The following is a 72,089-nucleotide window of genomic DNA, read 5'->3' as shown; positions in this document are numbered from 1 at the left end:
ATCAAAAGGCAAAGACAAAGCAACAATCTCACGATCAGCAAGATTGGAGCACCTCATCACATAAAAGTTTTCCTCAATAAATTACAGCTGATTTCTCATCATAAACCATGGAGGCCACAAAGCATTGGAATGACATATTCAAAGTTTAGGAAAACAAACAAACAGCCACCAACCAAGAATTCTACACCCAACAAAACTATCTGTCAAAAGTGAAGGAGAAATGAAGACATTTGCAGACACACAAAGTGAGAAATTGTTAATAACACTGCTATACAAGAAATACTAAAAAAAGATTTTTCAGACTAAAAGCCTGTGACCACAGACAATAATTCCAATCTACTAGAAAAAAGAGAACACCAATAAAGGTATTTATGTATTTTTAAAAGACAGTATAAATGCATATTTTATTTATCTCTTTTCCTCTCTTAACTGATTTAAAAAGTAATTATATATATTTGTATTGTTGGACTTATAAAATTTTACACGTAAAATATATTTGATAATAACCACACAAAGGCTGTGAGTGAGAACAGAGTGGCACTGGAGTAAGAAAATGAATAACACCAAATAATAACTTGAATCCAAGGAATAATAAAGAGAACCAGAAATTGTAAGTAATAAGGCTAATATAACAAAATACAAATATATACTTGCTCTCCTTTCTTTTCTCAGCTTCTTCAGCAGACATAAAATTATGTAAAGTAACAGTGGTAATAATGTATTGTTGGGTTTGTAACTATGTAGATGTAACATATATAACAATCATAGCACAAAAAGGAGGAAGTGAGAATAGAGTTATATAGAAGTAAAATTCTGACTGGAATTGTTAGTATAGATTTGAAGCAAATTTTGATAAGTTAAGATGTATGCAATAAGCCCCAGGGCAATCACTAAAATAACTTATCAAGAATATAATAAAATGATTTTTAAATGAAATAAAATGTTACACTAGAAAATATTCACTTAATGCAAAAGAAAGCAGTAAATGAATAGAGTAATGAAAATATATGAGACACGTAGAAAATAAAATTTAAAATGGTAGAGTAAAATTCAACTACACCAACAATAATATTAAAAGTGAAGGAATTAAACAATGCAATCAAAAGATAGAGATTGTCAGATATCAGACTGGATAAAAATAAAGATCAAATTATATATTATCTAATGAAGACACACATTGGAATCAAAGATACAAATAGGTTAAAAGAAAAAAGATAACAAATTATATACATGCAAACAACAACAAGAAGAGCGCAGAAGTGGCTAAACTAACATTAGTCAAAATTGACTTAAAACAAACATGTTACTAGACATAAAGAGGGATATTTTAAAATGATAAAAGTTTGACTCCAGGAAGAAGATATAACAATTATAAACATATACGCACCTAATAACTGAGTCACAAAATATATGCAGCAATCACAGACAGAATTGAAGAGAGAAATAGACAAAACAACAAAAATAGTTGGAGACTTCAATATCCTACTTTTAACAATGAATCAACTAGTAAATGATCAACAAGGACGTAGAAGAATTGAACAAGACTATCTTCCCATTAGAACACTCTACCTGATACGAGCAGAATATATATTCTTCTCAAGGGCTCATAGAACATTATCAAGGTTAGCTCAAATGCATGGCCATAAAATGAGAATCAATACATTTAAAAGGATTGAAATTATACCAAGTTTGTCTACTGACCACAATAGACTATAATAAGAAATTAAGAACAGATAGAAATTTGGGGATTCACTAATATGTGGAAATTAAAGTACACAGAAAAGCAAGATTAGTTTAATATCTAAAAGTCAATTAATGTAATATTTCAAATAAGTAGACTAAAGGACATTAACCACATGATCTCAATAGACACAGAAAATCATCTGACAAAATTCAACACTCTTTCCTGGCAAAGCAAACTCAACACGCTACGAATAGAAGGGACCTTCTTCAACAAAATAAAAGACGTCTTATTAAAAACGTGCATTAACAACATACTTAATAATGAAAGAGTGATCGTTTTTCTTTAAGATCAGGAACAAGACAAAGATTTCACTCATTTCTACTCAAATTGTGCTGGTGGTTTTAACCAGGAAAATTAAGCAACAAAATGAAATAAGGGCCACCCAGATTGGAAAGGAAGAAGTAAAATTATCTCTATTTGCAAATGACATGATCTTGTATATAGAAAATCCCAGGACATACACTGAATTGATTAGAACTAATAAATGAGTTCAGCAATGCTGCAGAATTTAAAACAATCAATACACACAAATCAACTGTATTTTATACAATAGCAATGAAAATATAAAAACTTTAATTAAGGAAACAATTTTATTTACAGTGACATCAAAAAGAATAAAATGCTTCAGAATAAATTTATGAAATGAAGTGAAGAAATTATACTCCTAAAATTTCCAAACAGTTAAAATAAATTAAAGATCTAAATAAATGAAAAGAACTCCAGATTCACAAATTGAAAGGTTCATTCTTGTTAAGATGGTACTATTTCCCTAATTGATCTACAGATTCAATGAAATCCTTATCAAAATTCCAGCAGACTTCTTGGCAGAAATTGACAAGCTGATCATAAAATTCTTATGGAAATACAGGGACTCACAATAGCCAACACATCTTGAAAAACTGTAATAAAGCTGGAGGACTCATACTTCCTGATTTCAAAACTTGCTACTATAATGCTGCAGTAACCAAGGCAGCGTGGCCCTGGCATAAGAATGGACATAGAGATTAATGGAATAAAACTGTAAATCCAAAAACAAGCCCTCACGTTTTTTGTCAATTTCTTTTTAAAAACAATGTCAAGACAAATCAATGGAGAAAGAATAGTGTCTTCAATAGCCACATGCAAAAGAATGAGGTTGTACCTCTACCTGATTCCGTATACAAAAGTAAACTCAAGATAGATCAAAGTCCTAAATGTAAGAGCTAAAATGATAAAACTCTTAGAAGAAAAGATAAATAAATCTTTATGACTGTGGCTTACACGATATTTCTTAACTATGCCAGCAAAAGTACAAGCACGAGGAATAAATAAATAAAAATAGATAAAATAAACTTTGTCAATATTTACTATCTGTCAAAGAACACCATTAAGTGAAAAGACTACTCACAGAATAGGAGAAAAAAAATCAAACCAGTTATCTTATAACGAAAAAAAATGTGAGTTTTACTTGAGTCCTGCACTCCTGAAAAACAGTGATGGTTAGGAAACTCCCCCACCCTTTTGTACGCCATGCAATGGCTCACTGCATAGAGCCATCCTTCTCCATATGACTTAGATGAGACTCAAAGGTAAATCCCTTGTTTGTCAACGACAAGGCCAGACACAGACTCTCAAAATCCCCATTCTTTGTGTCATTGGACTGTTTACCCACTGAGCAATCTGAACATAACGCCTGCTAACTTGACTTGACCAAATTTTAGTTAGGCTTCACTTCTCCCCAGAATCTCCTCGACCGTGGCCCCCCCTTGAGCTTAAACAAGCACTGAGCACAGAACAATACCTCTTGAGAACTGGCTGATCACAGAGAACAACATTTTAAGCTCAACTGTCCAATCAAACCACTTGCTTGTCCCAGTCTCCTCACCTGGTTCTTTCTACCATTGCTTACTCCTCCCTATAAAAGAACATCTTTCTGCCAGAGATACTTTAAGATTTTATAGACAAAGGATTTTTTTCTATTGTAATAGCTCCATTCTCTCCATTGGAAGATTAATAAAGTAATTCCCTACTAATGTCCAGACTTTCATTTTTTTCATTGATGAATATTCATATCTAGAATATACATGGAACTTACACAAACTCAAAATAATTTTTTAAAAAATGGCCAAAGGGGGGAAATGGCCAAAGAGTCTGAATGGACATTTCTCCAAAGAAAACATACAAATGGCCAATAAGCACATAAAAATATGTTTCACATCATTAATCATTAGAAAAATACAAATCAAAACCATGATAAGATACTATTTTACACCTCCTAGGATAGCTAGAATCAAAACTTAGATAATTACAAGTGTTGCTGGGAGAGATCCAAGATAACAAAATAGATAAAACCTGTACCTGCTTCTTTCTGTGAACACATTAAAATTACAACTAAATTATAGAACAATGTACCTAGAGAACCATCTAAAGTCTGGCTGAACAGAAATTTTATAACTAAGGATACAAAGAAGTCATGTCAAGACTGATAAGAAGGGCAGAGACGTGCAATAGGCTGTTCCCACACCCACGTGTGGTGGATGAAAATCAGGACTGATATCCTGGCCATAGAGTTTCCCCCTGGAGGAGCAGAACACCCCAGGCCCTCACACCAGGCTCCCCAGCCCCGAGTACTGGTGCTGGGAAGAGGAGCCCCCATGACATCTGGCTGTGAAAGCCAGTGGGGATTCAGACTGCCTGGGTGAGACGAAAGGTGGCAGGAAACCCAGACGTACTCTTAAATGGGCCGTATGCAGACTCGCTTGCTTACAGGCACTCACCTTGGGCTCCAGCGAAGGGACGGTGACTCGGGGTGGGGGCCTGGCAGGCATACAGAGGTGCAGACTGAGGTGTGTGGCTTGGAATCAAAGACTGAAGGAGAGTCACCATGTTTTCTGTGTGGGAACCTCCTCTTGTGCAGCCAGGAAGGCAGATGCTGTCTTTCCTGTGTTGAGCCCGCCCCCTATGCTTAAGGCCAAATCTGAATCTGATTGGCCTGGAGCTCTGTTCACTCCACCCTACTGACTCCCTGGGACTCCGCCCTACCCCGCCCTGCTGACTCCCTGGGACTCCGCCCTACCCAACTCCACCTCTGGAGGCTCTTTTCTCCTTCAGCAGCCAGCCCCGTCCACATTGCACTCTTTCTTGGAAAACTATCAAAGCTGCTGGGCTCCAGGCAGCGGCAACTGGCCCTGGTGTGCTCTGAGACCTTTTGCTGAGTCGCTCCAGGCTCAGCACTGGCACCAAACCAGAGTCTGCATTAACCTGGTGACCACAACTCTTCCCACTCTAGTGACTCCCTGAAATCCTGCCTCACCCAACTTGCATACTGCACGAGGCTTTATCAGTGGCTGAACCTTAAGGGAGCTGTCAGGTGGCAGCAGACCTCGGGGTGTCCTGGCTTTTGTGGAGCTACCCCAGGCCCAGTACTAGTGGCAGATGTCCTCAGTTCAGAGCGTGACTTCTCCCACATGCCTACAGGTCTAGCACAGACAGCAAATACTGTGGATAGCTTTGTAACTCTTACTAGGTTGCCCCTTGCTGGTCACATGCAGTGGGTGACCTGGGCCAGCATCAGAGCTCCTCCAAAGAGGCCCCAGAACCAACACATTTGGAGGTTGGCTTCGGACCACAGAAGATCACCATCCAATTAGCTCCACAAGTGGCACACGCAAAAGGGCAGTCTCAACAAGCACCAGGGGCAAGTCCTGCTCTGTGGGGTAAGCCTCCCACACAGCAGCCCATAAGCTGTGGATGTGGCCAAACCTCACAGCCAATCAGCCTGAGGGTCAAGCCCACCTTACTCTACCCAGCAAGGCTGTCATTTGAAATGATGATGAGTGGATAGGTCAACAGCTGCAGTGGGTACTCTCCTCCTCCCAACAGAGAGAATTAGGGGCATTTAGCTCCTCCTTTCACTGTTTCACTCCCCTGGGCTCTTCTCAACCTTCTCAAGTTTGTATGTGATTGAGCAGTGCCAGCCATTGCCCCCAGGAAAGGATGTCCCTAGGCTAATTCATGCCTAGAGCTGACCACTCAGATGCTTGGGTTTTCCTAGCTTGGGGGGCTCTTGAAAATGGCTCACTCTCTGCTAGAGATGTTAATTACACCCCACACTTCTTCTAGTGGGGGTGGGTTTATCGCTCAGAAACATAGGCTGGCAGAGGGGAGCAGGTGACACGTAATCTCTCATAGATCTTACAGCTGACTGTGTTTAATTTCTCCTGCTACTTCTTAGCAACTTTTATGAGGAGAAGCATCCTGCATCTTATAATGGAGAGTTTTTCAGTGTGTGATAAATAACATAGTAACAGCTACCCTTGACTTCTTCATGGATTAAATATGGGAGGGGGCTGGGAGGTGGAAATCATTGGGCCCATCCAAGGACCAGAGAATGAAGATGGTCTTTAGTCCTCCGGGAAAAACCTAGAAACATCGTGGAGTGTTCAGATGCATGAAGATAGGGGCCTTTGGCATCATGTGGACGTTGATTTCATGCTCCATTGTCACTCTCGGGACCGATTTGTGAGTGCAGGTTCTCTCTGGACAGGAACTTTTTCTGTTTTGCTCACCAGTGTGGCTCCAGGACCTTGAGCAAAATCTGACATATAGCAGACACTCCATCAAACTGCTCATTAAGTGTATCCAAAGAAGGGACTCAATGAGATAACCACTAGAACCCAAGAGGAACGCCAACGCACCGCCAGGAATACACAGAGTCAAGAACAGGCAACATAACATGCCCAGTTATCCAATTTACTCCAGTGACAGACCGCAGCCCACAAACTTGGATTGGATGAGTCATGAAAGCAGAATCCTTTAGGTCTTCCCAGGGAAGGGTTGCTTTTGCTGGTTCAAAGTCAGAATCAAGCATCTGAGTTGATGCTCATGCTTCTATCTGTTTAGACAGGGCCCCAGCCCTGTATGTCTACCTATAATTGGGAACGTTTCATGTGCTACCCAAAACAGAGGAATGGAAGATGCCCATCAAAATCCAGCAGTTTGGAACAGAACTGCTAACGCGGATCGATGTGCTTTGTCAGATGGCTCGTTTATTCTCCTGCCCTCACCGAGGGCTCTTTACCATCAAAGGTTATTGAAGGTCATATTGTAGAAATACAATATATTGCTTGCCAAGCTGTCAGTTGCCACTGTGATGCAATAATTGCCCCAGCAAGGGAATTACCTGGAGAGATAAACACTAGAAGGAACTTTGTAGCAATAGAAAACAAAAAAATATCACTGAACTGACTCAGAAGACCTGTCCTACATATTACCACTTCTCTCCTTGATTTCTCCCTGAGAAAGCTGCTCTGCTTTGTTGTCTAGTTGTAAAAAAAGTACATAGTTCCACAGGAACTGGGCACATGGATTTGATTGGAGGGGGAGAAAATCTCCTTAAGCCAAAGGCAAATCAAAATCATTACATCTATAAAGGTGACATCAAGAAAAAGTAAAGCTTGGAAATAAAGCACCAAAGGGTGTCAGGGGCAAGGCATAGCTTTCAATGCCATTGTGGCAAAGCTTAGCAGGCTCACCCAAAGCTATTTAACTATGCTGTGCTGTCCAATCCTGTAGGCACCAGACACCTGTGGCTATCAAACATTAAATTTCAATTAATTAAACTCACTAATTAATTTGGTGATTAAATTTAATTTCCAAATCATGCTAGCCACATTTCAAGAGCCTCATAGATTCGTGTGATGAAGGGCTACCATATCATACAATAGAGAGAGCACATTGCAAGCATCGCAGCAGATTCTAGCGGACGGTGCCAACTCCAGGGAAATACTTGTGTTTGATTTTGCTCAGCTTCTGAGGAGCCATACGCTAACTTGTAGGTTTCTACTGTGTATTCCTAACTTCATGATTCCATCGTCCTAGGAGACATTACCTGGCTGTGGTTTTAACTTTTCTTGCTGGCCTATAATATCCCTGCTCGTTAAGTGCTATGGGAAGCACTTGATTTGCTCAACAATTAATGTATTAAATGTAGTCTTCAGCATGTATTTATTTCATGTTGATATGAGGCTCACGTTTTTCATTTTTTGAAAATTATACGTTGACAGTGAATTAGTTAGAGATCAACAACTTCATAGTTCAGGGCAAAGCATACAAGTAAGTGCAGGAGATTACACAGTATTTTTAAAGGAGGGACCCTCCAAATTTCCTGTCAAACCCTGGAGGTCAGTGTACGTATTAAGCCCAAAAGGCAAGAAGGTCTTTCACTCACACTTGCTCAGTGGCGTGAGGAGCACAGAAATGCAAGCTATGCCTTACCCATCAAGCTCCCATTCACAAAGCAGCCCCAGCCCTCGCTGGCAATTCCAGAATTCATGGCATATCAACATTCCTCAAGCAATTTGTGCCCTAATGTACAATGACAGGACATTAGCTATGCACATTCGAAGCATACGGCCATGTCTCTTTACATACCGAGATGCCAATTAACGTTGAACCTTCATTCCAAGTTACCTTTATTTACACTGACATCCTTTCTGTGTAGACAGAAGAGTAATGAGCTTATGGAGGAAGCTGATCAGAGGCCAGTATGCCCCACCTAGTTTTAAGAATGTGAGAGCCTCACCTTCTCCCCCATCCCCACCCCCCTCCCATGTAGCAACCATCAGTTTTTTCTCTGTATCTCTGAGACTATTTCTGTTTCGTTTGCTCATTTATTCTGTTCTTTAGATTCCACATATAAGTGAGATCATATGGCATTTGTCTTTCTCCATCTGACTTATTTCACTTAACATAATGTTCTCTTGGGGAGAAGATGAGGGGATTAGAAAGTACAATTGGTAGCCACAATATTGCCACAGGGATATGAAAGACAGTTTGGGGAATATAATCAATAATGTTGTAAAGATTTTGTAGGGTGTCAGATGGGTGCTTGTCTTATTAGGGAGACCACCTCAGGGATGATGTAGATGCCTAATCACTGCACTGCACACCTGAGGCTGAAGCTGAACAATATTGAATGTTGACTATAATTAAATATATATATGGTAGGACTTGGAGTACAGCCTAGGGAACAGAGTCAATGGAACTGTAACAGCTGTATTCGATGTCAGAAGGGTAGTAGATTGGGGGAGGGGTGTTATCACTTTGTGAGGGGTGTAAACGTCTAACTATTACATTGTTTTCTACACCTGAAACCAAAAGAAAGAAAGAAAGAAAGAAAGAAAGAAAGAAAGAAAGAAAGAAAGAAAGAAAGAAAGAAAGAAAAGGAAGAATAAAGATTGCCATAATTTGATTTGCGACCCCTGTGGGAGTCCTCAGTAAGACTTACTTGGTGGTGGTGTTGTCACTCTTATTATCTCCAGAATCTCAAATGAGAGCTTTCCCACCAGATCACAGGAACATAGTAAAGCTCTTTAGGTCCCCATGGACTTTAGATTCCCAAAGACTGTTGTGCCCATCTCATCGTTTTCAAGCTTTGGTTTATTTACCCGCACAGACTACCCCGCCACCTCAGCAGCAGGAACCATTTCATTTGTACCCTGTGCCATGCTTTTCCATACCGCTCCATTTTTATTGTCTTTATTCTGAGACAGGTCTTCACATCTCCACTTAACAGAGAAGGGAAATTAGACCTTTGTCAGTGTCACAGCTAGGAAGTGTCTGATCTGAGATTCAGGCACAGGTCACCCAGCCCGTCCATAAAAAACAAATCCAGACTTAGGTTTGGAGAGACTTTATTTTGAAAGGATTACTGCAGTGAAGGAAAGAGCCTATTGTAATGGGGTGGGTCGGAGGGGGTGGGTCGCTCCAACCTTGAGAGATGCAAGTATTTTAAAAGTCAGGCAGGAGAAGGTTTTCCTTTTATATGAAGGTGTAAACAGGACTAGAAAAAAATGGGGTGTGGGAGAGTGGGATAAAAGGGTGGCTTCAGGGGACAGTAGACCAGACATTGTTTTTACTCTAAGCCCAATCTGCCTCCGGGAAGGGCTATGGGCTGGCTCAGGCTGAGTCATGGAGGCAGAAGGCCAGGGTTCTGGGGACAGAGAGAAGCTTAATTACCATTGCGTTCAAGCATTTGTTCTTATTGGTCAGGGGGCATAGGCAGTTCAGCAAATCGTTTGTGAGGCAAAGAGCCGGGGTTCGGAGTGTCTGTGCCAGGTCTTGTTGGAGGTAAGCAAGGGAGGCCTGCATGGGTGTCATCTAAGTCACATGACAGGGGGTGCTTTGCAGGGAACCATTTCCAGGAGCACAAAAGCCTGGGGGTGGGGGGTCTCTTGAACCCCGTCTACCAGGAAGATGGGACTCTGTTCAGATTCGGCGTCGCCTCTGTGCATCTACATACCTGTATCCATTCCATCCTGATCCTGGGAGACAGGGCTTCACACCTCCATTTCAGAGAGAAGAAGGAAGATGAGGCTGAGACACCAGTACAGCGTCACAGAGTCGGGACATATCTCATCTGAGATTTGGACCCAGGGCTCCTGGCCCCTCCAGTCAGCACCCTTTGATTCTAAACTCGGCATCCACAGGTTCAGAAATCGGAGCAGGAACAGCGGGGTGGACACAGCAGGGAGATGGCCCTCCCCTGCTTGCCAGGTCCCCAGCACCTCGGCTGGGACACTTCATTTCCAGGGGAATTTTACTTTTCCATCTCTGTCCCTATTGGTTGCCTTCAAGCCGCCTCTGCCCCCAGCGCTACGATGGTGTCTGGGAGCTGGCTGCCGGGTGCCTGCTCCCCCGCACCCTCCTGCTCTATTCAACTGGGACAAAACATTATCCGGAAGCTCCACCCAGGAGGTGCGGGCCACGCTCTCCAGAAATACACCAGTCACGGTCCATTCACTGCCAGGAAATCAAGAATGAAGCCACTTGAATTATAATCATCGCCTTTGGACGAGTCTGTGCTGTGATTTGCAAAATCTGTGACTCCCTTGACACTCTGGCAGAGCACGGGCCCAGAACCCGAATTCTCCTGGACCTACAGCCAGAAAAGAGAGCGAACTGGGTAAGGGCCCCAGGGGGACCTCACTCTTGCTAACACCTGGCTTCCCTTGCTAATTCGAGCAGTTCTCCATGAACCAATGGGAGGTTCAGCCTGGAGGAAGGAGATCAATCAAACCCAGGGGTCAGGCACGTAGCAGCGGTCGTGGAGGCGCCTGGTTCCACTCGGACCGTTCACTGCTGCATGTAAAATGTGGTCACCCAGGCAATGGTCTTTCACCCTATAACGCAGAAGGAATTGTTGGGGAGGAAAAATCTTTCTTCCTTCTATCCTCCGGGTTTTCGGCGGGAGCTCACGGACCACAGACGGATTAATGAGAGCAAACAAAAGTTTGTGAACCTGTGCGTCGTGCATACAGATGGAAGCAGCTAAGAAGGACGGTCCCAAAAGGGTGGTTGGAACTTGGCCTTAAATACCAACAAAGGAAGCGAGGTTTGGGGCTTCTGGGCAGGGGAGGCAGGTTGTAGGAAGGTGACGGGGAAAAGTGTGGTGAACCAGGGCTGTGTATGTAGTAAGGTGTGTTTAAAGTCAGCATCTTTTCTGCTGACAGGGGCTGTGAAGAACCCTCCTCCTCCTGCTGAGACGGTGGGACACATCCCTAGAAATGGGAATTTCCTTTAAAATAGGAAAACGCCTATGTCGTCCTGTTAGACATTTTTCTGTGTCTGCTGGTTCTCAATAGCCTTTAGCTCAAAATAATCCAAATGCCAAAGAGGCATATTTTGGGTCACATATACAGGCTTTTCCCTCCAAAGTCAAACATTACAGAAATTTAAGGTAACCCTGTTATGGGTTGAATTGCATTCCCTCGAGAAAAGAAAAACCCCAGAACCTCAGAATGTGCTCTTCTTTGGAAGTAGGGTCTTTACTGAGGTCATCCAGTTGAAATGAGGTCATTCAGGTGGGCCCTGATATAGTGTTACCTGCATCCTTATGAAAAGGGGAAACGTGGACACGGTGAAGCTGCTCAGGTGAAGAAGAGGCTGAGAGTGGAGTTGTGAGTACTGGCCGAGGAGCATGGAAGATTGCAGGACCTGGGGAGAGGCGGGCAGACCCCTCCTCACAGCCGCAGAAGGGGCAGCCCTGCCGATACCGGATCTCAGACTTAAGCCTGCAAACTGGGAGGGGATAGATTCCTGCTGCCTACGCTGCAGTGTGTGGTCGGGTCACAGCGTCCTGGGGAACTGACGAGAGCCCCACCAGAAAGTGGGGGTACGAGGAAAGAATGTCGATAACTGTACACAACCTACTTTGGTTATTTGAACAAGTGGCGTATTTGTCTACAAAAGCCTGGCCCTCAACAATAGGCATTGTCACTAGTGGGAGAAAATGTGCCAATAGCCTGGGTAACAGGCATCCTGGAGTGTCTGGGCTCTGGTCATACAGACCAACCCCCTCCGGCCGACACAGTCTGATCAGAACATGGACGGCCAAACCCGCCTTCAACGTAAGCCACAATCACAGTGACCTACACAGTCTCTTGAACCCTCATTCTCCTTCCTCCTGTGGGACTGTTTCCTTTCCTCCGTGGATCATGACGGATAACTTGGCTTACTTATTTGTCAAATACCCTCTTCTTTAACCTGTCTTAGCCTTGCTTTGAATAATCACTCTGAGCTTCCCCGATAGAGCAGCTTCCGTTCTTTAATGACGCCCGTGATGGCCCCTGTGGCACAGAGAGGACAGTTACTGTAGAGCCGGCCTCTGCTGCTTTTCTAAGTCTCAACACTTGTCTCTCTCTGTTTCCTGGGCCAGGTGGGGAGGGTAAGGGGTGGGTTTGGGGGAAGGTCCCTGGAGACGCCCCTCCTTTGGCTTTGAGCTTCTGTCTTATTAAAACTGAAGGTAGTTTTGAGAACCCCTTGAACTTCCAGTGAGTGTCAGAAATGAGCGTGGACTGTGGAATCTAACCTCTATCTTAATGTGTGCGAAAGCTCTCCCACTGTTCCTTCCCTGCTTTTGCGTTCTCTCTCTCTCTCTCTCTCTCTCTCTCTCTCTCTCTCTCTCTCTGTCCTGTTTATACATTAGTGTAATTCTTTTCAAACTTAAAGACATAACTACATTGGTCTCGTAAGAACTGGTCTCACCTGGAAGTAGGTAAATGAGTGACAGGGTCAGGTCTAATTCATAAATGCTTTATGGCCTTGGTTTTCCCTTTGCTTAAATAAAAAAGGCTGGACCCCAGCTGTGATCCTCAGCTGAGACCCTGTGTGGGAATCGGGGTGAGGGAAGCAGACAAGCAGGGAGGTGTCTAGTTGATCTTGTTTCAGCTCACTATGTCCTTTGAAGCACCGGCTGAGTTGAAAGTGGGGAGGGATAGCAGCAAAGTTAATATTTTATCAACTTCCTTACACATTATCATTAATTCCAGATTAATTTAGATTAAAAATATCTGCCTCCTATTTCCAGCAAGCCAATTCTCTTTTGTACTTAAGAAAGATTTTTCTGAAGTCCTACAAAAATACAGCAGTGCTGGAAAGTCGTCGTCGTTTTCCTGTTTCCTTGTGGCCAGATCAGACCATCCACTGCTTCTGTCGGGAGAAGCAGCCATAACAAATGCTACCCAAAGAATACTCTGCACATAGCTGGCTCCGGACACTCAGGAAAAGCATTGCTGTGTTTGTGCATAAACCCAGTCGATGGGCTGAAACAGACCAGCCCCTCCTCTCAAGAGGAGAAGCCGAACGTCCGTATGTTGGCGCCATCAGAAATGCAGCTACCACCATATGCCACCAAAGATGGCACTGGGTCTGCCCTTGGCCAAGTGCCTGATGCTGGCTGGTGACGCGTTTCCCAACCATAAGCGCTTTCACACCAACTGCTGGGAAGCTGATGACCGGCTCCGATGTCGTCAGAAGATTCACATTTCAATCAGGTCTTTGGAGCCAGAACTCAGTCCCTGGAAGTGTATGTGGCTGAACCCACAAAGTGATCCTATCAGCAATTCAGCTCCTGGGGACCATCTGAACACACTTTCCCTCAACAACTGTGGCAGCCCTTCCGTGCCTTGGCAAGCAAATGAATCACTGCTAAAGTTGGTAATGAGTCCCTTTCTGACAGGTGAATTAATACTCATTATTCAACAGGGGAGGAAATGCTGAGTTGTTTATCACTGGATCATTAGTTTTAGGCAAATAAATGATAAACATAATTATTCTCATAAACTGCTGTGACAGAGCCTAAAAGTTACAGGGGTGAAAATGATGCCTTCAGGAAACGCCAAACAAAAATGAGACCCTGGGGTCTTAACAGGTAAATGAGAAATAATGGGTCTTGTCCCTACTGGCACCTGCCAACTGCATCTTGCTTTGGACGTGGACAAGAAATTTTGCCAAGTAAAACTCTGTTCTTGCATTTTACGTTGCCTTTGTCTTCACCCATAAGATACTAGAAACTTATGATGACTTATTACTACTATGGTGTGTGTGTGATGCGTGTGTGGTGTGTGTGTGGGGATGTGTGTAGGAGTTAGCGCTGCTGTCTGAGTTCTCTGGTTTAGCAGAAGCTCACTCCTGCGAGTGTTCCCCGCTGGAGTCTAGATTCCTGCCTGGGTGGCTCCTGCTAAAGGCTGACTAGACTTCCCCTCCATGCCCTTCTGCTCTCCTCCTGTGAAACCTGCAGTGTGAATCACTCCGGACTTGAGAGTCTGCTTTGGAGTGCCTCTAACATCTTCTGTGTTGTGGACTCAATGTTTGCGTCTTCCCAAAATCTGTATTAGAAGCCCTCACCCCCAGTGTGGCTGCAGCTGGAGAGGGGCCCTCTGAGGAAGTAATTAGGGTGAAACGAGGTCACATGTGGGGCCCTGATCTACTGGGATTAGTGTCGTTGTAAGAAGAGACACCAGAGCTCCCTCCCTGTGAGCAGTGGGGAGGAAAGGCCGGTGAAGACCGCCACCCACAAGCCAGGAAGTGGCCCTCACTCAGACCAGAGTCTGCCGGCACTTTCATCTTGAACCTCCAGCCTCCAGAATGGTGAGAAGTAAATGTCTGCTGTTCAGTGACCAGTCTGTGGTGTTTGTTAAGGCAGCCCAAGCAGACAAACACACGAACACATACATACACACACGCACACACATGCAGACATCTGTACACACACACTCACACCCCTCTTCTCACTGTTACCCGACGGCCCAGCCGTTGCGTTTTTAGGACGAGTTGGATGAGGGATGACGGAAGTGGTGATGGTGACGTCACAGAAGGAACTGTATTAAGGTCACACGCTTATGTTTTTCCCCGAAGAACTTACACATTCGTTACCTCCTTGGAGAGTGTGGATTCACAGTCATAATTTAGAAGAGAAAGTCAGGTTCTGAAAGAGGAACGTCAGTGAACAAAACTGACCTTCTCCCACTTAAGAAAAGGAAACTGAAAGTCCAAACCCACAAACCTAGAGCGCTCGCCGCCTGGGGGACACGGCACATGGTAGCACAAAACAGGTATGCTGTTGGTGCCTGACAGACCCAGTGCACCTCCACGGCCTTACTTATTTATTCCTCTGTACAATACTTGCTTTTAAGAAATAAAACATTACTAACATGGTCTGCTGCAGGGGGACACAGAGACCGAGTTTGGGACATGGATGGACACGTGCAGGAGAAATGGGAGAAGGCAGGTGGAGCAGAGGAAGAAGTTAAACTGAAATCCAGGCCCGGAAGCCCAGGCCACCCAGCCTCTGGCCAGGCCGTTGTACCCGACCTCCTTCCGTCCCTGGGTGCCGGCCACCAGGGGCCATGACCTCAAGCAGGGCAGCTCTGCAGCCGAGGTGTCTGCCGACGCGCTCCCCGCTGCTGGGCAGCCAGGCCTCCCGGGAAGGGGCCCTGGGCCGCACGTGTCTGTGTCTGCTCCACAGTGACAGCCCTTTGCTGACCCCATTCCTGTCTCCAGATGTCACCACTGTACTGAAGCGGTTTGAGGCTTTTCCATCCATGTTTCTATCCTACAAATTACCATATTCATACAACCCCCTTGGGCTGTTTAGTGTGTCTTAGTCATACAAAAAGCTGTTATGACGTAAGGGGACCATATGCATACACGGAGATGCTACATATGTATACTATTATTTGCATCTATTTTATTCTGCAACTGCATTTTAAAATTAACAGTCTGTGTAAAAGCTTTATCTATGCTGATGCATGCTGATCTAATTTAATTCATTTTCATTGATATAAAAATTCCCTTTGTGTTTCTATGCTGTGGTTTATTGCTTTCACACCCTTTTCCCTTTCCAGTTTTTACTCTAACAAGCAAAGCTTCAGTGGACATCTGCCCCCCTGGACTCCGTCTGAGGGTTTCTCTAAGGCACAGGTAACATTGCTCCCCTCGTGTTTCTGCACCCCGTGCCTGAACCAAGGGCCGTATCCACATACAATTAATGTTCGAGCATGAAACACCAACGTGTAACTCCCAGAATGACACTTTCTTAGTCCCTTCCACCCCACACTCTAACTGCCAGTTAGTTCTGGGAAATCAATCCTGAACATCTCAAAGAAGGTAGATTGCAGCTATTAGCAGAGCCCAAAACCAATATTTCTGTTTAACTGGCTGTGTTCGGAAACCTGTCTTGCTAGATCAAAAGTTTTTGCTGGGAGGATGCTTCTTTCAAATAGAGACGCATAGTGTAATATGTATGCAGATGCGTTAAACAAAGGAAAAAGAGTAGATCTTCCCATCCTCTGTTTTTTTAATGTAATCAACCTAACAATTGTTATACTAAAAAATGAGGAAGTAAGCAAAATCAAAAACAAAGCATAGCCCCGAGAAGCTGAAGCAGATGTCTAGGCTTTCAAGTCTGTTTTCCTCATAGGATGCCCCTTCCTGCCCTCCCCCAGACACATTTACTTCCTCTGGCTCTCTGGGGTACCATAGAAACAATTGTGTGGGTACTTAACTTACACAGGTGCCATGATGTGTACTCAAGGCAGGAGGGTGTCAGAAAACAAATCTAAGGGATGGTGGATTATTTGGGGTTAGTGATTCCAACTAGTAACTGTTGAATGACCCAGTGTGGCCTTGAGATTAGGGGTCACACACCTCTCTTTCCCCAGGTGTGTGACTCCGACCTCTGCATGTGAAAATTGGGGATAATAGTAGCACTGTCTCATTGGCTTTGGTTGGGACTGAATGAGTAGAAGTGAACCTTAGGACCATGCATGGCACAAACAAAGTGCTCAATAAATGGGGATTAACGAGCCAGAGCAGCCCCTAAAAACACTGCCACTTTTAAAATGCAATAACTAATGCTAGTGATTGTAGCCTCGATTCACTGAGTAAAAGAAGTAATCTTCAGCATTTTCTCAGCGGAGGGATGGTGAATAACATATAACTCCATAATAATAGATAAAAATATAAATAGGAATATGTATCATTATTAAAATGTGAATAGCAGTCTAAAAATTATCACGACCTTGGTTCATTAAGCCAAAAATTGTGTTCATGATATTCAGAATTTCCTCAGGAAGTAAAATGTTAAATATGACATTTTGGAATAATTTTTTCCCAAAAATGCCAAACAGAGGATGTACTCCAAATGCTAGAAAAATTACATCATCATTTCCCAAAACTGCATTCTTCAGTGTCTGAAAATTTCCATGGAGAAGGGGTGTTTGTGATAAAGTGTGTTTGGCCAATGTTGGCTTAAAGAAAATTAAACAGAGATTTCCTCCTTGTGTAATGGATTTGAAAACTCAAACCAATTTTTCTTGCTGAAAACAAATAGAAAGTCTGGAGAAATAGTAACAGAAAAATCTGAGCTAACAATGCAGTGAGAAATTGTGGAACTGAAATCTAGGAGAGGAAGGAAACCCATTGGGGTAAGCCTGACATTTAGAATGTCCTTGCCCCAGGGGGTGTCTACCAATTTGGAAGAGACATCTCAGAAGCTAAGGAGCTGAACAATATTGTTGTTAAGAGTCGCAGAGGACTAGAGGGACGAAAATGACCAGTGAGGGCCCAAAGTGGGGGGCCCTGGGAAGCCCATCTACTGGGTGTTGAGACCCCCAGAGCTACTTGCAAACAACAAGGGGGGTCCTAAGTAAATTATCTCTCTCAGGGACTAAGCCTTTCTTTACATTATCTTAAGTCTCTGAAATTGGATTAGATAAACCCTGTTGCCAGTGTCCTGAACTGTTTACCAGAAATAGCACAGGTCTTTGTAGAGGAAGTTGACATTGTCTGAGGCCACAAGTTATGTCTACAATGTTTCGGATGCAATTTCCAACTCCTAATAAAAAATAACCAGATACAGAACAAGTCTGGACAACATTAATGAAAAGCAAAAGAAATAGCAGAGATAAGAAATAAACACAGATGGGAAACAGAAAACAGACGTATCAGAGACTGACTTTATAATAACCATTCATTGTGTTCAAGAAATAAAACAACAGGATTGAAATTTTGGCAAAGAAATGAAGACCATAAGAAAAAATCAAATAGAAACTTTAAAAAATACAATGATTGATACTAAAAGATCCATGAACCGACTTAATAATGGATCAAACACACCTGAAAGAGAACTAGAGCTTTGGAACAGTCATCAGACGGACACGTCCAGAATGAAATATGAAGAGTGACAAGAGGACTGAAAATACAAAAGAGAGGCTAAGAGACATGAGAAAAGCTCTGAGAAAATATGTGAAATTGGGCTTCCGGAGCAAGAAGATGGACAGCAAGGAGTAGAAAAGATTGTCTTAGAATTTTCTAGGACTAATGAAAGATATCAAGCCATAGAAATAAGACTCACAATACATCCAAAGGAGTCAAAATTAGACTGACAGCTCATTTCACAACAGAAACAGTAATAGTGGGAAGATGATGTACTGACATGTTCATTCCAAGTGCTGAAAGAAGGTAACTGCAAATCTCGATTCCTATGAACAATGAGAATGTTTTCAAGAATGAAAGTGAACTAAAGTATTTTCAAGTAAGTAAATATCAGATCATTCCTATTTAGCAGACTTTGATGGAAGGAAAGCACCAAGACGGAGATATGTGAATACATAAAATTAAAATGCATGTAAACAGTTGTATGCAAGTTGGGAGAGGAATGAATGGAGTCGAAGTTCTGAGATCCTTGCTCTGTCCAAGAAGCGATTATATAACCAAACGATAGTAAACTGTGATAAATCAAGGACACAGACCATCCAAAGTGACCATTAAAAGAATAGTAACAGTTTGTAACAACCAAATGAAAAGGAGAGGTGGAAGGGAATGATACAAAACTACTCAATATATCCCAATGGAGGCAGGAAAGGGAGACAAAGAAACAGAGTTGGAACAAATAGAAATATTATTAATATGGTTAATTTAAAACCCAATAGGTCTGAATTACATTAAGTGCAAATGGGCTACATGCTCCCACGACAAGCAGCAATATACTGCTTATGAAAGTCGTATATGGAAAATATAAGGATAGAGAAAGTTTGAAAACAAAAGTATGAAAGAAGAAACAACGCAATATTAACAAAAGAAAACTCACGTAACTCTATTACCATCAAACAAAGTAAACTTTCAGGCAAAACACACTAGAGACACAGACATTTCATTATGAGTAACTCATCAATTCATAAGGAAAATATAAACTTAAAATTTTCTCTCAGTTACTATTACATGTTCAAATATTTTAAAGCAAAATAAACAGAAATACAGGGAGAAATTTTTAAAATTTATACTCACCTTGAGAGATTTTAAAACAACTCTCTTGTCAATTTAAAGAACAAGGAGGAAAAACAAAATAAGAAGAGACAAGACATCCTTGAAGAAAACAAGAGAGACACAGCTTTACTATATGCTAAGACTTACAACACTACAGGGATTGAGACAGTGTGGGGTTTGACCCAAGGATAGAAAAATAGTTTCATGCAGAAGAGTGGAGTCCAGAAGCAGATCATGTTTATCTGGACACCTGATTTATAGAAAAAGGTAGCGCAACCGTACAATGGGGGGAAATTAGTTTTTTCAATTAATGATGTTGGTCCGATCGCATTTTTATATGGAAAAAATAAAATGTAACCCCTATCTCATGCCATACCAAAAACTCAATTTCAGATGGATTGTAAATCAAAATGTAATAGGTAGTATACTGAAACTTTAGAAAATAATGTGAGAATGTGTTCATGAACTTAGGACAGATAACTTTTTATTAAGTATGACACAAAGTTATTAAATGTAAAGAGAATGAATGAAAATGGGCTGTATCAAAATTTTAAAACTCTGTTCATCAAAAGATAACATTAAGAAAGTGAAACAAGTCGCAGAAAATGTAAAGAACCTTACAAATCAACACAAAAATAAAGACAAACAAAAACAATGCAAATGACCTGCACATATATGTGAAAGCATCCCAAGGGATGGAAACATCAGAAGGGTGTGGAACTTCACAGGTCATTGGGGAAAATTAAAATGAAAATTACGTGATACTACTTCATACCAACCAGAATAACTAAAATCTGGCATTGCCAACTCAAACACTCACACGTCACAGGCAGAGTATAACCGATTAAACCACCTTGGAAAGTCGTTTGACATTGTCTGTTTAAGTCAAACATATCTGCTAATCCAGCAATTCCTCTCTTGGCACATGCGCAATAGAAATACATTCACACGCCTGGTGAAAGACATCTACAAGAATGTTCACAGCAGCATTATTTATAATGTTCCCTGAAGGGAAATAATGCAAAAGATTACTGATGATAGAATGAACAAGTATAGTTGATATAATTAGACAATGGGATACTATAGAGCAAAGAAAACTAACCCAGCTCCATCCAACAAATGAATGGCTCTCACAAACAAGATGTTGGGTTAGAGATACCAAACACAAAGAGATATAAGCTTTACACTTCCATTTACGTAAAGTCCAAAACTGGGAAACTGCACGATGGTGTCCAAGTGAGGACAAGTGTCCTTTTGGGGAAGGAAAAAGGAAAGGAGGTGATGATGGGAGGGAGCCCGAGAAAGCGTCTGGAAGGTCTACAGCATTCCACTTCTTATATAATGGTGAATTAGGGACTCAGTTTTTGGTAATTCATGAAGATGTAATGTAGGTTTGCTGTACTGTGTGATACAGGACTTATATTCCAGTTTTTAAAAAGTTTTGTAAAAGGGGAAATAAGGGCAGTTAAATAGGTTCCTTTACTGGGGGACTTCTGAGAGACTAACATAATTATGAGTTTTCAAGTGGGGTATATAGTCTGTAGTATATCTCAAAATTATTTGATCAAAAAGCCATTTTCTTAAGTATTAAAGGATCTCTAATATCCAGTGAATAGTTTCAGAATCTCTGAATTACCTTTTTCCATAACCATCCATAGCCATCTCTATGCCATTATAGCTGTTTCTAGGCACCAACAAGAACAAACCTTAATACATGTATGGAAACTTTGCTAGAATGGTGTTCTCAAGGTGGATACCTATAGCAGCCTCACTTGATAAGATAATATTTAATAGTCAGGATGCAGCATTGGCAGCTATAACAAAAAGAGTCAAAATCAGTGTGGTGTGCTTAGACAACTTAGCTCATAGTTTTTGGAAGCTCTGATCGCAGTCCAAGGCTGGTACAGAGGTTCCACTCTCATCAGGAACCTAGGCTCTTTCTGCCATTTTGTCCCACCACCATTTCTATATGAGTCTTCTTACTCATGGCCCAGGATGGCTACGGGAGCTCCATCCACCCCACATCCACACCCCAGCTAGTGAGATTAGAAAAACGGCAAAAGGTAGGAGGGACTTTTTGGGGACACAGCCTAGAATTAGCATACATTATTTCTGCTTATTCACCAGGGGTCGGAATTTAGTCACATGACTACACTTAGCTGCAAGGGAGGCTGGAAACAGTGTGACTGCAAGTTAACATATACGTTTATTTTACTAAAGGATGAAAGGGAGGATAGGTATTGGGGAAAGGTCCTTAATCCTTCTGTAACTAATACCTCTGGAAGGAGTTCAAAAAGATGTCCCCTTTTATCGGTATATCGAATGAACAATATCAGTGATAAAGTACAGGGACATCAGAAACTAGGTTTAAAAAAAAAAACTGCAGAGAGGAACAATGACTGCTAGTTTCAGTGGCATTCCATCAATGGGACTCTGGTTATTTCTGTGGTTTAGAAGAGAGGCGTGATCTGGAGAACGTCCCATCTTTGATGCTACACCAGAAGAGTGCTGCGGAGAATGTTGTGAGCAGGTGGCCAGTATGTGTGCAGTGCCTGTATGTGTGAAATGGCGTTGGAGCGTTGGGATCAGAAAGGCCTGGGTGTGAACTTTGGCTTTGCCACTTTCTATGTGTGTGATGTGGCGTGGTCTTCTAACCCAAAGCAAACCAAATGCCACCGGTGCCTGGGTTTTCATTTTCAAGTCCTTTCATGGGTATTGGTTACCTCTTCCCACAAGTCTAATTTTAGTGTGTAAATGTTGCCTCTTCTCCCGAATCCCCGCTGCCTGCAAGATACCTAATTAACAGCTGCATTTTGAAAGGCACCTAACAAAAGCCTGCCTCTGCATCTGAGCACATGGAGTCTCATTAGAGAATCTGGGAGAGGTGATTATTTATATCTCTTCTATAATTAAAAATGCCAAAAGCTAATTACAATTATCCATCAGTATTTCAACATGCTGGGGCTGAAGATCTTAACCTCTCTTGCAGCACTGTTCTTCCCTTTTTTCTCACTCTAATCTCCTCCGAGGCCCCATTGCTCTCCTTTCGAGAACTCAGCAGCCACCTACCAGTTCTCAGAACCAGACTGATTTTCACGCATTTTCTCCAGTTCCTGACTGACAGAAGGGCTATCTGTGTGTCGTCACTTAAGCAGAAAGGGACCTGCCAACAGTCGCTCCATCCTAACCTCTGCCACCCATAAATATTTGCAAGTTGGGAGCCTCAGGTGCAGCCAATGTCCCTGTGTCCTGAGTCTTTCTCAGCCTGTTCCTCTCGACGGCCACGTGAAGGGCCCTCTGGGGCCACCTGTCAGGGCCTCTAAGAGTCCCTTGTAAACACCACATGTGATTAGTAGCCATTATTTCCCACAGTGAATCAGGCAGGGAGAAAAGACTAAATAGCAAAATTTCCATGTAATTGAAGTAATTGCACTGAGAAGACTCATGTGAGAGAGAGTCTCTTGCAAGTAACTACTGAGCCCTCGATGAAGCAACGTAGAGAAATTCCAATCTGGAAGAGGCCTGTGATGACATCTTCCTCCTCATCATGAGGCCACTATTATCATAACTATCCCAACACAGTGGCACTGGAGTCCCCCACCCTGGGTGCACACCTCCCCTTGCTCTGCGCGTGGGACTCATGGTGGCGTGATGCCATCCGAGCCTGCTTCAAGCACCAGCCATGTGGCATTTCACAGGATAGAAAAGCTCCTGGAAATGCTCTGTATATTGAATCTCAAATGCCCCGAGGAAGCTGAATTGTCTAGGCATGGGTTACCTGCAGGGATTTCTGCTTTAAAATGACATCCAGTGAGGAGCTTCTCACTCAAAGGCTCTGGACGGTGCTCAGAAGGAAGAAAATTCATGCCACCACCAAGAAGTGGATTTGACAATCAATATTTTGCTGGAATCAGGGGGTAAAGTTCTGTATTTTCAAAGCTAAGGATAGGGGATTGGAAAGGATAGTCAGTGGACCACCTTCCCAGGGTCATTAAAAATGAATAGTCTTGTTTGGCTAAAAGTGACTGGCACTTTTTGCCTATATGTTTTCTGTCTTCACCTACTGGATAGCCATCCGTTTCCTGTGGAGCTTCTTTTGTCAGGCAAAGAAGTGTTTTCTATTCTCTCCAGCTGGAACTGCAGGTCCCCAGAAACAATAGGACGGTGAGCAGGGAGGTGGGATTGCTCTGGCAGTGATATATGCACTGGCAGGTGTTGTCCACAGGTAACAGGCACAAGAGGAAATGTCATCTCAGCCTAGCGGAGCTACTTTACAAGAAAGACACAGGGAATTTGACTATAATCCGTACCCATTTTCCTGTCTTCCATCTGGGCTTTGTAGGGTGAACTCCAACTGCCCCTCAAGCAGACAGAAATTGGACCCAAGGCAATGCAACATGTTTGTATGGAAAAACCGGGACACAGAAAACTCTTCTCAATTGGGAATTAGCACACAAATATGAAAAAGAGATTTTCATAAGGGTTTACAAATGTCTGGTGCCGCTTCTTGCCATAGGAGTCTAGTTCCCATCATTTCTGGTTGATGAAGCCATCGTGTTGAACTAAGCATGGCTGTGTGGCTCGCACCGGTCAATGGCAAGCAAGCACTGTGATAAGCATTGTTTTCTGTCGGCGGCCTTGGGAGCCAGTGTGTTTCACCACCACGCGCTTTATAACCGTACGTCGCTATAACTCCACAATGGCCAGCAGTGTCCCAGAGAGAGTCTGTCCTGTCAACCTGGGCTCCCAAAATGGGAATGACGTGAGCAGAGACGCAGGTGATCAGTAAGAGGGTGTCGCATGAGAGGGATAAGCTTCTTTTAAGTCACTGAGACTCGGGGACTGATTTTACCACAGAGCAACCTAGTCGACATTGACTGAAACAAGGTGGAAAAGAGACGTGGGGTGAAACACAGCCAGGGAAAGAAACAATGTATAGCTGAAAAATATTAATGAGTCAAAGCTGGTGAAGCTGTTTGACTATCAGACAAGACGTATGTGAAGGCAAAACCAAAGGCAAGAAAATATCTTAAACCGGCCAGACAACAAAGACACGTTGCCTCAGCGGACCAGTCCTTGGATAGCAGTCTTGTCAAAGCAACAACAGGCGAAGACCACAGGATAATCTCTTCAAATGGTGATAACTACAAATCTAGACGACTATGTGGAGGATAAATATGCTTCACGAATGAAGATGGAAAAGTGACAATTTCAGAAGAAAGAAACAAAATTCACTCTTAGCAAACTCTTACTGAAGGAATCTTTACAGGTTATGTTTTGTGACACACACACACACACACACACACACAAATCAATGACTCCTGGTGGGGTGGTCTAAACTATAGCATGAGATAAAATGCAAGAGTAAAAAATGTGGTAAATCTAAACAAACATTGCCTGTAGGAAATAATAACTGTATCTAGAGGGATTAAAAATATATAGAGTCAAAAGTGTATAAAAATGTAATATATAAGAGAGCATTAAGTCCAAGGGTCCTAAGGCTGTTGTGTTACCGGATGACAGGGAAGCTTCTGACCAATTGTATAATTTGGAAATTTAAATATGTTTGTCATAATTTTTGCAATAGTCATTAAAGGGATAGCGATAAAGCATGTAACTTCCAAAGTATGGGGAACAGAAAAGAATGAGAACACTAATCAATTCAAAATACGGTTAAATTTTTTTACAAAAGAAGATATGATGGTGAAAAGAAATAAATGTCAGAAAAAGTAGGAAGAATAAAATGCTGCAGTACAAAATGTATAAAAATATTTCGACAATTATGAGCCACATGAAAGAAATAACATATTTACTGTTCATAAGTACTGCATCTGAAATTGAAGAGTACAGTAAGACTAAAAGTAAAAAGGTGGAAAAAAGCATAATAAACAAACACTGATAAACCGAAGCTAGCATCACGACTGTAGTATCAAGACAAACTGGACTCGAACACAGGAATCATCACATGAGAAAAAGAGGGTTACAGTTAGTGATATAAGAGTTGAAAGACCAGGGAGGTGCAAGGATTCTAAACAGACGTGTCTCTAGCATCTAATAGCACAAGTTACATAAAGCCAAAATTAACAAGTAAATAAAAAGAGAAATGCAAAATCATACTGGGTGATTTTTAACAGTTTGTTTAGTAATTAATAGAACAATCTGACCAAAACAAACAAACAAACAAATAAACAAACAAACATGTATATAGATTTGAATCAGTTGATTTAAAAAAAACCTGATCTAATGGACAATAGAATACTGTAATTAAGAGAATATATAGTCTTTTTAAACACGCTAAGTGGCAAACCAAATCTCCATAAACAACAAAGGATTGATATCATAACAGCCACACACATAAAATGAGTGTTAGGGATCAATTTTTAAAGATGACTATAAAAAAACAATTGTGACCCCAATGAATTAAAAAAATTTTTTTTTTTTTAAATTCTGTGTGTCTGAGAATCAAGAAACACACTTCTAAGTAACTCTTCAGCCATAGAATAAGTCATGATAGAAATTAGAATAAATGTAGAATAAGAAGATAATAAAATACTACATATCAAAACATAGTGGGGATATATATATATATCTATATATGTATATCTATATCTACATATATATCTATAGGGATGTGTGTATATATGTATGTATATATATCTATATATATGTAGATATATATATATATCCTTACATGCTGATGTTAGAAAGAAGAAAGTCTAAAACTTAATGAGAACATTTTTCATCTAAAGAAGGCAGAGAAAGAATAATAAAATATATGCAAAAGAAGTAGATGCAAAATAATAAAGAAAGAAAAGAGATTAAAATACAAAAAATAAACATATGGAGTCTCAACCAAGCTAAAAACAATGGTCCTTTAATAAATCTAATAAAAGTGATAACCCTCTGAAAAGATTGATCTAGAAAAAGGGAATGGGCACAAATGAAAACAGTTAAGGATGATGCTGCAACATTAAAACTAATGAGAAGATAGTGTGAATAAATTCATTCCAATGCATTAAAAAATTCAGACAAATGAAAAATTCCCTACCAAACATTCGAGAAGCAAATAATTCCATATTTTGAAAAATACCCAAATATAGAAAAAGATAAAACGATCCCCAGTTTATTTGCTGAAACTACCACAACCTTATTTATATCTGATTAGAACAGTATAAGCAAAAATACAGTTTCATCTTTTCCTATAAAATCTAAACAAAATATTAACAGACTGAACCAAAAATGATTTACGATGTTAATAAATCATGACCAACTTGGGCTTATCTCAGAAGTGCAAGGTCAATTTAGCATTAAGACATTACCTGACAATTTACCATATTAAATAGGTTGTCAGATGATGGTGTGATCTTCTCAACAGGTGCAGAAAAAACGTTTTTCATAACTTCTAATGTCGATTCACCAGAAAACTTTGTAACAAACTAAGAGAAGCTTAGTTAGGGAGCTTTTTAAATTTGGTAGTGAACGTCTCTTTAAAAACACAACAGCAAATTTTATTCTTACTAGTGAAACTTTAAAAGCAGTGTCATGCAGGGTCTCAGCTCCCGCTCTCTGCACAAGAACACAGGACATGGTGAGGCCAAAAAGGAACACCCCCGGAGCCATGAATAGGGGGTTCTTACCACTATATTCTCACGGGCGGCTGGGTTGGAGACACAGGAAGCAGGAGTCACACGATCCACAATCCACAATCCACTTGCTAGCTGCAACCCACTCTTGGTAACCTCAAGAGCGGGTTAGCAATCCTCTGCCTGCTTCTCTGCCAACCCACCCATTCTGTAGCCTAGCCACGGCAGTTATATCAGTGGCTAATGGCCAGCTGGTAACAGCTGATGGCCACCCAGCCACAGCGGATGGCCATCTGAATACAGCTGACGGCCATCTAATAACCAAGCCAGCACCTTTCCATGTGAGGCCGAGAGCCTGGAAACTGCTCTCTGGGACTCTGTGCCCACAAACAGCCTCTTTAGAAATAGACCAAGATGTTCACTACTTCACTTGCATACAGCATTGTATTAAGGGTTTAGCCAGTTCAGTAAGGCAAGAATAAATTAAAGACTTAAAAACTGGAATGGAAAAAACCGAGTTGTTCTTATCTGTTACAGTTACTCTGCAGAGATGGGATCAACTTCCCATCGAAACTGGTTGGATACGGTTGTGGAGAGTGACCACACCAGATACACACCACAAGCGGATGCAAAGGTTTTTTACATAATGAGGCTTTCTGGGGGGAGCAGGGCAGGCTCCCAAATGGATCCAATACAGGGCTTGAGAAGTCAGGCAAAGGAGACTGGCCAGGCTCTGTATGGTTAGGGGGAGGGACCAGCCTGACTGTTCCCACGTGTAAGGCCTGGGCTTGAGGGGTTTGAAACTTGACATCCCAGCACCCAGGCTTTCTCGTCAGCTGGCTCAGGTGTGGGGAAGGAAAGGAACTCTGTGTGTGTGTGTGTGGGGGGGGGGACTTAAAAGCTGGCAGCAAACATCAAAAATGGAGTCAGACTCTTTGTTACACTATCTACAGATATTATTGAAATCAAATAGTAAAAACAACACAGATTAAGTGTTAAAATTATTGAAAGAAAAGAGTAAAATTACCAGATGAAAAATCTTTACACAAATTTCATTGCACTTATGGAAATTAGCAGCAATTAGCAACAGACATATAGATTAAAAGAAAGATTTCATTTTTTATGGCTGAGTAATGTTCCATTGTATATATGTACCACATCTCATCTTCTTTATCTAAACGTCTATCGCTGGGCACTTAGGTTGCTTCCATATCTTGGTGATTGTAAATAGCACTGCAGTGAACATAAGAGTGCATATATTTTTTCGAATTAGTGTTTTGGATTTCTTCGGATACATACCATGAACTGGTAGTTACAAAATAGTCACAGGGATGTAAAGTACAGAATATGGAATATAGTCAATAGTATTATAATAACTATGTATGGTGCCAGGTGGGTACCAGACTTATGGGAGGGGAGGGAATCACTTCATAAATTATATAAATGTCTAACCACTACATTGTATTAGGTTGGTGCAAAAGTAATTGCTGTTTAAAAGGTTAAAAATAATTGCAAAAACCTCAATTATTTTTGCACAAAGGTAAGATATCCAAAACTAATATAATATTGAATGTCAACTAATAATATTGAATGTCAACTATAATTGAAAAAGAAAAAAAACAACAATGATGTATAACAGTATTTGAAATATAAGCTGCCTAGAAATAAATCTAACAAAAATATCAAAATTTTCAGAGAGAAAATGATAACATTTTGGTAAATTATTTTTAAAAGTTTCAATAACAGAAAGCCCTCAATTTGGCTCAAATTAAATGAAACTTATTCGAAACCCGTCCAAGGTTCTTCATGGAACAGAAGACACACCATGTGTAACTGACCTCAGTCGCAGGGGAAACACAACTAGTAGGTTAAGTGCTCATTCTTTTTTTGTTCTTTAGCCAACTGACATGTTTTGTCCACTCACAGACATTAATTTTGGCTGAAACTTGTCCCATGGTTCCACCTACCTATGAGGGGCTGAAGAATGTGAGGGAAGAGACAGAATTACTGATTAAGCACCACTGTCCTTGCAAAATGCCCAGTAAAATTGAATATGCATGTACCCTCTGGCCAAGTTGAGATTGTGAAGGAACTCTGGGACATACACACCAGGAGGCACATCCAAAGCTGTCTCCAACAGCATTGTTCATAGTAACAAAACACTGGACATGATCCAAAGGTCCAGTGGCTGTAGACTGGACAAGCTACCTGTGTATTCTCACAGTGGAATACTTGCAGGGAGGGCTGGAGTCAGCATCTTTCTTATCAGCTCTGCTTGGAGTGACTTTACACTGGGGCTTGAAATCAGCCTGGTGGAGGCATTACATGATGGAAATGAGCCAAAGGTACAGATTGGGGCGTTCGCCCTCTGAAGAGCCAGTCATTACACATTTACCAGCACACCGCTGACTGTACTGCAGTACATGATGAGCTGTAGTCACAAGCGTCAACACGGATGAGCCCCTACATTGTGTGGAGAAGGAAGTCATAGAAGAATCTGCACAGTATTATTCTACTTCTCCAGAGTTTCTAAACTGACAAAAATAAGTGCAAGGATCACTAGGTAGAAAAAAAACTATCAAGGAAACGATTCATAGCAAATCTTGAATGTAATTATCCAAAGGGGTCAGACCCAGGGGATGGAGAAAGAAGAACACGTGGGGGAGGGGATTTGGCGCTTGGGTCTGTTCTATTTCTTGGCCTCAGTCGTGGGTAAAAGGACACTCCTTTTACAATAGAGCTTTTCATTGCTCGTACATGCTTTCAGCTGCTCCTCTGTGGGAATGCTACAATTCCCGATTTACAACGACTTGTAAGACAGGAATATTAAAATCAGCACTGGAGAGAATACGGAGCACAGATTGTGAAGGAACAGCAAAGAAATCAGGTGAAGGGAAAACTTGATTCGGCCCCTAGAAGGCAGAGAAAGAAAACCAGAGCTGAAAACGAGGAGGGGAAGGTGATAGACATGGTGCCCCAGATAACGGAAACATTATGGTTCTTTCCTGTGTGGGGAGCGTGGGTGGAGCCAAAAATCACTGATAGAGGAGAAATATTTAATAATGAAAACATCTTACATTGAAAAATCATTCTGATCAAGCTTGTCAAAGGAGTGTTCCAGACAAAATCATTGAAGTTATGTATTCCTAGATGTGTGTGTGATGTGCAATTGAGTGGGCTCCGACTCCCGGTGGCCCTGTGACGGAGTGACGTCCCCTGTGTCCTGTCCTCACAGCCCCACTCAGCGCCGGCCCACTCCTGCCTGGGGCCTCTTTATGGTGCCAGCCCCTCTCGTATTTTGTCTTCCCCTTTCCTGCTCTCTTCTGTTTCCCAGCATTGTTGTCTTTTCCAAAGAGCCCCGTCTCATCCTGGTGTGCCCCGAGTAGCACAGCTTCAGCTCTGCCATTTCTGCCTTCGGTGATGCTTCAGCTCCATTTGCTGTTGGACCCGCTTGTGTGTCTTTCTGGCCGTCCAGGGTCTCCACAGAGCTCCTGTCCTGCACCGTGTTTGACATGAATCCACTGTTTTCCATCCGCCTTCCTCCTGTCCATCCTGTGTCCATGCGGAGGAACTGGGAGGACAGAGTGCGGGTGGTCTTAGCTGGTCTCTGGGGACACGCCTGTGCCCTCGGTCGCCTGTCCCAGTGCTGTCCTTCTTCGTCTTCTCATGATTTCTTGGCTGCAATCTCCATTTGAATTGATGATGGAACCACAGTCAGCAAAACCTGTAACAATTCCAGTGTCTTCACTGTCTCTGTGAAAGTGGGGTATGTCTTCTGTAATCATGACTTTTGTCTTCTTGACGTGCAGACGCAGTCCTGCTTTGACACTTCCTTCTTTCATGGACCCAGGGACAATTATTATTTTAAAAGGTGGGTCAAGGGAGTCTGGTCAAGCGTAAAGGAAGCAACAAAACCAAGTCAGGTGCAATCTTTTCTCTGCTCCATTTCTTTCAGTGTTAGTGTTGCACTGTCCATAGGGTTTTGAAGGTAAATGTTTGTGCTCTCAAACCTGTGCCAAATGAAGCTGACTTACATGCGTGAAGGAAATGGAAAGACATGGTGAGAATTATAAATGCTCAGGAAATACATCATTCATACATAATGTATTCCGTCAGACCAATCAAGTCATCACAGCGGAGAACGCACGTGACAGGAAAACCTAGCTTTACAGACATCTGTCCTCTTGTCACCAAACTCAGAAGACAGAGTGAGGTAACGTTTTTGCAAGTGCTGGCCTAGTTATTATTCCTCTGCTTCTACAACGATCAAAAATAAAGTGTCTATCCTATAGGATATCCTTTACCGCACAAGTTAAATGGACTCTTTTTTTCAAATTGGATGACACTTAAAAATCAAATAAACAAACAACGAAAAACACCTGTTTTTGTTCTGTTCCTGTATTTGCTAAACAATGGCTAAATTCATTCCATTGTTTTTATTTTCCAATTACATTCTGGAAACACCGGGTGTCACACAGGCATCTCAGGGGTACTGCTGGTTTAATAAAAACAAAATGTGCTTTCAGATGTGTTCTGTGCTAAAAGCGAACTTACTGGGGACACTTCCAATATGTTCCTTTGGACAATGACCTCAGAATAAGCTGGGATTGATCTGGTCCCCTAACCCTCACACATTTCAACTTCTAAGTGTGTCACTGACTGCAAGTTGGACCTGTGCAAGCGTCCTTTTACAATGTGGGCATTCTCATGTCACTCCCACAATACGGTAGAAGCTGGCACTTCTTCAGCTCACACGTGTTGGGGGCATCAAAGGACTCACGCTGGCTGGGTCCTTTTCTGACTTGTGCAGCCATCACTTGGGAATACCAAGTGTATCTCATCACATCAGGGTTCTACCATGTTGTAGGTGGGTTCAGCACTTACCGTAAATCTTAGGTGCTCCTCTGTTGGCTTTTATAGTCTCTTGAAGGAATATGAGAGCGGATAGATGGTAGTATTTGTGGATTCAACTTTGAAATGAAAGCTGTCTGACAATGCGTCTTTTTAAACAGCCAACAGATGCGTTGGGGAAATCTGCGTGAGTGTGTTATTTGCAGCATTCCTTGCCTTGGAGGGTAGGGGAGCCTGCAACAGGATTTAACGTGTGCTCAGTGTAGATAGTATGTTCTGGGTGGCGTTAGTATTAGAAGGTGAGGGTGGGATGCAAAAGCAGAAAGTCAGGATTCTGACAATCCTGGGAGAGGGCTGGCTCTGGGGAGAAGGAAGATGGAGGCCCCCGGAAAAACAGGTGGAGGTGCCTGCTGGCTGGTCGGGGAGAAGGTGCGAGCATGGAGGTTTGTTTGTATTATGAGGAGCAGGATTAGGCCTGATTTCTTTCTTTGTCATGCTTCTCTGGACTTTTGAAAGTTTCTATAATGAACACGCACTACTTTCCTTCATCGTAAACTACACTTTAAAAACAACAAACATAATTATGTACAGCCCTCGTGCTCGCAGCCCCATAAACTATGGTTTGTATCGGCCACGGAGGACATCGGCTCAGGACAGAAGGGCGGCCTTGGCTAGCCTGGCCTCAGCTCTTAGAGGTCAGCGCAGAGGTGCATGGGCTGCAGACAGGAGTGAAGGAACCAACTGCATTCTTCCCGCCTTCTCCACCCTGGTGGGGAAATGTCACCGTCTTCTGAGCAGGGACCGTCTTGTTCAGCGTTGTATTCCTAGTACCTGGTGCAATCCTTGGTGCATAGCTCTTCAACAAATGTTTGTTGGATGTGTAAAAAGGTAAGTTTCAGAAAAAGGTAAAATCCTGACTAGCATACAGATATACAAATGAACGTTTGTTAAAAATGTCATTTTACGTGTATAATATGAAGGAACCAAGCAGACGTTAAAACCACTTCAAAGGAAAAGTCAACACAGCACACATTTATATCTAGTAAAGTAATGCTGAGATGATTTGCAAATAGAGACAAAATTGTTTGTTTGTTTGTTTGTTTGTTTCTAAGGGGGAAAGAAGTCAATTTAAACCACTACCTATCGGTTACCGACAATTCACATATGGTTGCAAAGTGGCCCGAAGGTAATGCACAGGGATAGAATCTGACAACCCAGAAGGTCAGGACGGGGTCTGTAGTCTTCCATTGAAACACAAATTCTTTTTCCTGTGCATGAATGAATCAGCATGTCATCTAGACAGAGGAGAGAGAACACTGATTATTAGAAACACGTTGTCAGGATCCTGCCTACAAGATAACAAGGACGGCTTTTAAGACAGCATTGTGTTCCCAAATTGTGTGTCTGTTCTGGCCGCATAAGCTGGACTGTGTCCTTGCATTTTGTCCTTGGGGCTGCAGGGCACAGTCCCAGAGCAAACTCTGCCCTGCGGCGTTTGATCACACACTGTAATTCTAGTCAAAGCAGGCTGATCTGTAGTGAGTGGTGCTCCAGAATTGTATCTTGTATTTGTTTCTGACACACTCACTTTACAAGCCAAAACAGGTCCTGACGCTCTTACTCAGAACTGCTGGGGCCGGACCCAGCAGGATACATGGCCTGACTGACAACCTGGCATTAGGTTTCCACATTTAGGCTGCAGTGAACAACTGTGAATTGATTGTGTGGCTGACCCGGAAGCAGAAGGAACTCAGCCCTGAGCAGCACCTGTTTGGTCTGCTGGGAACCAAGGGTCTTTGGAGGCCAGGAGGAGCATGGATCTGTGTTGTGTCCCACACGACGAGGGTTGTGGGGAGCGAGGAGGGCGGCGTAGGGTTAAGAAAGACAGTAGCCGTGAATAGAGTTAAGCAGGGCCAAGGGTCGGGCAGCCTCAAGGACTGGGGGCCTAATCGGGCCTTAGCTTTTATCACTTAGGTGGGGAAGGAAAGGAGATAAAGCTTGTCAATCTCAGGATCTGTGAATCCTATACATCATAGTAGGAAACTGATTCAAGCCAATCACCCTTGCCTGCAGGCAGCTGCACCCTAAGTCTCAGGATGTATATTCTTCCCCAAGGGACAAAACCTATATGCATATGAATAGATGGAGAGCACACCATTGAATCTCTTCCCTTGCAGGTTGTGGGAAGGAATGCAGCCACAGAGGCAGAGGCTTTCCTTAGCCTGGGGAAGGTGGGGGGCAGTGCCCACCTCTATGAACCCCGTGGGTTCTCCTATTGGTCCCCACTAGACTGCACCTGGCTTGAGTTGTCCCCCCGCCGTGGGGAATCTGACTTGTCATTGGCTGACCAGCCATCTTTTTGGGGCCAAGCAGGGAGATATAAGGTGCAAGCACAAAGGTGAAGCAAAGTCCCTGAAAGGATCCTTCTCAGAGACTCTCCTTTCTTTGGGGGCAGGTACAAGGAGACAGAAGGTAGGCTGCTGCGTGGCCACAGTTCTGAGCTGACTTTGTTTGGGAATAAAATGACTGATGTCCTTCTCAATGAGTGAAATTCAGTAGCATCTTCATTTAAAATAATAAAACATTAGAAGCTTCCATCCATTCATTAAATGGTTAAAAAGTGCCAGACAGTGTGCTAGTGGCTCATACATAATATATCTAGTCATTGGAACAAAGATGAGAGCTCAGTGTCCATCCATCCATCCATCCCTCCATCCCTCCATCATTTATGGACTGTCATTCTATGGACTGGGAATTGTCCGTTGCATGAACTGGGAAGCACACAACAAGGTGAGAAACACAGGCACTGTGTCTGCCCTCAAGGAACTAACTCAATCCACCAGCAAATCCCATTGGCTCTATGTTAAATATATCCCACTTCCCACCCCTTCTCACCACTCCTTTGCTGCCACCTGCCCAAGAAATCACAGCCCTTAGAGAGACCTGCAAAGCCTTCCCTGACTTTCGTCCTCATGTCTGTCCTCCCCCCTCAGTCTGCTCCAGGCACTTCGGGCTCCTCATTGAGCTTCCTTCGGTGTGAGTGAGACATGGGCCAGCCTATAGGTTTGGCATGGCCTGTCTCCTTGTCCCCTCTTCTGGGCAGCTCTTCCCTTACATGACAGCATGGCTGATGCAGCCACTTCCTTCAAGCCTTTGCTCAAATGTCCCCTCTCAGTGCCATAAAAATGGCAACCCGAGTCCCGTCTCCAGCACTCCCACTCTCCTTTCCTCAGCTCAACTTTGTCTTTTGTTTATTCTAGACAAGCACTGAAACGTGTCTCGCTAGGCCTATCAGGGCGTAAGCTCTCTGAGGACAGAGAGATTGGGCTCTTTTGTTCTCTGACGTGCCCCCATCCTCACAACAACGCCCACCACAGGGCAGAACTCAGGAAGTGTTTGTGGAATGAGTGGATAAATAAATGAATGAACAGACCAGAAGACTGAAGCTAACACAGTGGTTTTCAACCGGGGATGGGGCGGGGTTTGGGGGGGGGAGGCAATTTTGCCCTGGAGGAGACAAAAGAGGTCAAAAAGAGACAAAGTTGCAAAATATGACACTTCGATATGAAGATTGTTCTAAACTAAAGACATTTAAGATTCAAAAGATGTAAGAATAAAAACCTTCTTGGAGTTTTCCTTATCTGGCTAAAAGCAGCAATTCTGGGGAAAATAAGGCTGCCATAAATTCTTCTTAAGGGTGGATCTACTCCCAAAGAAATAACTCAAAACTTACCCAAAATCTGTTCTCCAGGGGAGTTTTATGTCCCTGAAGGATACGGAAAGACCATTCATACCTGTATAGACAAATATTATCACAAACTTTCTTATCTTTTGTTTGTTCTCCTGAAAATTCATTTTTCTTTCCAAAAAAGTCAGGTTTTTCCTGTAAGTGCCTTTCCCCACTCCCGTTCACTTGTAAAGATGGTATATAAGCCTTAAATTCTAACCGCCCTTCTGAGTTACTCATCACTGAGTTCTCCAGTGTGTACACATGGTGTGTGTGTAAATAAGCTCTGGCTTTTTTTTCTTCTGTTAATCTATCTTTTGTGAGTTTAATTCACACACCTCAGGCACTGAACCTAAGAGAGTAGTAGACAAGTTTTGTGTTGTGTTTTTTTTTTTTCTTTTTTCCTCCCCTACAGGGATGTGTGGCATCGTCTGTTTTCAGAACCCAGGGACAAGTTGGGATGGTGTAATTTAATGGCATTTAGTAGGTGGAGACAAAGGAATGCTGCTAAACGTCCCACAACACACAGGAAAGCCTTGTGCAATGACAAAGAACTATCCAGAACAAAATCTCAGTAGTGTCAAGGTTGAGAAACACTGTGGTTATAACAGATACTTAAAAATTAACTTTATTGAGGTAAAATTGCATAGTATACAATTTTAAGTGTACAGTTGGAAAAGTTCTGACTAATGAATGCATTCCTATACGCAGTGCTCCATTTCAGATGTAGAATATTTCCATCTCCCTAAAACACAAACTCGTGCCCTCTTTGAGTCAATCCCTCCCCCTCCTCAACAGTCACTGATTTGATCGTTGTTACAGGTTAGTTCTACTCTAGAGCTTCCTATAAATAAAATCACAGAGGTTCTCTTTTGCTTGGGCTCCTTTGGCTCAAAATCATGTGTGAGCGTCCTCTATATAGTTACATGTGCCAGTAGTTCCTTCGTTTTTATTGCCGAGTGGTACTTATTGTATGAACACACCACCTTGCTATTTTTGGCAATTAAGAATGAAGCTGCTCTGGACACGTGTTGAAGTCAATATTGTATGAATACAAGTTTCATTTCTCTTGCATCAATACCCAGTGATTCTACAAAGTGATGGTACCATTTACTAGCAATCCAGGAAAGTTCTTGGAATTGCAGTGTGTTAATTTATCCACTCATGTGGGTGGGCCGTGGTATTAATAGAAGTTGAATTGGGGCATTTATTAAAGCTTTGGTTACTCGGAGTGAATTCAGATTTCTCTCTCTCCCAAAGGGCCCTAGGACCGAATGCTGTGATACTATTAGACTGTAGAATTGTAAGATCTTTGGTCTGCTAGGACTCTAGGCTCCTGATCTGGGAGATGCCTAGACTATTAGGGCTGGGTCGGGGTATCACAAAATCACACACAACAATGCTACAAGGCTTCAAAACCATGACAGTGCAAGACCACGAAATAACGAGTCTGCAACACAAAAACCCGTGATTTCTTTCCTGTTCTGGCCCAAGCCTTTACTTTCTTAGCAGAATTTTCATCATGTCAGAGAATTACTAAGTGGAAAAGGAGACGCCCACAGTGATGTGTGGAGTGTCTCCAAATTCCAATCCAGCCACAGCCCCAACTGTGTTTGACTACTTTCCTCCCGTGTGGTCACAGGCTGCCCCTCTGTAGCAAGTCTGTGGTCTGTTTTACCTGTCCCCAGCTCTACCAATTGGTCTTTGGCTCACCTAGCAAGGATTTGTCCTTCTGGAGCTCAGGGTTTTTAGATTTCTTTGTACTCTCAGCTCTTCAATAGTTTTGAAGAAAAGTGTGATTTGGGCCGTTTTGTGTGGTTTCATTACAAATGAAGTCATTTTACATCCTCTGTGTGCTACATGGAAGGGGAGCTTCCTCTTAGAGCAAAACTTAACATGTTCCAGATGAATGGAGTTACAGGATTCTCTATGCACTCAGAGAAAGGCAGTTAACCAATTTAGGGGGTCCGGGAAGACTTTCCAGAGGAAGTTAGGATCAAAACTTGAGTAGGAAGTATTTCCAAAGAGGAGAAAAGAGGCAGAATGTTTCAAACGAAGGAAAACGGAGTCAGGAGAGAGAATAGAACAACAGGGCAAATAAAAACATGGAGTCTTGTTGGAGACAAGAGGTTGAAGCTGGGTGTGGCCAAATACGCTGTTAGATCTACACTGATGGATCGCCTCTAGCCACACGTGGCTACCAAGCTCTCAGCATACGACTGGCCTGGATTGAGAAGTGTTGTAGGTGCAAAATATACACTGGGTTTCAAGGATTAGGACAAAAACTAGAGTGTAATGTATGTCATTAGCAATTTTATGTTGATAGCATGCTGAAAGGATAGTATTTCAGATATATTGGGTTAAATAAAATACATTATTAAAATGAATTTCACCTGCTTCTTTTTACTTTCCCCCATGCAGCTGCAGAAAATTTAGAATTACGTTTGTGATTTGCATTCCATTCGTCCTGCTTAGTGCTGGGTGAGTTACGCAGCGTCAGATGACAGAGGACCCTAAAAGTCACCTAACGAGTTTGATGATGCACAAAGTAAATGGGAATGATGCGGCCAGATGATTGTGTTGGGATTTTAGAGGGTTAATAAATATCTCCTGCATTTTTTTTTCTTTTTAACTTCTGAATTAATTGAGCCTCGGAGGCAAAAGCTAGACAGATGGAAATACATATACTAGTTTTATTACTTGTAATAGGTGGACTCGAGAATAAAATTTTAGATCTATACCCACAAAGGGCTTGCTAACCACTCACCAAAGCCTCCTTAGCGACTGGCACGTGCAGGACCCCTCCACGGAGCTGAAGAATGGAGGTTCTCTGTGGACAGAAAGATCCCAAAGACTGGAGAGAGGGAAACAGGCTGAAAGGACTTAGCGGCTTAAAACTACACATGGCTGTTTTCTCACATCGCTGAAGGTCTGGCTGCTGTGTCTACTCTGGGTTTCAGAAGACTGAGATCAAGGTGTCAGCTGGACCGAGTTTTCATCTAGAAGCTTCGGAAGGAACCACTTCCAAGACCATTCAAGGTGTGGACATAATCAAGTTCCTTGCTGTTGTAGGACCGAGGTGCCGTTTTCTGGCTGGCTGTCGCTGGCACCACCAGTAGCTCTTAGAGGTCTCTATGGTCCTTGCACGCGGGCCCCTGCAGCTCACAGCCAGCAACGGTTCATCAACGTCTTCTGGGGCTTGCAATCTCTGTAAGCCTACCCGGCTTACTGGGACACACAAATCTGTAACTCAGGAGCTGTGTGGGTAGAAATATAGATCTGAGTGTCCCCAATAACATAAGTGGAAATGAAAGCCATGAGAGTGGATGGGTTTGCCCATCCAAAGGTCATTGCCACGGAAAGGAGGGGAAGATGCTATTCTGAAATGAGCGAGCGTTCCAGAGTGTGCCTAGTTCTGCCGGAGTGAAGCTGAGAACTAACTGGACAGCAATTTGCACTAGACTGCTGTTTGGCAAATGCCATTTCGGTGGGGGGACGAAAGCAGCGGCCAGACTTCAGAGCCGAAGCTGTGATTGGGAGGGTGAGAGGAAGACAGCATCGTGGGGCAACGCTTGGGAAGAGAGTGACAGCGGACGGCAGATGCTTAGGGCAGGAGCTGGAGAATCAAACGTGGGGCCCGGGGAGTTTTATGTAGATGAAACATTCTTGCCTTGTTCAAACGCTGATGAGAAGTGGCTTGGTTAAAAATATGAGTGGGATTAACCAGGGATTAAAGTCCTTGAGAAGGTGAAGGAGAGAGAAAATAAAAACCAGAGGGCATCTAGAGCAGGGGTGTCCGAACTTTTCTCAACGTTTTTCACCAAGGGCCATATGTGGTAACATACACAAACAGCCGGGCCACTCACTCGAGGTGAAGTACGTGTTGCCTCACCTGGTTTATTTAAGTAAACTAAATGTATTTTTGGAATTTGCTGCGGGCCAATTAACAATGGATTGCGGACCGCAGTTGGCCCGCGGGCCGCAGTTTTGACACCCCTGCTCTAGAGGGATTAACTTTAACCCGTAATTAGAGTCTTCTTTCAATGAACTAAGAGCAGGAATAACGGAGGAAACTACGGTGGGGGAATGGAGCTTGTAGAGCTGATGATAGGACAGGCAGTTCCCACTGCTGGACTCACCTCACGCATGTTTGTTAGACCATCTATCGTGCGCTAGGGGCTGGTAAGGTGACGACATGAGAGAGGGCACTGACGAGGAATGGGGGGCGCTCGGTGTCAGGGGGAGATAACCAGTTATTGTGATGCCAAGATTTGGATAATATCCAAGTATGTGCACTGGGTTCGCATGAGGAAACGGAAGCAGTGACACACCAAACGACGTAGTCCGTGCCACACTGCGAGTAAGGAGTGATTTGGGTTCCAAACCAGCCCTCGATGTCTCTAAAACCGAACTATATTCTAGAGACAGACAGGTACCAGGCACACAAGGCCACCCTGGACGGAGAGGCTCCTTTGCCCCTCCGTCCTCTGTGCCCGCTGCCACCACCCGGTCCATCCCCTCAGTCCTTCAAAATTTGGACATGGCACTGAGCAGAGTGAGGAAGGGCCTCCATTGAGGAAATGAAGGAGGAAGAAGGGACGTGAACCGGGTGGACAGACGAGTTAGTGGTGCTGAAGGTAAGGGGCTCTGTGTACCCCTTACACAGCCCACGAGCGCCCCACTGCTCCCCTCTCATGCTTCTCCTACCCCTTCCAGCTTGACGAAGGCGGTTTTAAGATAAATATATTCCAAAGCGCATCTAATAAACAGGAATCTTTATCTGCTTGGTTTTGTTCACGAAGGCTGCTACAGACCGAATGTTTACATCTCCCCCAAATTCATGTGAAAGCCCGAAGCCCCAGTGTGAGGGCATTGGGAGGTGGGTCATTTGGGAGGTGATTAGGGTGAGAAGTCATGGTGGTGGGGCCCCATGGTGGGTGTGGTGCCCTTATGAGAAAAGACTCCTGAGAGACAGCGAGACCCAGCTGGAAGGTGGCCGATGGCCAACCAGGAAGAGCCCTCACCAGAACCTACCACCGTGGCACCATGATCTCCAACTTCTAGCCTCCAGAACCATGAGAAAGAAATGTCTGCTGTTTAAGCCACACGGTCTATGGTATTTCCTTGTTTTGTTATGGCAAAGTGAGCTAATATAGCGTGTAATTAAAAAATAACAATAAACCTAAAGCAAGAGAACTCCAAGTGTTTAATTAGGTCTCTATTATTTTTATTATCATTTGTGGTGTTTGGGTGATTATGCTAGTCGTGTTATGTGCCCTTTCATTCCATGTCTCTGTATCCTGCAAATATTCTAGCATAAGCATGCATTTTTAAATACAAGGAAGTAAATATTTTTATTTATTGTTTTGTAAGTTACAAAGCAGGAAAAGATCTATCTACCAGGCATCTAGAATGAGATTGCTTCTGAAATTGAGCACTCATTTTCAGGCTAAATATTTTGGTAGCTAAGCCCACAGGAACGATTTTTATGTAACAGGATTTGTCTGATCAAGGAACGCATGACAATGATGCTAGAGAGGATCCTGGAGCTGCCGTCCAGACGGAAACACATGAATCCTGATGTATGAGACGAGGGTTCACACAGCAGGTAATGTCTGGCTATTGCTGTGGGGAAGGAATAAAAATATTTTTCAAGTGGACATTGCTTCTATTTCCTTTTGATGAAAGGTGAGGAGGTGGTGTTCTGTCATGCCTGCATCGGAACATTTCACACAAATTATAAATGTGTTTACAGGCTCTGAGTAACATGTTTTCTAAAGGTCTAACGTTACCCACGGAAGGGCTGTGAGAAACTAGAAGAATGAGCGGTAAACACCAGCGATCTCTGTGAAAAACCTAAAGCCCCAGGTGAGCACTTTTTGGAGAGACTGTTATCAGACTGCAGGCAGGAAGTTCAGGAAATTGGAAGCCAGCTTCCTCCTTCAGACTCCACGAGAACCAGCTGGACAATCAGAGCCCTTGGGCTTCCCGTTTGTTGCCTGGAGTCTGTGGAAAGGACCCCAGGGGAGAATGCCGGGTTTCATCTGCGCAGGGACCCACAGGGGCATTCACGGAGGGTACAGGTTTGTGCACCCAGGTGGGCTCTCGGGAACCTGCTCCCAGGGCATTCCAGCCAAGCTCAGGTATTGATTGCTACCTGCTTCTGACCATCCAGCATGAAGAGGATTGCATGGCTGACCCAGCCCCACCTGTGTCCAAATCATTGTGCTGAAAACAGACACACCTCCTGGGCTTGGATGACTGATTTGCTCAAGAGACTATCAGAGCATGAAGATTTGGGGGTCACTGAGGAGAACCCTCATGTCCCACCCCTCACCCCAGAGCAGAGAGAGGCAGTCTGTGCAGTGGTGAGAGCAGGGTCTTGGGGTTCATGAGAACTGAGTCTGTCATTCTGACTCTTCTCCTGCTGTGTGGCTTCAGACACATGTCTTCACTGTCGTTTCCTTCAGTTTCCTCAGAAGTAAAGTGCATACGATAACAACTCAACAATGAGAGGAAGGGACGATCAAATGAAGAGAAGGAAAACTCCCAGCACAGAACCTGCACAGAAGAGCTCCACCCTTTGCGTGTTTGTATTGTTGTGTGAGAAGAGAGAATTCCAGCAATGGACATGTGGGCACTCACGTTCACCCAGCCAAAACGGCCCCAGGAGACGCCATTTCCAAAAAAAGAGGTGGACTAACCCAATAGGATCAAAAAGGTTTTGGAGACATCAACCAGGAAAACGAGATGAGATAGTGAATTGTCTCCTGACAGGCCAGAGAAGAAAGATGTGTACAGGAAAAGATTCATTTCCTCAAGTAAACATAACCCAGAGTATTCTTCTAATAGGTCACATCCATTTACTAGTCCTGAGAAATCATTCCCTGTCACTGTCCTCACACCGTAAGTCACTTTCTGAATTTCTTTATCAAGACCAGATGGGGACCAGGAAAAATGAGCTGGAGAGAACCCAAGATCCTTTGCTTCCTACCTCTGGGAAGTCATAAGCCTCATACAAGCGGCTTGAATCTCCGGGCTAACAAGCTCATTCTTAATTTCCTACAACAATGACGGGTTCCACCAACTTTTCATCAAACATGAGATGGGACTCATTACAAGATGGTGAATGACTTCTTGCCCATTATTTTTATCTGTACCACGATTCATTTATTTCTCTTAAAAGCATCACTGTTTCTACACTTTCCCCAGGACAGGGAGGGTGGGGGGGAAATTCCACCTGTGGATATGATCAATATTTCTTAGAGGGTCTCTTGTCTTCATGTCAGCTGATTTCCTCATACTCTATTTGCAATGAATGACCAGCCTTCCTCCCCACTGACGTCCACCCCCACACTGGCAAAGAGCTCTCAGCCTCTCCTTGAAAGATTGTTCACCCAAAAATATTTCTGACTACCTTTCTTGTTCTTTATGTTCAAGTTGTCTTATAAAAAAAAAATCCTGACGACGATGATGATGATGATAATAGTAACAGAAGAGATGAGATGATACCAGTGGGAATTAACTCTTTAACTTACCCCAAACTGAAACATTTTACTCTGTCTATACCTCTTGCCTTGAATAGGCTTGGAGAAAGGGTCCCTGAAATCCTGGCTTATGAGTCACCACAACTGTGAAGATCATTGCAAGAAAACGTGACCAAGGGGACATGTATTATGAGTAGCACAAAGAGAGTGAACGTAAAATGCATGGCTGGCTCTCTGGATGAGTTCCTGCCTGTACAGCTGAGAGCCCTAAAACCCCTCGGCCTTATTCCTGGGGTCTTCCATTCAAGGACGGGACAAAGGATCCAGACCAGCTAGACACTGTTGGATGGAAAAGTACACAGCTGTACCCAGTTGGCAAAACCACAGAAAGTCTAGAGAGTTCCTCCCACTATTCCCTGACTCCCCTTCCTCCCTTATCACTATTTGCATTCCACGTCTTTTACTGTTTCCAGGTTGTGGTCATGGTGTTGCTCTGTTGACTGGAGAGCTATGAGAGAATTCCGTGAAGAATGGTGAGCTCTTCTGCAAAGCCCTGGGTTTCATCCAATTAACCTCATCCTGTTTGTTGTGTTAATTTGAGCAGCCTGTGGCTATGATGAGAAAGAGCCCCCCTTCACCTCGTCAACCAAGCCCATTATTCCCTTCAAGACTGGCCTGACCTCAGCACTCAGGAAGCCCTTCCTGATTTATTCCACCCACTTTCACCTTTGACCACCCTTCTGTACGCCCCCCCCCAGCTCACATTTCACTTGCTTAGATAGTTCACAACTTGGATATTCATCAGAATCACCTAAGAGCCTGGGGAGTCTACGTGTGGAGGTACCTGGACCCAAGCCCAGGAATTTGGACTGACGTGGGCAGGAGTGCGGCCCAGGCATCTGCATTGTAGACATCCAGAAGATCCCAGCAAGCAGAGGTAAGACCCCTATAGCTGTGTGGCTGCCCACTGGGATAGCCTGGGGTGGGCCTGTGCTGGGGGACCCTTGAAATCTTCCCAGGTGCTCCTGGTGCAGAAATTGATGGAGTTCCATTGACTTGGATGATGACTTGTGCAACCGGGTGTTAATGGAGCCTATGACGCCCTGAGAGGGCTTGCGTCCCTGTTTCCTAGGAAGGTGGGAGTCCTGGAAACAGCAAGGACCGGGAACTGTAAGTGAGGAAACTACTTTCTCGTTACCCTTCTAGTTTTCCAGCCGGGGCCCTGTAAGTTAGACCAAGTCCCAAGAGAAAAACAAACAGAAGTTCAATAACACGTCTCTCTCTCTCTCTCTCTCTCTCTCTCTCTCACACACACACACACACACACACACACACACACACACACCTGGGAGCACCCAGTAATGAGTAATCCAAGGGACATTGAGAGCACCGGCTTATGTACAATTTCAGCAATAGAAGAATAACTTTGTAGAATAACGATAAGAGAAAAGGAAAGGATGTGGAGCTCCTAGGGTGGCGAATCGTGAGAAGATAAATTCATGGGGCACTAACGGAAGACAAGGGCTAGTTAGGGGGGTTTGTGTGTAGACTCCCTGGTGCTCATTGGGGGCTCCATTGTCCCCCGATTAACTTCTGTCTTTCCTGGTAGAGAGGGGAGGGGACACCTTTACAAGTTTATGTCCTACTTTTAGGTAGAGAGGCAAGGGCAGAGAGCCATGCTGGTACTGCTTCTTCTCAGTTGCCTTCAGCTCACAACGATCCTTATGCCAACGTGGTATATTTGGTGCTGGCATATTCTGCTGCCCTTCACCTCTCTCTGGTTCATGTTTCTCTCCCAGGCTCCCAACACCATGCACAGTGGAATGTCCATGCCCTCCTGACATTCATCTCCCCAGAGCCAGACCCAGGTTTCATGAGACCTTGTGCTTATTCAAATCGGGGGAGAGTCCTCTGGAGGAAAGAGAATTCCACATTATGGACAGAAGTTGAGATCTAAGGGCTACAATGTGGCACCAAATGAAACCCAAGCTTCCTTGGGCCCAGGGTAAATGCAGGTCTGCTGCCCCACGTGGGTCTGCTGGTTTTCTAACATCCTTTGGCTACATCTGCCGAGGGGCCTCTTTATTTTGATATGTCCATTGTGGGGCCATGTCCCCATCTGGAGGGGTTGTTCTTTACCCTGACATTGCACTGGGAGTTATTTCTTCCTGTGTCACAAACAGCGGAAAGCTTGGGAGATAAGGTCATTTATTCCCCCAGAGGATTCACCCGGCTTGGCGAGAGGCATCAGCCTTAATATATGGAATGCATTTTGCTAAGACCGTGACAGTCATCAGAAACGGGCCCTCGGTGTCATTACCCCAGAGTCATCCTGCTGAAGTATGTGTCCTCTGAGTAGACAGAAAGCATTAGAGCGCCCTGAGCTGAATTGGTCAGCCGAAAATACTAGAGTGCTTTATCCTTGGAAGGAAATTAAGCCATTTATTGGAGGACACAAGTTCAGTATCATAGTTAAAGCAATCTGACATTTCCATAAGTTAATAAAATGCATATGGTTGGCATAATTCGATGTGTAAAAAGCATTGATCTCTCCTCCCTAAAGTGCAGAGAATTCTGGGCATCGGGAAGAGATAGGACCTCAGGGTCAACGACATTAGATGAGTGTCAAGGGACCGATGATGAGTCTGCCTGACCAGGAGCCCCTCACACGGGCACACGCTCACCCACGCACCCACACACACACTCATTGCAGGACTCGGCTCTGATCTGAGCTGATGACAGTCCCATCTCAAGGTCCTCTCCTCTCTGAGCTGTGGGCTCCGTAGCACAAGCACCATTTGTGCTAATCCTTCCATTCCCAGCACTTACCAAAGAGCCTGGAGCATAAGAGGCACTTGAGAGATGCAGAGTGAATGAATGAATGAATGAATGAATGAATGAATGATAAAGCGTGTCTTACTTTGTGAGGTCCCTCTGTCTTGATATTCCTCTTACCGTCACAAGTACTCAGGTTTACTAACCATTCGTGAGGGAGGTTGTCCTCTGTTGAATTGTTTGCTTTCCCAGATGACCCCTCATGGGGACATAGACCCATATTCATGGGAGCCTGAATGATGGTTCCAGGTCCCTCAGACACTAACCCTGGGTCTTTGGGCAACACCCTACATCTTCCCCAGGTCTATTTCCTTACCTGAAAAATGAGGGTGACAATGGTACCCACTTTGTTAGGTTTAAATGAGACACTATTTTTAAATCACTCGGTGCAGTGTCTTCTCATAATAAGCAATCGATAAAGGCCAGTTGTTATGGTTTTTTGGTTTTTGCCAATGGTCAGCTCTTACAAAAAGAGATGAGGTCAACTTACTGCAGTTTGCTTTGTTTTGTCCCTGTCCCTAGAGTTTACAGGCAACATTTCTGCAGTGAATATACTGGGGGTGCCAAAAAAATATATACAAGTGGACACTTTGGTCGGCGTTGCTCAAGCAGGAGTTTGCTGTAATCAGAAGTGTCTAGATGCTGATGGGAACCACTTTGAGCACCTCTGGTAATTGCAAAGGTCAATCGTGACTTGTATTCATCTTTTGTTATCAGTATATATTGAGTATTACAATTTTAACGTGTGTTTTTTTCCTTTCTTAAAATGTGTCTGCATTTTTTTGGCCCCCTCTGTAGTTTTAGTTGCGGCAATAACAGCATAATTATGCCCTTGATTCACTGAAAGAGCAACAGGTCAACATGAGACTCCCTGGAGAGAGGCGCCGGCAATGACCAAAAGCAAAATGGTTCGACCAAACCCAGCCAGAAGTGAAACTATACTATACATCTATAGTGAAACTAGTCCACAAGCCAATCATCCTGATTCTGCTCCACTGTTTAATTAGGGTAAGATGGCTGTCACGCAGGGTGTCAGGCGGGGTCTCAGCTCCCACTCCCCACGTAAGAACGCAGGATACTGTGAGGTCAAAAAGGAACACCCATGGAGCCATAGGTAGGGGAGTCATACCACTATAGTCTCGCTGGCGGCTGGGTTGGAGACACAGGAAGCAGGAGCCACACGATCCGCGACCTGCCGTCCACTTCTTTCTGCCAACCAACCTCACTTGCTAACTGCAATCTGCACTTGCTAGCTCAGCCACCATCTTGCTAGCCCCCATTTGCTGCTAGCGTAGCCACAGCAATTATATTAGTGGCCAATGGCTCACTGGTAACAGCTGACAGCCAACTAGCCACAGCTGATGGCCATCCAATCACAGTTGATGGCCATTCACTACCTGAGCCAGCACCTTTCCACATGAGGCCGAGAGCCTGGAAACTGCACTCCTGGCTCTGTCCCCACAATGGCCAACACAGTCCCACACAAACAAACCTTTTTAATGAGCGATCACAACAAAATTAATGATGCTGACAGGTAGCAAAGTATCTCCATTTGTTTTTCTTGGGTGTAGGCACAATTGGATGTTGAATTAGGTCAAGGGACTGATTTGGCAGGGACAGCAGGCCGGTGCCTGCTCTGAGTGCCAACCAGCTGGGGCCTCTTAGAAGCTGCCCGCAGTGCCCTACAGCCACCTTGGAGTTGTCTGCTGGCTCCCAGTCCCTCCATGCTTGGTGGGGGGGGGTGGTGTTAGAGCCCCGTCCTGGTGAAGCTCTCATCCTGGGATGGATTTGCCTGAAATGAGGATTTCTGCTTCTCTTGCTTCTCTTTTATGCCCCCAGATCTTCTCCTCCAGGAACACAGGAGAGGAATTCAAGCTTTATGTGGACGATGAAGCAGGTGACTTGTGGCCTACGGAACTGCGTCTCCCACCACGTGGAGACCTGCTGAAATGCATTCTCAGGGGATGCAGGCGGTCAGGAGAGGACCACTTCCACGTGAGTTTGGATAGAACGGCGGGGCCAAATGAGCCTTCAGACTTTTGGCTTTATGGCTAGAGTGGACTTCTGTTATTACCCAGATTGTGCTGTGAATGTCAGAAGACTCATGCTTTCTTCTGTATTCTCTGATATCCCCCCAATATCAACAGTTTTCAAACCACGGGACTCTCCACAGGGCGATGGTTTAGAGACGGAAAGCAGGGAGCACACAGAGTACGGGAGAGCACAGCTCTTAGTGTCATAAAGGAGATGCCCAGTCTGCCTGGTTTAACAATCTTTACGTCCCATCTGAACACAGAGGGAGCTGGTCTGATGCTTGGTGCCTCTGGCAAGCAGACAGGCGAACCTAGGGCCCAACACCGTTTTACTTTTCACTTTATATTTACTTTTAGAGTTCATTTAACTTAATTCCATGTCAGCTTGAAATATAATTGCCTTTGCAAAATATTTGTTTAGTTAGAAAAAGTAACGTGATCTAAATACAACATAAACGACCCAATATCACAGAGGGACTGGGACAAACTGACTTGAGAATCACGTCCTGGTGGGGGGGTTGGGCCCCTGGCTCAGCGTCACCCTCTGTGCCCCAAGGAGCTGTAGGTGGCTGTGGAAGCACAGTTTGCAAGCGAGGCCATCAGAGCCCCAGGCCACTCCCCTGACCATTGGGCTTCTGTGCCATTTGCCTGGGAAGAAAGGGCTTCTGGCACTGAGTTTACATACCATTCTCAGTGATGATAGGACAAGCGAAACCAACTGGACGCTCTGCAAGACGCTGCTCTCTGGACACAAGGAAGGGTGACGATTGTAGGAGCTTGGCTCTGAGGGGTTTGTGCTGAGGAAGACAGCCTCAGCCTCGGTGATGCCAGGGAATTGAGGAAACACCACTGGGTGCAGGGGGATGCTGTCCTCTGGGTGGCACAGAAGCCAGTGGGAACCAAGGGCAGGATGTGGCCCTGGAGTCAGGGCGCCCAGGGCTCACCTCCCGTCTGACTTCAAGGTCACTTGCCCCTCCAATGTGACTTTCATCATCTGAAAAAACTGGGTGAAGATAGCTCGCTGTGCAGTGTGATTTTAGAAATAACAATTATTGCTGACGGGAGCAGCACCAGTTATTGGGGGTCCAGTAATGGGAGATGTTATTTCCTGCGCAGACTGCCATCGTCTCTTTCCCGATGCATGTCAGTGTCAGGGGCACCGCAGTGGGCATGGCCTCCCACTGTGAGCCTGGACGGTCGCTTCCTGGCCAAGCTGCGTCTCTCCCGTAGAAGCCAAACCAGCGATGCTGCAGCTCATTTGAGTCTCACTTTATGTATTCAGTTCACGTCCCTGTCACAACACTGTCTTCCATTGTGAGTGTTTAGCAGAGCCTGTGTTCATTAAATGTGTTGTCATCACCTGCCATTTGAAGCTGATTCAGCCACTAGCAGCTTCTCTCTGTTTCTATAAATATTTAAACCATTGATACTAGGTAGCAATCACCTCAGTGTAAAATTAGGAAAGACCAGGACTTGACTCGCCCGGTTACTAAACAGTCAGCTTCGTCTGTGGTGCTCAAGTGCTTTCTGCTCCTAGGAGGTGCAGTGTGAATAAAGTTGGGATGAGCATAGAAGTTTCCCTTTTGCTTTGCGTTGAGACAAAGAAAACATTCACATGCCTGTGGCTCACACAGCTTGCCCTGTGTCCTTGGTGTGGTGGCCCCTCCGCAACATGCATGGACATTATTTATTTCTCCTTGGCTATGTCTGCTTCCTCACATTCTCAGGCTTTGCCTCCTGCCTCTGAGGGGGGGACCCCCAGTTCACCCTGATGACCACCACTTTATATGCTTGGATTTGCAGACTGAACATTCTGGAAGGTGGCAGCCTTCTTAAGAAATGATGTTGACCTCTTGCCAGATGGTCAGGGTATGATTGTGGCCAAGCAAAAACACAGGGGATTGTTTTCCCCCTCTGTGGCAAATCATCCTCTTAGAAACTAGCATCTCCCATCTTTTGCCCATGACAGACATTACTAATTGAGTACAGAACTGTTTCCCCCGGATCAAGGGTTAGGCCGCATGGTTTTTACCAGCACCACATTCCAGGTAATGAGATACAGGATGAAATCTGCTTATGGTCCTGTACCTTAATTAAATTTCTTTAATGAAAAGAGGATGTCTTCTCTCTATAAAGGAGAAATCCTTCTGCATCTCCTCAGAGGATTCACGTAAACTTACAATCAATATTTACATTAATTCATGAAAAGCTATGCTGCCTCATGAAGCCCCCCTAATGAGCCTGGCTGGTGTTTGGACCAACATCCCACTGAGTCTACATGCCCATGACAGAGCTTCCAGATAAAGGTGGCAACTCGCTCATGGCCACAGGGATTTAGAGAAGAGCTGCTGACAACCACACTTTTTATATCTGGACCTGCTGCTCTTCCAGTCGCGGGCTTGTAACTCTTATTCAAACACACATGCCATTTCTCACTGTTCTGAAACAAATCGTGGAGATGGCATGGAGTCGCATCTCTCTCCCTGATTCTGGCCACAGCAGACGCCTCATGGGGCATCAGAGACGCTGTCTGGGGGCTGTGCCTGGGCCCTGGACACACTGCTGGGCTCTGATGGGACCACTTACACGGCCGAAGCCCACCTGCAGGGTGGATGACGCTATGAACATGGCAGAGCTTTCCAAGGCAGGCCCAGGGCTCTCAGCATTTCCAGAAGGACCCCTCACAGGAAATGCTAGTGGCCTGATGACCATCACGTGCTTGTCTTGGTCAGCTCAGGCTGTCATAACAAAACACCACAGGCTGGGGGCTGAAACAACAGGCATTTCTTTCTCACGGTCTCAGAGACAGACGTCTGAGGTCAAAGTGCAGGCAGATTGGGTTTCCGGCAAGAGCTGTCCTCCCGGCGTGTGGATGGCCCCCTCCTCTCTGCAGCCTCACACGGTGGGTGGGGAGCGAGTGTGCTCCGGTCCCCTCCTCTTCTCATAAGGCCACTAATCCCACTGTGAGGTCCCCACCCTCATGACCTCATCTAAGTCCCAGTACTGCCCAAAGGCCCCACCTGTACATGCCACTATGTTGGGGGTTAGGGCATCCACATGTGAACTTGAGGAAGACGCAAACCTTCAGGCCATAGCAGTGTCCCCTGGAATCTCTGGCTTCAGCCACTGGAGGTGAGGGAGTGACTGAGCTTTGGTAAGTCCGTTCTTCTGAATTTGGGAAACACATTGGAAATTCTGATTTAATTGGCTGGGTGTGGAGAAGAAGAAGGGCTCAGCTGGGCAGTAGATATTTGGGAAGCTAGGAGGTGCTTCGCCATTTGGAGAATGACACCAATTCTGGTCACTACCTGTCCACCCTCTACGGGGAAGAGGTGGGTGAGGGAGGGGCTGTGTTGAGAGACCCCCCGGAGTCACTGACCTGTGTTGTGGGTGGGGGCAGGGGACAGGGTCTGCATTGCACACCTGAGATGCTTGGAAAGCAGGGTTTTCAGAGCCTGTAGGCCTGCAGCTCGGGCGGTGGCTCCTGGCACCTGTGGGCCTGTGAGGCAAAGCCACATCTCAGGGGCTGGCGCATCCAGCAGGGCAATGCTGGCCATGTTCTGGGTACCGGCACTCAGAGAAGCTCAGAGCCTGGTGTTCCCGGGGACGAATGGCCAGCCTAGTACCCAGAGACTTTCCAGTTCATTTCCCTGCATTAGGCCCCGTCTGTGGATAAACAAAAAGCAGTATTCACTCTGGAGGTGTTGGAATTGGCATTGGCTGTGTTTCAATTAGGAAAAGGAGGAGGGGGCGGAGGTTAGAGGCAGCTCTTCCCCAACTGCCACCTGGCTGTCTCCCCCACCCCCAGGGTGTTGGTGCCCCCAGGGAAGGCGCAGCAGCTTTTTCCTGAGCTGCCCCTCAGATGCGTCATTCATGACCAGCTTATCTTCTCGAACCCAAGTCGGCACTAGGTCAATACCTTCCATCCAGGAAATCGCATTTGCTCGTTAAATGGCCACTGAGGTTCCGTGGCATTTTAAAAAGTTAACTTGTGCACGGGGCCTCCAAAACTGCACCAATTTTCCGACGAAAGAGAACCTCTGGTGGAATAATAGTAAATTCAATGTGTCCATTGCTTCTACGTACTTTGAGCCCGTTTAAAGAACTATTTCCGAACAGCACCAAGAGGCCATGGTGTGTGTCTGTTTAGCAAATAGTGGCATGGGTTAAAACACAAACTAAAAACAGGAAAGCCCTGGACACTTTCAATGCTTCTAGTCTGTGATTTTATTTTGTGGAGACACCCAGTCACATAAACACCCACTGGGCAGGTAACTTGTAATAACATTTGGATCATTTGCAGTATTTTCAAGCTATGCCCGTTGATCTCAGGGTTTGCCAAACAGCTATGCCCTGCCCAGTGCCCAGAGTTGTGACCCACAGCTGAACGGGGCAGGATTTGGACAAGGCAGACCCCAGCCTAGCTCGTTTCTCTGGTCGGCATCTGAGGCCCCGGATCGAGAGGCCATCCCTCCAGCCTGGTGTGTGCAGACGCTGTTCAGACCCTTTCCTCTCCTCACTTCCAGCCCTCCCTGTCAGCTTCCACACAGCACATACGTTGTTTTCTATTTTTACTTTTATTTTTTCAAACATAACAGGCCACTCGGCTTAGAACCCGCCCCTAGCCTAGCACAGCACTGAGAACCACCCTGGCCCCCTGGGGGCCCCTGTCCCCACCTCACACCGCTTGGGACCCCCAATTCAGTGGTCCTGAGCGGGAGTCCAGGAATTATTTCCAAACACCACCACTCCCTCCCCAGCACGATTCCAAAGTGTGGGCAGGTTTGTCTGCTGCTCCTCAAGGGAGGGGAGACGAAAGCTGAGTGTGGGATGGGTTGGAGCTGGGGGTTGCACAGAGTGGGGCCCCCCGTTGGGTTTAGATGTGGGCAGAGTGTTTAAAAGTAGAGCGAGGAAGAGCCTTTGCACAGGAATAGCAGGAGTGACATGCAGAGGCAGGACGGCTGGAGGCCCTGGGTGCAGGCAGAGCGCTGGGGGTCCCCAGGAGTGGAGAGCAGGGGGCAGAATGCAGCCCAGCTGGGGCTGAGGAGCTCTGAGTGTCTGCCCCCGGCCACAAGGACGGCCTGAGCACCCAAGGCCACAGTGACGCCAACGACACTGGCAAGAGATTCCAAGGGAGAAGGCCAGCTCTGTCACACACTCCCCTTCATCACAAATACCCCAAGAAGCCTCTTCCCGCTTCTCAAACCCATTAAATTATGGAAATGCTGTGTGTGTGTGTGTGTGTGTGTGTGAGAGAGAGAGAGAGAGAGAGAGAGAGAGAGAGAGAGAGAGAGTTTTCACTCATTGAAGACTGAGTTATGTCACTGCTCATGATTTCCCCCCACCCCACCAAGGTACCCCATTTCTAAAGCTGTCTTTGTTTCTCTTTTGACAAAGTTTTCCCCATGTGGCTCCTAGGACGGGGCCAGCTCTGAGAGGGTGGGAGTTTAGTTTGGGAGACGGGGCATCTCCATCCTGAATACTGTAAGTGGGGTCATCCAGATTGTCACCATGTGTGTCAGCATTTTGGACCTGAGGCAGGGTTTTACTGACAACACTCAAACATTTCATGTTTTCATATAAATCACATCAAGCAAAGATTCCTTCCTTCCTTCCTTCCTTCCTTCCTTCCTTCCTTCCTTCCTTCCTTCCTTCCTTCCGTTTCCCTCTCTCTCTCCCTCCCTCTTTTCCCCCCTCTCTCCCTCCCTCCATTCCACAGACATCAGGCCCTGCGGCATTCTTCCAGGAGCCGAGGATGGAGTGAGAAACAGGGAGAAGGGCTCCTCCAGGACATGGAGCCCATGGTTTAGTGGAGAGCATTTCAGACCTTGACTCTGTCACTGAATTGATCAGCCACGGCCTCCTGTCATCTGGAAATGCCCAAAGAGCTCCAATGCTCCCATGAGAAGTAGCCCAGGACAGGACCTGAACACTGGGGAAGTCCTCAAACAAAGCAAGAGAACTGTCACGCTCGGTTAGGGCTCCCTGCTCCCCACACCTGGCTCTCTTCCAAAAGTCACCCACTGTCAAATCCCCTGACACGTTCTGCTTTGCTTTAGAGAGTCCTGGGCGTTCTTCTCATCCTCTTCTTCCTCCTCCCATCTGACGGAGAATAACAAACGCTTCCTATGAAACCCATTTCTAACTGTGAGAAAACACTGGGACCAGTGGGGAAAGCTGCCCATCTGCCGCCAAGCAGGGGTGTGACGCAGGGACCAGCCCAATCGCTTCTCCACTCCTCAGTTTGCTCATCTAGGAAATAGGGGGACGCTTCTTGCCAGAGTTGTTGTGCAGGTGACTGAAAGGCTGACGCATGTGCTGCCTCCTGGAAAGCCCTTCTCTTGGGTAACTTCCGGTTGTCTTCAGCCAATCAGATGCTTTCTTTCCATGCCGCTCTTGCCTGTACCCCTCTGGAAACAGACAGAAGTCATGCACGTTTTTATTGATGTCCCCCTCTCAGCAGACCATCAGCTCTAGGAATGTGAGGCCCACATTGGTACCCCAGAATGGAGTCTGGCCCTTCGTGCATGCAGAATGAATATTGTTGAAGGGATCAAGAAATACACGACTTAATTCATGAACCAGCGCACTCATATATGGTCGGTGTGTTCATTTCTGTAAAATGTTAGAAAATAAAATTCTGAGTCAGAAGCACACAACAGAAATCCGAGTTGGCCGCTGCACACGGCAGCTTTGCCAAACTCCCAACCCAGTGGAAGTGGGAAAGCTCCATGCATCAGACTGGGGCAAGCCAGCCAAACAAAGGCCAACCAGGACGGATTGCGGAAAGACAGCTGAGAAACACCCAAGTGCCTTCCAAGCAGCGTTAGGGTTAAATGCACAGGAAACACCCATCCTGCCAAAAGACCTTCAACCCAAGTTTACATGAAAGACTGAAAACCAGGAACCTTTCTGACTCAGGGAAGCCAAGCCTTCCCCAAGTAGAAATGGTGCGTTTCTGGCGTCTTCTGTACACAGGAAGAGTTCCAAGATAATGCTTCGCGGTCCTCCGACTGCCTTTCTGATGAGCAGCAAAATGTTTGATTTTCTTCTAATAGATTTGTCATTTTACTTCAAGTAGCCGGTACTATTGACCCACGGAACCTCAATTTCAAAGCCATTAAAATCTAATTTTCCACACTGTGCCCCCAAGAGATTGACTAACTTTCAAAGAATAATTCATTTTCTTTAAGAAAAAAAATGCATCTTTCTCCTTCTATATTTTATTTTTATTCCTTAAAATAAGTCAAGGAACATTGCTGTCAGCGCCTCCGTTATTACTCTCCCCGGTGTCTTTCCAGCAAAAGAACATAAGTGCTCCTCTGACAAAGTAAGATTTGGTCACCACGGAGTGAAGGCTGTATTTATGTGGGGGAACTACCACTTACTGATATATTATCAGGGACCCACTGTCATGTGTCACCATCAGGAAAGCGGGACAGAAGGCTCAAGGTTATTTGTTTGGAAAATAACAGATGTGTCAAAAACTAAGCAGAAACATGCTTCAAGGGGAGAGTGTCTTCTGGCAATTTTCAGGGAATCTAAGCACTCCAAAGGCTAATTTTTTTTTTCAAGTGTTAAACTAAACCTGTCCACTTGAAATTCCGGGATCAGAACACCTGAGGAGTGGCCACACAAGCAGGGGCCCGTGGAGGACCCTGGTCCGCCCAGGTGGGTGTGAAATGTGCTGTGCATCCCAGGGGCCACAGGTCGTCTGGGGATGACCGTCCATGTCTCCCACCACCCCCACCCCGGCCCCCGCGAGATGAGTTTCTTCTCTTGTTCCTTCATTCCATGTAAAGCCTGTGAGTTCCCTTTGAGCTCTGCAGTCCAGTGCTTCCAGACCTTTCCTCTAGGAGACCCCAGTGGCTTGGGAGAGCAGCCATGTGGGGACCCGGTGAGTGGCTACAGTGAAGGGGGAGGGTGGATGTGGACACTCTGCTGGGCCCCCGCCATGCAGCTGGGCCAGGGCCCCCATGTATGTCCTCACATATCCAACACGGATAGCAGCTCTGTGTAGCTGTGATGTGAGAGTTAAGTGGTGTGCCCAGCACCCCAGCATGCCTGGGGCCACGCGAGAAGGGCTCTCTAAACACTGCGGGTCATTACTATGGTTTGTGATCCCGGTACAGCCGGCGGGGACATAAAGTCTTTCCATGCAGCCCGCACGCAGGGACCCCAAACAGGACGCACACGGAGGCCAAGACTGCCGGGGCCTTGCTCTCGTGCACCATGGCACTGGACAGATGGCAGAGGCCTCTGTGGGCTGGGGGCAACCAGAGAAGTCCCAGGGGTGGGTTTGGGAACAGAAGACCCTGCAGGAACAGATGGAAATTGTTTCGATCAATAAGCCGGAGACGCAGGTGTCGGTCCGCTCAGAGTCCGCCGCTGCGGACCCTCGGCTGGTCCCTCCATCTTTTCTTCTGCCCACCCACACACATTCCTCAGCCTGTCTCTGAGTACCCTCAGCATTTATTCTGTAAATGTGAGGACAGCAGTATTGTCTGAGATTTGTAAACCTTCTCAAAACCATTGCAGGAGGCTTGGCCTAATAAAATATAAAAATTAGACAACTTGGAACAAAGATGGGGAAAAGTACTTTGACATCGCTCATGGGCGCTTCTGAATCATTTCCGCTAACACCGAACGCCTGTGTCTGCAATCATTGTCTTTATTGCGGACTTGCTGAGACTTGAGTGTCTCCAGGACTGGGTGTTCTCTACTTGTCACACCCTGGATTCTCTCAAGATCCCTAACAGACAGGTATGATTGTTGTTCTCCTTCCACAAAGGTGAACATGGGGGCTTAGTGAGGCGAAGTCACTTGCCGGAGGTCACACCGCTCAGCAGGGCCAGAAGGTTGCCGATGACCCTCCCACGTGATCGGCGCTGTCCCGAGAGTTGAGACAACAGGAGGTCTTGGACTTCCATGGCTACACCTCCCTTAGTATCTAGCTCTTTGCACACGGAAGACATGCGATCAACGCCCTTGGCCTCAGTGAGGCCTGTTAGACGCTGAGCCAGACGGCTGTTATTGTTGCGACGTCGTTAGCCACGTCCTGGGGAGCCTTGCTTTGCTTGGGTCCAGTGTGAGGACCAGGAGGGATGGGAGAGCCAGCCGGGGTCGCCTCCTGTGACAGCCAAGCACTCAGAAATGTGCATCACGCTGAGACTGTGGGCTCACGTCTCTAACAAAGTTGAAAATTTAAATTCTCATTAGGCAGAAGAGTCTGTTCCATACTTACTTCGTCTGGCTAAGAAGGCCTGGAGTGAGTGCAATCAGGCGGAATCTGCTTAAGTGTCTTTGGAGGCCCGCTGGGGGAGCAGCTGCAGCCCGATGGCTTCCTGCACTTGGTTCCCTTCCTCAAGGCCATCTGTTTCCCCATAAAGACATGTGTCCCTGCATCGTTCTATATATACCACCTCTCCATCACACACACACACACACACACTCACACACACCCAAACACAGTCTTCTCCCAAAGCAAAATTTGTATACGCGTAATCAACATTTCCATGTGGCCAAGTTCATCTGAATACAATCGGAGCTAAGAATCTAAATTTGGTCCAAAGAAACCCCCAGGTCTCCTGGGTAGCGCCGGAGCACACGTGTGTGTACACACACATGCACACGCACACTCACCCCTACCTCGGCTGCATCCCTAGGTCTTCATCTGATGCACGGATGTCATCACATGCTCAGAGCAGTGAAGAGGGTTTATTTGTTCTCACTTATGAGGCCTGACATTCCTCTCCTGAAGAGAGGACCAGGAGAGGCTGCCAGAGCCCTTTCGGCTCACAGGCAAAACATCAAGGACACATCCGGTCAACTCGAGGGCAACGTGGCTCCATGAAGTCCCGAGCCAGCAGCCTGCAGCCTCTTCTCACACACGCTGGCTCTCCTCGCCTCTGCCAGTCCCCACACACCGACGCAAAGCCTGGGCGCCCTCTTGGATCTCTGCCTCCTGCCCCCTATAGCTAACCCTCAAGCCTCCCACTTCGAATTTCACATTTCCACAGTGTCTCCATCCCTACCCCTCAGCTCTGCGGTGTAAAAGCTCATGGGTGAGGGCCATCCCTGCAAGGCCGTGCTGGACGCAACACCCAGCATCACCAGGTCAACCCATTTTCTTTGAACATCGTGTTGAAACCGATCCTTGATCAAAACCTTCAACAGCTCCCCATGACCCGCGGGACAAAGTCATCCAATCCAGGTTCCTTTACTGCAGAAGCCCCTCCTTCAATCTTTCCAATGGGGGGGGACCTCGGCCCCCTTCAGCGTTGTGAGCCCCCATAATACAAAAGAAGCAGCGTTTTCCCGGTTGCTGAGCTCTTAAAACCTGAGTTTAAGGTCAAAGTTGGCTTGCTTGAGTCTTCCTTAAACAACCCCTGGTTACCGTGAGGGTTTCCCGCCAGCAGCACCCACCACAACAAACGTCCTTTTAGAGAAGACACCAGGCGAGATCAGGAAAGAAGAGTTTGCTTTATTCCTGAGTTCTGGGAGTGCATTAAGGGCAATAGCTAATTACATCCAGGTCAGGTTAGAGGACACAGAAACAATGGCGACTCCACAAGGGCGACCATCTGAGCTGAAATTGTTCATGCGAGTTTACTTTGCATTTAGCTGACTTACACTCAGGCCCACTTGGCGCAACTTCTGAAAGATGCAAAGTCCCTTGAAATATGCAACCTTGTTTACTTCTGGCCCCTGAAGCCGGCCATCACTGCACAGAGATAGCGAGAGGCCATGACACAGCTGACCAGCAAGGGGCTCTGACCTGGCCAGGAAGTGGTGCCAACCCCCTGCACTCAGGACCCTGCTCTTCCCACTGCTTGGGTCCTGGTCGCAGATGTTAGCTGCCACGGGACCCCAGGCGACGCCAGGAGACGCGCAGCACACCTCTGTAGGAAAGGCCCGGACCCCCCACCGCAGGGTGAGGGCGGGGTCCCCACCCCTGGCCGATTTCCTCCTCCCTCCATCAAACCTCAGGCCAGGAGAAGAGATCTGCCTGCTTTCCTTGTGGGGTGGTGATTGGCATTCCAGCAAAGTGACACAGCAACTCTGAGTGGATGAAGGTTCTGCTTAATATTTTTAGTAACGATAACACTTTGTAGGGACAAGTGCCTTTTAAGATGCAGAGATGGGGGATCGGGAGTGGCATTTGAACACGGAGCTGTTAGACAAGACGCACCGCGGCCCCCGTAAATGTCAAACACTTTACCAACGGGGCAAAGCCGCGTGTGAGACATGCTTCCCCCAGACCTGATTAAAACCTTTTGCATATTCCTTTCTGTTTTATATTATGTGAGACATGTGGGAGGGAAACAGAGCAGAGAGGGAGGGAGAGGGAGCCCCGGGGGCTGGAGGCATCAATTGAGGTGCCTGCACACAGAGGAAGCGAGACACCGTCAGCCCAGGAGGCCCAGAGGGCACGACTGTGTTTGGAGCCGAATAAATACTCCAGAGGAGCTTAAGGTGGAGAAGCTGCTCAGCTAACGAGCTGGAGAGCGGTGGCTGTGGCTGATTGGCTGGCGGGCTCTCATGGAGCGAGGTGGCTGCGACTGATTGGCGGGCGGGCTCTCTCGGGAGCCATCGCGGCCCCCAGGGGAAATTGTATTTATGCTGGAAGACCAGTTCACTCAGCATAGAGAATGCAGGTGGTGTCAGATGGCATCCAAGTGGCTCTGCTCTGGTCCAGCAGCTGGATTGTTATCATGAGCTGTGCTCTGGCCACCCCAACAACAAATTAGCAGAGGGCCCAGTTGACTCCCAGGTGGGGCTCTGCGGTCCAGGTGCCAGGTCATTGAAACTGCTCGGATGGGCCAGTGAACAAACTAGAAATCAATCTTACAATGGATTGATTTGCCTCCTTCTCTTGTTCACAGAGAATAAAAAGTGGTGGTGTGTGGCCAGAATTAATTGGGACTCCAGGATTGCAAGTCATGGGAACCTATTAAAGCCAGCATGAAGGGCGGGAGCCAGAGATGGAGGGCAGAGGCAGATGTTTATTAAAATGCCACAGGGGTGTCTCCCAGAACCCAGGAGCGGGCATGCGTGGGGCTTCCAGAAAGAGCTTCGGGGACCCATGGCTCCTGTTTCCACTCCTCCAGGCTCATCTGCTGCTCCCCCCTCTTTCTGAAGATATCTGGCTGCTCTGGTCCCAGGGTGGCAGTTAGACAAATGGGCCTGTCGCCTTGAGAAGCCAGGGTTCCAGTTGCCAATTCCAAACTCCCACGAGAGGGGCCTCAGTGTCTCATCTGGGGCCAGGGTCCTCTCCTGGTCCCCTCGGCTATGGTCGGGGGTGGGGAAGAGACACACAAAGCCTGCAAGCCTCACCTTGGGGCAGGCAGTTACCCAGGAGGACGTCCTATGCACGGTCACTGTAGGTGAACTAGAAACCAAGGGTGGCGCCGATGGCCTCGGAGTGAGGAGGCGAAGGAAGGCCTGACACTCACCCCAGGTCCAGGCTGGAGCAGGAAGGCACTTTCCTGGGGACGCTTTGTGGGGTCAGAGCCGTTCCTTCTGCTCATCACAATGCCTCACCCCCTTTCCTCTCCTGGACAAGCCAGTCCTTCAGCCTGGCCGAGCGTTTCACAAATCCACGCCACCCACACCTCTGCCGGGTAGCAGAGCAGGACGCAGTCACTGTGCCACCCCAGCTTCCCTTCTTGTCCTGGACCTGGGCCCCTCTGGATGTGTGCTGCTAAGGGGATTGTCTTATCCACTACTGTGGCCTCGCTGCCCAGCAGAACAATGGTCCCTGAGCCGGCACTTAGCACAGGCCACCACAACATAGCACCGCAGACCGGAGGCTTAAACAGCAGAGAATATGCTGTCGCATCCTGGAGTCTGGAAGGCCGAGATCCAGGTGTCGGCAGGGTGGGTTCCTTCTGAGGCCTCTCCTTAGCGTGTAGACAGCCGCCTTCTCCCTGTGTCCTCACGTGGTCGTCCCTCTGTGTGTCTGTGTCCTGATCTCCTCTTCCTATAGGGACCCCAGTCCTACTGGATCAGGGCCCACCCGTGTGACCTCATCTCACATTAATCACCTGTGTAAAGACCCTGTCTCCACACAGGCCTATCCTGAGCTGCTGGGGTCAGGACTTCAACATCTGAAGTTGGAGCGGGGGACACAATTCAGCCCGTGACAGCACTCAGTAAAGAGTCTTGAAGAACTGTGGGCGTCGGGCTGAGACAGCAGGCAGTGCTGCGAAACCCCAGCATTTACCTGGTGGGGCTCTGCACCTGCTCCCCAAATTCAGGGTTCTCTCTGATGCTACTTTGATGCCCCAATCTGACAGTGGGATCTGAGCCCCAGGAGGGTAAGTGCTGACTCCTGATCCTGGTCCAGCGAGGTCTATGGTGAGATGCTTCTTTATAACTTGCTCCCACAGGGAATGGCTCCCCAGGTAAACAACCACACCTGCACACACACACACACACACACACACACACACACACACGACAAACATGTTTGCGTTCACCACTGGTAATGACATTGCAATGTTTACCCGCTCAGATGAACCTTACCTGGTTGCATAGAGCAGTGACCGTGTAAAGGCCTTTCTAGCAGGAGCTGCACTGACGTGGCAGGAATTCTGCTCACCCGTCGTGGACTCTTGGCTGGAGATGAAGCCAGCGGGCCCACACAGCGCTCTCTGCCACTGAGACACTGTTCTACAGTGAAATCATTTTGGGTCCTGCACGTGGGCTCAGGCCACTCAGAAACACACAGCGTTAAGAAAACAGCCGTTATCAATATAATTCTCTTAACTGCCAACACAGAGGGAGAGAGGGCCGTGGCAGCCAGATGGGGTCACGCAAACTGTCGTGAGCCCTGGAATGAGTTGTCACGCTGCGCGTCTGAAGCTGCTTGTGACGTTTCCATCATTCTAATGTACTTTTTGAGCTTCCTCCGAGGAAATTGAGTGTTTTTCTGCCCTGAGAGTTTTGATGTGGAAATTGCCCACCCGCGCATATGTCACATGAAGTGATGAAACGATATGCAAGGTTACAATTGGATGGAAACGTGGGGAAGCCTGCGAGAGTTCTCAGAGAATTTGCGAACCACGGTTCCGACTTTATAGTATCAACTAATAGTTTCTGAATGGGCTTTTGAACTTAACTTAAAAATGAGTCTTCTCGCACACAATCTGAATACATTAGGAGTGATTTTCCATGAAGCTGCTACCATCGTATCATCTTCTGCATGTCTGATTGAGTCCCCCTGGCAAAGTCGCTCGCTGGATGACTTTCTTCTCCACTGGCGTATCAGCGTCTTGGTTGATTCTTTCTCTTCTTGGGGATAATTTGATGTTTCAAGGTAATGACTATTTAAAGATTTAGCCAAAATATGACTCCTGCTTTTCTGTGACTGCCGTATTTTTCTTTTCCTCCCTCTACTCATCTCAACAGAAACACAATGGTTGGAGTGACACATTAGTGTGTTTCTAGAAATGTCTTCTTTGGCTTTGTGTGTTTGTTGCCCTGATCAGCTGTCGACCCTTTAGGAACACATCCATTCTGTTCCGTTACAGAGAAAATAAACTCAAGATAACGTTGAGATAAAGAAGATAAAGTAAAAAAAAAAGTCGGTACTGAAAGAATGCACAGCGGTAGGGCCCAGCCATCTGCAGATAGGAGGGTTCCTTCCCCAGTGTCACCTCATAGGTCATTTGGGGCCTGTTACCTGCTGGGTGTTGGAGCTGCTGCAGGTGAGGAGCACTAGCCACACCCCTGCCCTTGTAGGGAAAGTGGGGTGCTGAGCCCCAAACCTGCATCACCTAAAAGGTGTACACTGGTGAGCACCCTGGAGTTCAGAGGCGTCTGGAGCTTTGACATTTTACCAAAAGGAAAGGAGGGGGAAAAGCTACATTTAAATTTTTTCACTAGTTCCCAAAACATAACAGGACGTCAGACATGTTTTCCAGGGAGCAAGGTGTTTCCAGTTGTCTGACATGTATCTGTGTTACCTGCAGCCACACCCACAGGGACAACTCCACTCTGCGTGGTCTCCTGGGTCTCCACATTTGGGATGACACTGTCCCGGGACACAGGCCACCCACGGTGGTGACCGTTTGGTGGTGGCGAAGGAGAGGCACTTTCAGACAGCGAACTTCTCTCTGTTGGCGCCTTCTGCAACTCGGGCAGAAACTGGAAGAGGATTCTTGGGGAAACTTGTTGGAATATATAGAACATAGATTTATTTTTTAAACCAATGACAGATGTCTGTATCAGTTTCCAAAGGGAACAGATGGCACATTCAAAATGGTACTGGAGGAGAATTTAGGAGATTTACAAAAGTGTGGGGTAAGAAGAGGTAAGGGGTGGGGCCTGCTGGGAGCTGATGTGCTCACCTGAGGGTCCCCACCAGCCTACAGTGACCCCGAGAGGGAGCCTGTACCCAGCCTCCTCTTCTGCCCTGTTTCCTGCACATGCTCCCTACTGGCCAAACCCAACTGGATGGCCAAGGGCACGGGGTTCATAGACACAGGGTCCTCCTAGGGCGCAGAGCTGGCTGGAAAACCGAGGAGAATGTGTCATGAGGGGTCAACAACAGGTGTTTGGCAGAACGTGATATCCAGGTTTTCCTCCCACTCAGTGGGACATTTCTTCCCCATTTCCTTGGTGTGCCTTCCTCTTTCCATCCCTCAAGTGCTGTGGTTCTCAGGACCCCAACCTCAGCCTGCTTCTCCCTCTGCACAATCTCCTTTTGTCTTGTTTTCAATCCCCACAAACACCAGGTGATGCCCCAAGTCTCTTCCTCCAAACGGTAGCCCCTCTCCTGAGTCAAAGAACCATCCTTATTGCCATCCAGCGTCCCCCACCTGGATGTCCCCAAGCGTGTCTGAAACTTTGCCACCTGCTTCTCTTGACCAAAATAGTAGCCGAGGGCCTCCCCTGCCCCTTACCTTCGCCGTCACCCACATGTAGTGAGGTATCACGTGCTGTGTCCCCCCTGCATGTGCTATATTCAGTGTTTTCTCTCCATTCCCACCACAACTGTCTCAGGTTGGAATTGCGTCGTCCTCCCACTGGTTGCCGCCAGAGTTAATTATTTGAAGTGCGGGTCTATTCCTTCATCCCTGAAGGACAGCCTGGCTGTTCTGAAGTTGATCCGCCACTGGTCACGACCCTGACGTCAGCTTCTGCTGAGCACTAACTAGTGTGCACAGGATACTAAGTTGGCGACTGTAAAAACAGTGACTTGTCACAAACAAAATTAAAGGGGGCTGAAACAATCAGCTATCCCAAGCAGTGGGGTTGGAGAAGCCGAGAGCAGAGGCAGGGAGACCAGCAGAGCCCAAGATATGGCACCGCGGACACTGGCTCTGAGTGACCACTAACACTCAGAGAGCGTCCTTCCACCGGGCTCCCTCCATCCCCCATAAATCCAAGGTCCAAAGACATGCTCTCCTTCGAGAGTGCCACACAAGGGACGAGTGGTTTGTAGACAGAGGGTGATGGCTACACCTTTCTTTGTCTGAATTTCATCCATCGAGGACTGTATTAATCATGTTTTATTATTTTCCGTGTCACATGATGTGTTGACATCTTTAAACTCTTCCTTCCTGGGCAGGCACTGACCCTCCAGGGGAGGCCAATTCTTAGAATCAGTGAGAGGCACCGCAGGGAGCACACGTTTCATACACACGATGTCACTCAGTTACCTCCGTGAACAAATATCCGGAAAGTACAGCTTGAACCAGGGCCTGCAGATCCGTCCCACAATTCTAGACCCATCCTGGGCCAGGGCTGTGATGCTGTGCACACACTCTGACCTCTGGAACTGCCCTCTGCGTCCAGTTGCTCGGCTCCATCTTTGCTAACACCCACGATCACATGCAGTGTCACACCACTCCCTGACACCTCGACACCGTGGACATTTTTGGGTTCAGTATCAACGAGCCACGAACATGAGCCCGTGGGACATTATTGACAGACATACTGGTTCCACGGTACATCTGTGGGGCTCCCCGAAACTTTCCAGAGCGGTTTTGGAGCTTCCCTGGTGAGTAGGCAGAGCAGGTGCTGTGATTTTTCTGACTTGCGAGGAAATAAGACCAGAGTGGGAACGGGCTTGCCCAAGGACACACAGCTGATGGATAATGTCTCCACGCCACAACTCTCCTTACCTTGAGCTTGGGGTTGTTTTGCTACAAATTTAAATACATTTATCCATGAAAGAAGGGTGGTAAAGGTGAGCTGGAAAGTGCACGCGGACACTCTCTGTCTTGCTGGGAGGGAGAAAATATAGTTTGCCTCCACTGGTGTCCTATTGTCAGGACTGTCCCTGGTCTTGCCAAGTGGAGGCACTGGGTGGGCATCACGCTCGCAAATGTACAGGGAACAGAGTGACCAGCGCTCACGGATCTCACACTTTCTTGGGGAGGATAGGCCACGAGCACACAGTAACCACACTCACAATCAGCTGGGAAGGGGCTATACCACAAAGAACAGTATGCTGTGCAGTCATGGAGGGCAGGGGCCTCACCTGTGCTGGGCGTCCAGGGAGGTGTTGCTGGAGGAGGGATGTGTCTGCAGAGGCCCAAAGGCTGGGAGTGAGTAACTAGCCAAGGCGGACGTGGGAGCGGTAGGCGGAAGGAAGGAGTGTTCCAGGCAGGGAGGCAGGGTTCAGAAGCCCCACAGCAGGAATATGTGGCCCCGGGAGCCCCGAAGGACAGGCAGAGGACTGCAACCGAGGACCAGGGAGGGATGCACATGAGACTGGAGGGTGGGCAGGGCCACCAAGCACGACTCTGGAGGCCACGTCCGGGAATTTGGTCTTCGCCCTAAAGATTGTGGGAGGGTTTCAAGCAAATGGGACAACTAATCCCATTTGTATTTTGACAAGCACATGCCTTCTGCTGTGTGGCATGGACACAGCAGAGAAGGCAAGAATGGGAACAGAGCACTACGTAAAAGGCCGAGGTCAGCATCTGGGCCACAGACGATGGTGGTTTAGTCCAGACAGCCCGGAAAGCTCAAGAAGATATCCTGGAACCCCGACGTTGAGGCCCTCTCTTCTCAGGAGCCCAGGCACCTCCTGTAAACATATGGCACCTCACAATTAACATTCAGGGGCGCCCTTCCTCCAGCTGCACTGACACATCTGCAGGCACCTCCAGCGGCGCCCCCACTCTGCGGGTGACAGATAACTCTGGAAGGAAAGCGGCGTTCCAGATGGAGATGTCCAGTTTAATTTGCAGCTTCTAAATCTGTACCGATACACTGTTCTGCCATTAAAGATTCATTTAGACTTATCTTAATAGGAAACAATATAACTCAGCCAGACCCATAGGATGACAAATCATCCTCCCTTGAGAGAAACCTTAAGGCGAAAGACGTGACTTTCCATCATCTGATCTGGTAGTTAATTTCCGCGTAGCTGACAGTGCTTTCCTGCGTTCAGGATGAAGAAAGCTCTCACACTGTCATTCTGCGCGATGTCTACAACCAACAACATGCATTTGAGCTTCTCAAAGAGGTGGCCCATTGGTACCAGCTTCAGAGAACCGCTCACATGGCAAGTCATGGAACCAAGGGCGCTGGCAGCTTCCGTGTCCATAACCCCCTCGCCCCCCTCAACTGACAAATGGAGAAAACGAAAAAGCAAAGAGGGCAACGACTGAAACGAATTGCCCAGGCTGTAGAGCTGCAAATATGCCCAAAGGACCTTCCTACTGTGGGGGAGACACCGGCTTCCACGGCCTTGGGCATCCTGGGCCACTGCTTTCTTTTTAACTCCTGCAAAGCAGAGGCCCCGTTATTTCAGGTACAGTGTGTAGAATTTGGAATCTGACTTTGATTTCTAGCTCTGCGACTTCCTGAAGAGTTAATTCTGTGAAGTGGTTGAGGACTGTGCTGTGAGAGGCCAGGCTGGGTTGGGGGGCCGACTCCCACGCCTTCAGACCAACAGTTGTTCTAAGAGGGCTTGGAACAAAGGAAAGCAAGGAAGCCACTGATCCTGCCTCATGTGCTTGTTGCTGGATTTCAATGAAACAATGCGCATGAGATACCCAGGGCTGTCACCAGCTCCGATGAGCGTCCACTCTATGCGCTGTGAGGGCACGTGAGCCCCTGCATCGCACTTCTTAGCCCACCTCAGGGTAAATGAAATGAGGGTGTTCCAAATGCCAGCTCAGCCCCTGGCACAATATGCAGTTCACTCCTTGCTCTGTATTGGAAGCTGGTTGCGTTGCGTGTCTGCCTGGTCCTATGACCAGACGCCCCCATGGCTGAGACAGTTTTCCAGCCACATAGCAAAGGATCCTGTTTTGTTCATCAGCTAAATATCTCCCAGGATTGTGGCACTGAGACCCTCGAGGATCACGAATGCCTCATCTTCAGTGACAGGACTTGGCAGCTGGAGACCCATGGCAGTTGGAAGTTGGCCGCCATGTCACTTAGGCTTCTCTGATTGACAATCCCCCAGGGGCACAGGAGATGGCTCACGTCCACCTAAACAGAGGACTTGGCCTAAGACCTCCACTTGAACTCAAACCGTCTCAGGCCCCAAGTGTGTATGGAGGGTGACCCGGCTATTCCCTGAAGCCACGCTGGGTGCTGCGGTGAAAGGGCTACAAGGTCAAAGGGCACAGGAATGGCGTGAAGTTTAAATGGAACCTGTAAGTAAACATACTTAGGGAGGGAGCCACAAGAAAAGGAAGGTGTCTCAGTGATCTACTTCTGCGTAACAATATTCCCACAAACTCAGTGGCGTAGCATGCATGCATTTGTCTTCTCACAGGTTCAGTGCGTTAGGAATTGGGCCGCTCAGCTGGGCTCCGTGCACGGCTGCAGTCAGTCAGCTGGGACTGAGCGCTCATCGACGCTGGACTGGGGAAGGGTCTGCCTCCAAGTGCTGTGCTCGTCCACAGGTTCTGTTCTTTGCAGGCTGTGGACCGAAGGCCCCAGTTTCTTGCTGGCTGGCGGCTGGAGGCTGCTCTTCCTCCAGCGAGGGAGCGAGTGACGTGGCAAGACAGACCCTGCGATCTGCGATATACGAGGTCCATGTGCAAGCAGCCTGCACTTTCTGTTACTAGTGCTGCTGTCTGTTGGTTAGCAGCGAGTCCCAGGTTCCATCCGCACTCGGGGGAGGGCTTAAAGTGTGTGAACACTGGGACAGGGTCACAGGGGCTATGGCAGAGCCTACCCGCCCCAGCCGGCGTTACCTGAGTGAAACGGCATTTCACCTGCAACTTATTCCTGCGACTGGGTTGTGCAGGATGGGAGGAGAGGGGCCTGTGCACGATTCTGTTCCATTTGGGAGCAGAAGCGTGGGTTCAAACAAGGCCAAGAATGGAGGATGAAGCGGGGCCTCTAGCTAGGAAAACAGGTGGCAGGTTTTTGCTCAAATGAGGGGTCCATCCGATTATAAGACATGGTGCTACCTGTGGGCTCTGAGCAGAAAAGCCACCCGGCCACCATGCCGGTCCCCGGGGATGGGACTGAGGTAGGACTGAGGGCAGGGCCTGGTGGAAGCAGGCACACTCATTGCACAGGCCGCTGCCATCATCCAAGAGGCTGGTGGTGACTGGGCCAGCGAGATAAGCCCTCCAGATTGTTGTTACTTCCCAGACAGCAGTAACCTCTGTCAGCCTCTAGTTCTCCATTAAGCCCTGTGCCTGCTTTCCTCTCCGTAAACCACAGTCTTTAAATCTAATGTTCTGCTCGGGTCCCAGGCAATCCACTGTTAAACACTGTTATGTTTTTTCCACCTAATTGAGCGAGTTGTTAAGAATTTAAGGCATTTTACAGCACTTATTAATCTATTGTCAGAGTTTAATTTTATAGACAGGAACCAGTTAAAGCCAAGTTGTAAAGTTTTACTGCGGCTTCTAGGGCCTTTGTGAAGACCACAAGAGTGACAGCAGAGGAGGGATGGGCTGCCTGGAAAGCAAATGTCATTCCCTGAAGGCCCAAGGCTGGGAGAGGTGTCTGGGTCGAGCCTTTTTAACTCACACCAACCAACTTGCCATGAAATGAAGATAATCGCGCACAGAGCTTCCCACAAGCACATGTGAGGACAAGCGTGGCCCTCAGTGCCACCAGTGGCCCCATGGTAGCAATCCAGACCCACCTGGGATGTGCACCAATGACAATCCCAAGGGACAGCCAGGACAGGGACTTCAGCAACCCTACCAAAGTCTGAAGCCCTCCCTGCACGAGGGAAGCCATCTTGTCACTTGGGGATGCGTTTACACAACGCATCATGGAGTCAGACCTCGTACCCGATGACCCCACCACAAGGCTCTGGAGTCCTGTAAAGACTCATTCATGATGGAGACAGAGGCTGGCTAATGTCTACCTGCAACACTCCCAAGGCCTGGTTCATCTCATCCCATTGGTCCAAAGATGTCCCTTGGGACAGCTCTTCAACAGCACAGACTCTTGCCAGAAGTGAGCCAGGCATCCATTTCTAAAAGGCCAGCTCTGGCTCTAATCCCAAATACCAACTGGGTTTTCTTCAGGTCCCCAGTGTGCTAAACAGTTCCCTTCTTCCATCTCACTGGTCCCTCCTCATTACTCGATTGGTATCAGGAGCTCAGAGATGAGCTCTCTGCTCTCAAGCAGACAGTGGATGTGTGGAAAACTACAGCACATGATGACAAGGGTGGCACGAGTGAGCCCCAGGGACAGGTGGTATGGGACACAGAGACGCAGTGGCTTCTACTTCACAGAGGCAGGAGCGGGGTTGGGACCAGGTGAGGTTTCCCTAAGGAAGGACCTTGTGGTTGGACTTGTAGGATGTAACAACAGGCCCAGGGTAGCACAAATGACCACACACCAGCTCAGGTCTAACGCCGATAGTCTGTTCTGAAGGAGCCTCCTACCAGCTCTCCTTCCAGCCCCTGCCGGCAACACCGAGAACCAGTCAGTCATCCCAGCGTCGACCTCAGACCTCTGCCCTCCGCTGTGGACACAGCCTCAGGGAAGCTTCACCCTCCTGCTTCACATCCTGATTACCCCAAATAAACCCCAAGTTCTAGATTGTTCTAGGCGGGCCTCAAGGTCAGGATAGGGCACAACCGTACGTGTGGGACGAGAGCTGTCGGTCACTGTGTTGTCAGAGTCACCTGTGATGACCCATCTTTGTCTGAGATGCCGAAGCCTCGTGTGTCTTCGTGCCCCCGTTCTTGTCTGCCAGGAAATTCAGAGTGAAGCTTTGGTCTCCATTGTCACAGCTCACCCTCCCTTAAGATCTTTTAAGGTACAATTAACTTGCTTCCTTCTTTTCCCTATGCTTGAGTCATTCACACAGATTCCATCACTTAGTTACTGTCCTTTTGCTCTTTTAATTCACCTCTAATCTTTTCTAGAAGCAACTGGGGATTTAAAAAACTTAATTCAACTGTTTCTTATCTGTGAACTCATGGTGACCAGTGCCTCATGGTGGAAAATCGCTCTCGGTGCAGACACAGTTCAGTTGAGATGTGAAAACTTCTGTCAGTGGGTCTATCAACCAGCCACTGAAAAGCCTGCCTTTGCAGAATGTTAATAGAGTGGGAAACGGTGGTGATATGAATTCATTCTGGCAAAAAAGACCTAAATCCACACACAAGGCAATGGGAACCTCATTTTGTAGAAATACCTATGAAGCACACAAATACGTACGACAGTGGGGAGACATTATACTAAAAGGTTACAGTCATCGTCTCTGGGATTGGTAATGATTGTCCAACTCTCCTTGTACACTTTGCTTATGTTTCTTTTCTACAAGCAGAATCTCTTGCTCCTGTACTTGTTTTCATGGAACGTTCTCCAAGTTTGCCAATGTTGGTCCCTACACATATGCACCACTCATGTGACCACTGTGAGACCAGCCACTGTATGAGTACCTCACAATTTACTTACCCGTTTCATATCGGTGGACATACAGGACATTTCCACTCACCGATCAACATAGCAACTTTGCTGTGACCTTGCTCAGGTTCAAGTGTTACCTTAGAATGTACCTGGAGACGTGGGATTGCAGACTATTAGAGAGTGTGCGTCTTCCAAAGTCATCACCAAACCCATCCCAAAGTGGACGTCTCTTTGTCCACGCTCGGTGTAATAACACTGCTGTGGGCTTTGTTCTGTTGGCGCCAGTATGGTGGGTGCAGAGTGGGACCTCAGTATTGTTTGAATTTGCAGCTCCCTGAGGTCAAATGTCTTTTCACGTGTTTTGGCTGATCAGGTTTGCGCTGATGAATTATCTGTTATGGTCTTTGCCCATTTAGCTATTGAGTGATTTGCATTGTTCATATCGATTTCCAGGAACCGTTTATTAAAAATGATTTATTTCAAGCATATTCACCCGTCTTCTCTAGTCACGTTTTTTGATTTGTTAATATATCTAGTTTCCTAACACTAAATTGCTCCATGAGGCCACATAAGGTCACTGCCAGACGCTGCCCATCTAACCCCAATCGAGCTAATGGTGCGAACTTGAGCTGAATACTACCTCCTCCCCCAACACACACACACACACACACGAGGCTCCTCAGGGAAGCAGGACTTTTTGAGGTGCAGTTCTGGTACCCAAGTCACAAAGATGTAAATTCTACAGACAAAGAATGAACTAAGAACTTGACTCTGCTCTGGCATCAGACAGACGTTCATCACGAGGCATTGTATTTCTTGTCTCTCTTAGGAACTCTGATTTGAATCAAACGACTGCAACCCTTCAGAGCGCTCTGAGGGATGAAAACATACGCCTCGCATAAAGAGCTTTCTCCCTTGACTGTTTCAAGCCAAGCTGCTCCTTACCCGAGCTCTTCGGGGAGTACGTTCAATGAGAGCCAGAACCTTGCATGCGTGTTCATCACTGAGCATGTGCAGCGGCTGGCCTCTGGGACAACGCCACAAGAGAAGTCTTTCCACACAACCCCCAAGTCTGTCATGCTTCCACCAGAAGCACAGCTTCCCACCGTCTGGAGACAGGGTCCCAGCTGGAGGTTGGGTTTTATTTACTCTCCTTTCTACTTTGACCACCTGTTAAGTTGTCAATGAAAGTGGTGGTTGAGCTAAAAAGTCACAAAGTCACCCCTGCACTGGCCTGTCTCAGGGAACGTTGGTGGCCACGTAGGGTACCTGTGTGCTGACAGACGTCCATTGCCATGTACCCCGTGTCGAATTTCGTCAACATTGCTAATTGAGGGCAATGTTGTTCTCTGTCCCAGGCCCTGTGGGCTCCATCAGGACCAGAGCTGTCTCCATGAAGAGAGGCCATACTTGACGTACAAGATTCTTCAGATGGGG

Source organism: Rhinolophus sinicus, linkage group LG06 (assembly GCF_036562045.2).
Source record: "Rhinolophus sinicus isolate RSC01 linkage group LG06, ASM3656204v1, whole genome shotgun sequence".
NCBI lineage: Eukaryota > Metazoa > Chordata > Mammalia > Chiroptera > Rhinolophidae > Rhinolophus > Rhinolophus sinicus.
Note: the sequence above shows the minus strand (reverse complement) of the source record.